The 66,052-nt window shown below is 58.2% G+C and overlaps 4 protein-coding genes across 10 annotated transcripts in view; 1 reads left to right on the plus strand and 3 right to left on the minus strand.

The window, feature by feature from the left end:
- The window catches only part of SCARA5 (scavenger receptor class A member 5), a 40,028-nt gene extending 39,207 nt beyond the window's left edge, over positions 1–821 (minus strand). Inside the window, exon 1 of one of the 3 annotated variants that reach the window (XM_075147972.1) lies at positions 546–821. The gene's annotated coding sequence lies outside the window, so the exon portion shown is untranslated. The remainder of the gene's footprint in view (positions 1–545) is intronic. The other 2 variants (XM_075147973.1, XM_075147974.1) reach the window with 2 other exon arrangements.
- A 19,372-nt stretch (positions 822–20,193) lies between these two features.
- Positions 20,194–37,093, minus strand: LOC142079927 (L-gulonolactone oxidase-like). Its single transcript, XM_075144606.1, has 12 exons — positions 37,076–37,093; positions 36,602–36,703; positions 35,834–35,959; positions 34,369–34,463; positions 32,694–32,784; positions 31,811–31,996; positions 23,598–23,705; positions 23,085–23,161; positions 22,079–22,228; positions 21,545–21,709; positions 20,965–21,055; positions 20,194–20,636 (listed from the first exon to the last, which is right to left on the minus strand). The coding sequence occupies exons 1-12, from the start codon at positions 37,091–37,093 to the stop codon at positions 20,508–20,510; spliced, it is 1,338 nt and encodes a 445-aa protein (XP_075000707.1). The 3' UTR covers positions 20,194–20,507.
- Positions 37,094–46,318: 9,225 nt separating this feature from the next.
- On the minus strand, positions 46,319–58,728 carry EPHX2 (epoxide hydrolase 2). Of its 5 annotated transcripts, XM_075144754.1 has the most exons (20): positions 58,649–58,728; positions 55,449–55,567; positions 55,253–55,337; positions 54,952–55,111; positions 53,974–54,164; positions 53,729–53,851; positions 53,332–53,406; positions 52,838–52,933; positions 52,434–52,512; positions 52,205–52,239; positions 52,075–52,101; positions 50,003–50,088; positions 49,750–49,861; positions 49,352–49,426; positions 48,086–48,131; positions 47,895–47,997; positions 47,589–47,658; positions 47,430–47,510; positions 47,059–47,117; positions 46,319–46,965 (listed from the first exon to the last, which is right to left on the minus strand). In XM_075144754.1, exons 3-20 carry the CDS (start codon positions 55,277–55,279, stop codon positions 46,881–46,883), a joined length of 1,530 nt encoding a protein of 509 aa, XP_075000855.1. In that variant the 5' UTR covers positions 55,280–55,337; positions 55,449–55,567; positions 58,649–58,728; the 3' UTR covers positions 46,319–46,880. The 5 variants fall into 5 exon arrangements, with proteins under 5 accessions (XP_075000855.1, XP_075000853.1, XP_075000854.1 ...); XM_075144752.1 differs by lacking the exons at positions 55,449–55,567; positions 58,649–58,728 and adding an exon at positions 56,702–56,898; XM_075144753.1 differs by lacking the exon at positions 58,649–58,728 and having other exon boundaries at positions 55,449–56,345.
- Positions 58,729–59,492: 764 nt separating this feature from the next.
- On the plus strand, positions 59,493–60,642 carry LOC142079928 (uncharacterized). The gene is made up of 2 exons (XM_075144607.1): positions 59,493–59,968; positions 60,435–60,642. Exons 1-2 carry the CDS (start codon positions 59,493–59,495, stop codon positions 60,586–60,588), a joined length of 630 nt encoding a protein of 209 aa, XP_075000708.1. The 3' UTR covers positions 60,589–60,642.
- Positions 60,643–66,052: the final 5,410 nt, after the last annotated feature.

Raw genomic sequence — 66,052 nt, forward strand, 5'->3', positions numbered from 1 at the left:
CTGCCACCAAGGTTTTATCACAGCACCCGGCTGGGGAGAATCAGCCCACACCCCCCAGCAAGGCTCTGGTGTGGAAGGAGTTAAAATCACCCGCTAAGTGGGATCTGCTGAGCACTCCCAAACTCATTGCCTGCACCCCTGCGACTCCCCCAGCTCCAGCTGCCCCTCGCTGTCAGCACATGGGTGCTGTGCTCCGTGGAGACCCCCAGCTCCTGCCATCCCGCCTCTCCCCAGCCAAAACCAGTCCCACTGGGAGCTCCCTGGCCCCCTCCGGTCCCACTCCCACCGGGGACACATCACCCGTGTAACCGGGGCGTCTTGCAGCACTGGGGAGTCAGGACTGGGGGTGCAGCGGCAGGGTGCGGGGGTGGCGGCTCCCCACGCAGGGATGCTCGGGGAGATACCGGCCCCTCCGCGCCCACCCCACGTGAGGGGGGGGGGGCGGTCCATCCCCGCACCCCATCCCGCTCCCCTCTCCCGGAGCTGCGTGTCCCTTTTTCCCACGGAAAAGTTCCCTGCGCCCTCCCCACCGCGACGCCACTCACCTGCTGGGCGGACCCACGCGGGAGCGAGTTTCCCGTGGCCCCTTCCCCCGCTGCTTCGCTCAGTCCCCGGGCTGCGCCATGGTGGTCGGGACAAGGGGGCGAGGACAGCAAGGGGAGCCCCCGACCTCACCGCCAGCTCCCCACGGGCGCAGAGGGGCCGCCGCTCCCCGGCCGCCTCCCATGGGTGGGGGGGGTGTCCCCGGGGGTGGGTGATGCGCGGAGCCGGCGGGGCGGCTGTGGAGCCGGGAGGCTGTGAGCAAGGACCGCTCGGCCGGGAGGGTTTTGTAGGCGGGGAACAGGAGGGGGGGCGGGCTCCCCACGCCCCCCCCCACACCTCCCGGGGCCGCCCCCGCCGCCCATTCGCCGGCCTCGGGCCGCCCCGGCCGCGAGGAGCTGGGGCGGGGGGAGCCGGGGCAGGAGCATCCCCGGGGAGAACAGGACAGGAGCAGCCCCGGCGGGGCCGGGGCATCCCCGGGGGAGCCGGGCAGGGGGAGCCGGGACAGGAGCAGCCCCGAGGGAGCCGGGCAGGTAGCATGCCCGGCGGGGCCGGGGCAGGAGCATCCCCGGGGGAGCCGGGCAGGGGGAGCCGGGCAGGTAGCATCCCCGGGGAGAACAGGACAGGAGCAGCCCCGGCGGGGCCGGGGCATCCCCGGGGAGAGCCGGGGCAGGGGGAGCCGAGGCAGGAGCATCCCCCAGGTGCGCTCGGCTTGGGGCGGGGGGGAGTTTCCCCGGGACACGGGGGGATGCAGCGGTGGGATGGACAGCCCTGGAAGTCCTGCCCCTGAGGCAGGAGGTGGGTGCGTGGGGCGGTCCGTGTCCCAGCTCCAGTGGGTTTCCACGCCTTTCGCTCTCCCTTCGCTGCCCAATTCCCCACCAGCTCAGCCCACGGCGGGCAGGAGCAACCGCAGCCCCCGGAGAGGAGAGAGGTGCTTGTCCCCCACTGCGCCCACGGGGAAACTGAGGCACGGAGGACTAAAGGGAGCTGAGCTGACCCCAAGCCACCGCTGCTCTCGGCCTTGGCATGGGCTGTGCAGAGCAGTGCAAGCCATGCACCCACCACCATCAGTCTCTGGGAGGGGGCAAGGTGGGGAGGATTATTTAAGGTGCTGCTGCAAGTCCCTCGCTGCCTGTGGGATGCTGCCCGCTCCCCGCTGCAGCTTGCAGCTGACCCGGGCTTGTAGCCAGGACCCTGTGTCCCTACCCCGTCCCCGGTCCTGGAGCAGAGCAAAGCACCTTCCAACATCTCAACAGGGTGGGAGGGGACCGGCTTGGTCCGGTGGCACGATCAGGAGGGTGACTGCTGTCCCGTTGGGGTGGGTGTGCGTGAGTGTACTGCTCCCTTTCTGGGAATGCCGCTTGAGCGAGCGCTGGGCAGACTGGGACGGTGGGGTCACTGCTGGTTCACATCTGGTTCACCACTTGTGGGGATGACGGGGCCAGGAATGCTAAGCACGCTGCATCACGCAATGAGCCACTCGGTCCCCCAGGTCATGCCAACACACCTTTTTGGAAGCCATTAACATACTGGGACCGAGACCTAGACCTGGAAAAAGGATGGCAAGACCTGGGGGGAGAAGGGCAAGCGCTCCTCGCCCAGGGGCATCTCCAGCCTCCTCCATCTCTGAGGACACACATCGCTTCTTCCATCAGGAGGAAAGCTCTCCAGGGGTGCAACCACACGGCTGCAGGTCTTCTCCCACCACGGTGCAATGTCAGTCCATGGCAGCTGCCTCTCCCAGCCACCCCTGGCCAAGGCTTCTTCTTGGGACACCTACCAAGGACACCCCGAAGGTCTGGGATAAGGAAAGACAACACAGGTCTGAACGGCTTGGCATAGGGCTCTGACCGCTGAGCTGCCTTGCCTCTCAGAAAGGCCAAAAGCATCATCAAAGCGTGCTCGGTTCAGATGGCCAAACATCTGCAAACGTTGCCGCAATGAAACCGAAGCTGCAGCAAATAAAGGCAATTATTGTAGAGTATTCCCAAGGTTTCATCTTAATACAAAACACCCGACCAAGCAGTCCGGTTACTTCTTTTGCATTAAAAAAAACCCACACCAGTCACGTGTAATCCAAAAAGGTTAATATTTTATTAGATTTCAGGTAATTTCCAGCAGAGTTGCACTTTTGCACCTTTACAGCCTTCTCTGTTTATACGCCACGCAATAAATTTGCCATTGGACGGTTCTGGGTTTGATTCAGGCGTAGGTGAGGCTTGCTCTGCTGGCTTCTATGGGAAAACTGAAATCGTGAGGAAAAAAGGGATTTACCTTTATAAAAAGGGTATGCACAAGCTATAACTAACCTTTAGTATAAATGTAATTAAACTCATACACGTCATCTATCGTCCTATTTCCTAAAAGACGTTCAACAAAGCAGCTGAGGCACCTCCAGTGCTCACCAAACAAGGCCAGTATGGGGAAAAGCTCCTTCATGAGGGGCTGGCAGATGTGACATGGGACCTACAAGAGATCCACACCCTCCTGGGTCCTTACGAGCCCGCGTTTAAGCTACTGAATCTAACCCGTAAGGTCTCTAAAATTCCCACTCGCATGATGGTCAACACTGAAAAGCAATGAACTGATCCGTTAAAAGCAATTAAGGATAAAAACAAAAAACAAAAAAAATCTGATTAAAAAAAAGCAAAGAAAGACTCTTCTTGCAGGTCTTTTCGGTCAGTCCAGCTGTCACAGGGATTTTGGCAAAGCCTGGATTTCTTGGCATTCCTTCTGGAAAACTGCAAGGAGAAGAGCAAAATGAAACAGATTTAGTTGTTGGCCTCTTTCTTTGTACAAGGGGAAGAAAATCATAACGTATTCAGTAGAAATGAATGGGGACATGCAAGTGTGCTCAGCAGTCATGGGCCCCAGCTGTTTATTTAGGAATATATGGTGAGAAAAGACACAGAACCCCCCAAGTTTGTCCCCAAGCCCTCTCCCACGCACCACATTCATCCCAGAGAGGAGAAGTTGGACCATGCCTGGCAGCACCCCGACCAGTTGGTCCCACGAACAAAAGGTGAGGCTCAGCATGTTGGAAAAGTCCTTCTCCAGCATCTTGGTGATATGCTCTGCAATCGCAGAGGACGACAGCGTCAGATGTCAGATGACAGAGCCATTACGCTCCAGGAACTCCCAGTTTGCACTGTTCTCTGCTGGGACTGCCAAGGTTGTAACGCTAGTGATGGCAGCTTTGACCTGGGCATACCCAAAAAACCTGCTGGAGAAGCGTCAAAACTGATCTTCCAAAGCAGATGTGGAGTTTATTAGGTGAGTCTACATCCCACCTAGGTGTCCATCATCTCCGGTCAAGCCGGCATGCCAGACCTTTGGCCAGCATAAAAGAACTTCACTCAAATAACAGTTGCTTCAGCTGATTCTTGTTTGGATTCAATTCCCTGGTTGTCCCCAAACCCAGCTTTCCTTAGTCTTCTTACTTAGGAAGCAAAATTATAGTTTTCTAGGTAGTAATTTCCTAGCTTGGTCCCTTCCTTTCCTGATTTCTGACCTCATATGAGCTCTTCTACCTCATCTCTGGCCATTCAGATCATTCTTTTGTGTTGAAACCTGATGGATTGAGGGGACAGCAAGGGTAGGGGAGCTCCAGTGAAGGATGCTGCTGACGTTGCCTCTAGGTCAATGTTAGGGTCCTATCCCCAGGCCAGCCCAGGCTGAGGATTTGATCATTACTGGTTTATTCTCTGCCAATCAAAGCAAGTTTCTTTTATCAGAAGACACAAGATGAATTAACTTTCTTCTTTTCTTTGGGGAACGGGAGATAGGGAGATAGGAATTTTCTTCCTTATTCTGTCTGAACCCATGTAAAACAGAACAGAAAAGGGTGGGGTGGCAAACACCACTGTGATTTATTTATTGCACTGCTAATGCAGCACATCCAGGTCCTGGTTTTCCAGGTAAAGAAAGGCTGGGGGCTGTTGGCTGTGGGGAGATTAGAAGCAATTGGGGGAGCGAGGAGCAAGCTGCTGAGACACGTAAGTCAATTAGAAGCTTTGCCTAAGCACATGAATGACGGTGAGATATTTTTAGTGTCTCGGCGACTGGACGAAGTCATGCCGTCTTAGGTCTCTCGGGGAGGAAGAAAGACCTGAGTGCTTCCCGGACCAGGTTGCCTGCGGAGGAGTTTCTAAGATTAGCTTCGTGGGGGTATTTGAGAAGGGACCAGGCCAGGTTAGATGACAGTAAACATTTCACCAGACGTGTGTGTCACTGAGGGAATGAAGACAAGAGGTACTGGGATACAAAAAGTTCTTTAGGGATGAGAGTTGGGTCATCTTGTCCTGCCAGGCCAAAAGCATGGCTTATGAGATTTTGCTTCTTTGTGTTTATTTGGCTTTAGCAAGAGAATTAGCTCATTTGTTGCTTTGCTTCTACTCAAAAATGAGTGATGGTTTGTATTTTAATTGTGAAATTAAAAAATGTCAAAATTCCTTGTGGCAATTTTTATGTAACTGCCCAGAAAAACAAAACACAAAACCCCCGTCTTCTTCTGCTCTTTTATACATCCCATCGTGATCTTTCTGTTCCTGGATTCCCAGGTCATTCCTGCTTGTCTCAGGACAGCTAGAAACCCTCTGCCTCTGCTTCCTCCTCCCCGCAGCCTCCTTCAGCCTGTCTGAGCATAAAATAAAGATCTCTGCAGGATAATGCACCCTGTCCTAAAACAGGTAGGGCTAAAACCACCTCCTGTAGAGCCTCTCCCTTCACCGGCTGTAGGAGACACCCAACCCACCAGCTCAGCTGAGATGATGGGTCTCCCACGCCTCGCCCCACGCCCCCAGCCAGTGCCTTAGCAAGAAAGCCAAGCATCCACCCCAGACAAAACCCAGGCAGCGGAGCTTGCGGAGGAAAACAGCAGGGTTGCCTTCGTTTTCATACTCATCCCCAGCTGAGCACCATCTCCTTGAAGAGGAGCATACGGCTGTAGGGACATGCGATGTCCCTCTCCAACCTCATCCCGGGATTGCAATACTCTTGCTGTCTTTCAAGTAGTCCTGCTGAAGAACGGGTCCTGCTGAAGAACAAGTCCTGCTGAAGAACAGGTCCTGCTGAAGAACAAGTCCTGCTGAAGAACAGGTCCTGCTGAAGAACGGGTCCTGCTGAAGAACGAGTCCTGGAAGAACTTGCGACTGGGTGGAAGGCAATCAGGCTCTGGCCCATGGCAGGACCTTGTTCACCACCATCCCTGTCCAGTGCACTTGGAGTACCTCCAGTTGGAAGGGACCCATAAGGATCATTGAGTCCCTGCTCCTCGCAGGACTGTTGTCCCTCACGCGGGGTTCGTCACCCGCTGTGCGAGGAGCCAGTCTCACACAGAGCCGAGATGGTTGTTTCTTCCGTGTCTGCGCAGAGATGGGTGCTGGGTGGTAACCCCACAGAGCTGGCACCCCTCGGTTCACACACGGTAAGTGCTTTATACATTCCGAGCAACAGTTATCAGGACTTTTTACATTTCCACTTAGTCACCCTTACTTCTGTTGGTTCTTGTGTGCCTCCTCTTCACGTACAGTCAGTGTCCTTTCTTCTGACTGCGCATATTCAGTGGGGAAGGGGCTTTGTTGGGGAGGGGGCTTTCCTGCCCGGGGGTGGGGGTTTTACCGTGCTAATTAGGGTGGTTCAAGTAGTTGTTTCTTTTTCTGTTCTCTTAGTGCTTACCTTGGTACTCCCTTCCTTGGCCGACTCAGCAACTTTCTTCCCCAAGGCCGTGCCCAGTTCACGCCCTACAGAGGTTGAATAACGTCTTGTTTCATTCCTCACCAGAGCCTTCCTGGGATTCACCATCCTCGGTGCACCTAATCCCTCAGATAAACGCTGTCAGTGTAACCTAAAAGCCATTTGGTTAGACTACAGGACTACTTAAAGACTTCCCAAGAGTTGGCTAACCCTGCCGGCTTGTAACTGTGGAGCAACCTGGGCAGGTCTCTGACCGCCTGCTTTAGGCTTGGCATCTCTTTAACATCCCAGGACATGAAAATCATATTGTTCAGCTAACGTAACACTGAAGAAGCAGCAAGAATATACTGTCTCTTACTCAAAGAATTTGCTGATGATGTCTACGAGTGATAGAAACCGAGCTGATGGTGCAGACAATGGCAGGACAGAAAATGAAATCAATTTACCCAGCCTCAGAGAAAGCATCAGGCTTGTGCTGCTCACCAGGAGGACCTTGTCCAGGTTTCTCTTGGGTGCACCTCTTGCAGACTTCACCCCCTTAGAGAGACGGACTTCCATCTGGGCAAAGACCTGACTTCTTCAGCTCCTGGACCTTGACTTTCACGTACTCGTCCAGCCCGTCCTGCCGGAGGAGCTGATCCTGCAAGAGCGGGACGACGCAACCCTTGTCACAGCTGCCTGGTGCAATGACAATATGTTCTGGCATTTCTCTCCCTGGAACCTCCTCAAGTTCCAGGGAGAACTCAAAGTTAAACCAGGACCGTGGAGGGGAAAGCAATAGAATTATCCCTATTCATGCATAAATCCCGGCTTAGCTCAACCCAGTGTGCAGGGAATGGCTTTGCATTTGTTTCCCAGCAGGATGAGGGTGCTGCCTACCCAGCTCAATGGTCAGGGAAGGATTGAGAAGGCAGCAGCGGGCAGAGGCAATTGCCAGGACAAGCCCTGCTCTGCTGGAGCCTACAGCCACCCATCCCATGGCGTACGGGATGCAGCTGTAAACACCCACCAAGGAGAAAACAACAAGAATGTCCTCCATATAATCTTGTATCAGGTTTCTCCTGTTCAGGTAGAGCTTCCTGATGTGCCCTCTCAGCCTGGAGATTTGTGAGACAGAACAAAAAGGCGACATTTGAAGTTCTGGGGAGGAGGATTCTCCGTCCCCATAGGTGAGCACGGGAGAGGACATTGGTCCTATTTGTGATCCAAAGCGTCCAGGTTTTTTGTCCATATCAAAATCGCAGATTTCTTTAGGAAAAAAGAGACTGCGCTCCTAGTAAAGCGTAGCTTGAAAAGGCAGCCGAAGAGCAGCCAGGCTATGGGAGAGGGAGAGGCTGAGTCGTCCCCACCGCAAGCCTGCGGGAAGAGGGCTCTTGGGGACCAGAGCTGGTCCTGCCATCGGGCAGGGGGGTGGATGAGGCCATGGACAACCCTCCCAGACCTGCACACACCCAAAATGAACAGAAATGGAGAAAAGCAATGGAAAGCAACACTGGAAAAGAGACCTGGAGGAACTCCTGGCTGGCTGGGAAAGGGCATTCAGCCAGTAATGCACATGATTAACGCCTCTTTTGCTAATTTGAGGGAGAGCCAGGGGACACACGCATGAGATGATAAAATATTTATCTTGTTGCTGGTGGGGAAAATCCACTTTTTGGAGGGGGGGAGGGGTTAAAGGGGTAGGGCAAACTGCAGCATCTCGGCCGGACACCTCGGCCCCTCAGGCAGCCCTCGATGACCTTAAGGGACTTTTCTGACCTAAGTGATTCTATGATTCTATGCTAACCCATGCAACGCCCACAGGACAGCACTACACCTCCAGGTGCCCAAACAGTTTGGTAAAGCTGGCCACAAAATATTAACTAGGTTGGAAGTTCAGATGTTGCTGTTTATGTTTTCATGGCAAATAGACAGAAAAAAGAGCCTATCGTATTTAATGGGAAAAGACACGTGTGTAAATGTTAGCACTGTAACTGATGCGCTTGTTACCAAAATTAAAAAATGAATAATCCTTCCCAGCCAGCAAACTCTCTGTAAAGGACTCCGTCTGCATCTTTTCCTTTATTGCTCTGCCCTTTTTGGTTTTCGATACCTGGTTCCTCTCCAAAATGGCATCGTGCATGCCCAGAGCCTTTTACATTACAAAAGACAGTGAACGTCAGGAGGAGGAAATTCCCAACGCTACCAAAGCTCTCCTGACCCAAGGCAAAGCTGCCCACAAGGCGGTTGGAAGCCGGCGGAGCCCTCATGCCGGCTACCCTGGCGCTGCCGGACCAGCACCAGGCAGGACCAAGGCAGGGCTCGGGGTCTTCTGGTCCTGAAGCCATGCACGTGGCAATGCCAACGCATCCCCTGCGTCTCTGCCCATGACGGACAAGGGCCCTCGGCTACTCCTTTTTATAAGCCATGGGAGACATCCGTCCTCCAAAGAGAAATGGGGCTCTTCTCACGTCTGCTCTTTGGAAATACTCTGGTAGAAAAGGAATAAGGATTTTGACTACAGAAAGAAGGCAGAAAATACTCACCTTCATCCATTCCAGGGGGAATGAAAAAAATAAAAGAAGAAGAAAAAAGACTCTTTTAGGAAATATGGCAAAGCTGAACCTTTTATCGTGCCCTTTAGTGAGAGCAAGTGGCGCAGTTTGCCGAAAAAAGACAGCATGGCCAGTCCAACCCGTAACAACATCACGGGTTTACTGGCTCACGTCAGACCCAGGTGCTTAAATCCTTTAATTTTGGCTGTTACGGAACAAGATAGTCCTTTCAAACTCCTTTGAATTAAGGATGGTTTCTGTGGTGGGATCCCCAACAGCCCATCATGGGCAGAAGAAAAGGGCAAATCCCTCCGTGCTGTCTGGGCAGAGGGACGTTATAACAGGAATGGCGAAGGGAGGCGGGTGGCTTGTGTTGAAGACAGCGATGAAAACAAGGGGGATGAGAGAAGGGCTAGAGCAGGTCAGAATCACTCTGGGGAAAGGCAATTAAACAGATTTTACTGGCATAGCAATGGGGTCATGCTGTAAACCCCCGAAACGGGTCTGGGTGCCAATGCTCTTAAATGCGCAATGAGCTGGGAATTAGTCATCACGTGGAATGCCATTTTCCATGCACTGGGTGGGTAAGAGAGGCCGCGAATGAGACCTGATCCGGCCATGGATAAAGAGCATCCCCTCTCCAGCCTGCTCTTGTGGGACCTGGCCCGTGCACGAAGGCTGTTACAGCATCTTGGTGACCACCAAGGTGACATCGCTGCACTTCCCAGCCTGGCAAGCTTTAATTGCCTCTTGCAGCACGATTTCATGTACTGCCGCGAAAATGTATTCAACATCAACGATAATCCAAATGGATGAGCACTCCAGGATGCTCTTGAGGAAAAGAAAGGGAAAGAGGACACCAGGAGCACCAAGGACACCGCGGGTCCAAAAGCGCTGCATCGATGCTTGGTGCCGGGCTTGTGGTTTCAGAGACGGCTCCTGGCAGGGATGCTTGAGCTCAGACATCCCCATGGCTCTGCTGGCCGTGAGTTTGGGGTATCGCCTCCACCTGCTTCTTTCCCATGCCATGAGCCCCTGGTCTCTTCGCAGCCTCCCTTTAAGAAGGACTCACGGAAATACCAAAGCGGTTCCCACGCAGCACAACCTGCCAGTCGCCTCTGTCCAGATTTCATCCCTTTTGCTGTTGGCATCGCCTGTCCCTGGGGTGTCCGTGAAGACACCACTTTAGGCACCAGGTCTGACACGGGGAGAGTCACTTCCACGTGCCTGATCGGGGCCAAAGCCACATCTGCTCCCCATGGAGGGTTTTTTTCCACCACCCTGACCCCACCACTGCCGTCCTGGTTGCAAATGGATGGGTCCATGTCCGGGTTTCCATTATCTTGGCATCAGGAGAATAACAGGAATCCCTTACCCGTGGGCTGATCCCCACCACGGGAGCATGCCCCTTTCTGAGAGGTTTTGCATCCCAGGAGGTTGAACAGACCCCTCACCTCGTCCTTCCACTCCTGCCGGGGTGGAGGGAGGAGAACAGGATTTAGCAGGACAGCACGGGCTGGCTGGGGACAGGGACGGCTTCGGGTGACAGGCAGCAATGGGAAGAAGCAGCGTGGGGGGCTGCAATGCCCCCTCCACCCACAAACTTGCCCAGAGACCTTTATTCCAGACAAGTCCAGCTGTCTGGAGCAGAAAGGAGAAAGCTATTGCTTTTGGCACGAAGGTGCCAAAGAGCCCGATGCAGATGGGGTCGAAGGCAGACTTGGAGGAGCGGTGCAAGGAGAAATCATCAAATCATTGAATCACAGAATGGTTTGGGTGGGAAGGGACCTTTAAAGGCCATCTAGTCCAACCCCCATGAGCAGAGACATCTTCAACCAGACCAGGTTGCTCAGAGCCCCGTCCAACCTGACCTTGAATGTTGCCAGGGATGGGGCATCTACCACCTCTCTGGGCAACCTCTGCCAGGGTTTCACCACCCTCAGCGTAAACAATTTCTTCCTTCCATCTAGTCTGAATGCAAGCCACTGTGGCAGATGCAAATACCAGGGGAGTTTTCTCCTTGCTAGGCACAATAATTCCACCACCACCACCTCCCAAAGGAGCTCTTTCTGCAGCATGGCCTTTGCTCTCTAACATCCTTACCCTTCCCTCGTTTCCCTGCTCCAAACCCTGGCTGGCCTATTCCGAAGTGGGAGAAGGTCCCAGGGAGCTCTGCAGGAGATGGGACCCAGCTCTCCACTCGCTCCTGGCTTCTGTCCCAGAAGACCCTGTGGACTTCCCTCTACTTTGCTGCAAGCTATAATCCCTCCTCTGATATTTCCATGGGATGCCAAGAAGGACAGCTAATTTTCCTTAGGGCAGGAAGCTGTCAGAGAGCCAAATCTGCTTTATGCACCCCTCTGGATCGATCCAAGTAGGCAACTCCCGGTTTTATTTTTCTTTCTAGAAACAAGCCTCTGCCAAACCCTCTGAGCACAGCTAATCCTCGGAGCTAGATTTGTATTATTTGCACAGTTCCCGTTCTTTCTACTCAGTGCAGTTTGGTGGGGAAGATCCCCAGGGCCAAGGGGCTCTTTTCCCAGCGAGCAATCAGAATGAGTTGCTGCGGGCATGGGGGACCGGGATGGGATGCTCTGGCTCCTCAGACAGCACTGAGATCGCTCCATCAGGATCTGGGGACCGGATTCTCCATAGAAATGGCCACGGCTGCGTGGTGTTGCAGCCTTCTTGCCTCTCTTCCCTCCGCTACAGGCAGGGCTATGATCCTTCTCCAAAACTTGCCGTGTTTTAGGCATGTCCCTGGCCTGCCCCAGTGCTGGCGTGCACTCATGGCTTCTCGTACTCACAGTTGTTAAGAGCCTCTTGTTCCTCCTGCAGCATTCTCAGTCATTTTTGGGGGTATTTCAGCTGCATTTTCACCTTCTGCATCTTTTCACGTTGAAAGGACATCCTTGTTATCACAGCCTCACCATGTGAAGAGAGTTACAAAGCCTCATAGTAAATAATCTAAGCTCTCTTGTTGTCAATGTTGGGAGAAATCAGTCTCCAAAGCCTGAATTAAAGGTGTGTAGGGATGAAAGTCAAATCACCCAGGTTTGGACATTTGAGCTCATTTACCCTCATAATCCCTGGAGGTAAGGTCTAGGTCTAGGACATGGGCAGCAGAAGCCTGGGGAAGGTCCCCTGCTATGCTTGCAGAAGCAGAGCAGATGATGGCACAGGTTGCCCTCTCACCTTGAACCTCTGCCATTTCAGTCAACCTGTCCCAAAGTCCTCATCATCCCCAGGTTGTCCCTGGTTTTCCACAACCAGGCTGTGCTCAGAGGAGCGGTGATAAGACCTCAAAGACGTCTGTATTTCAAGAACCGCTTCAGGGAGAAAAAGAAGGTAATTAAGACTGATTTTCCAGCTGATGTCACTTGTGTCATCGCTCAGGCACTGGGGCATGACTGGTGCTCACCACTCACCCCTTCGATGGCTGGTCCTGGCACGGGACAGCTTCGTTACCCGAGGAAGCCTCCAGCACAGCTGCCCTGGGTGCCAGATCAGCAGCAGGGCAGGGGACATGATTTTATACTCTATGAAAGTCAGGGGGATGTGAAGATATGCAAGATTTGGGGGTGAAAACCCAGGAGAAGGCTTGCTCCTTGATGTGGGCCAGCCAGGAGATGAGTGTGCTCAGCTGGGGTCCAGAAGACCCATGGCCAAGCACTCCCCACCACCTCCAAGCCCGCTCCAGGGATGCTTGAAGCTCGGACCCCCCCAGCAATTTGGCTGCTTGGTTTTTGGCCGAGGTGCGAAGGCAGGGTCAGCCCTGGAGCTGCTTTCAGCGAGCAGAAAGCCAGGCCACGTTGGTTCTGCACCCGGGAAGCATCCAGGGGAGCAAAACCGGATCATGGGGGCTCAGCCATCACTTGTTCCCATCTTACACCATGCAGCAGTGCCCCCACCCCAATAAAGACATTCATGGGCTCCTTCTTTCTCATTGCACCATAGAAAGGGTTCTAGGGCTAAATTAAACCTGTCCAGGGCTGCTTTTTGGCCAGAGTCCACCCTTCCAGCCACGGCCGATCTGCTAAACCCTCTCCTTTCCAAAGCAAAGGGCTGGGCCCTTTGGTTGGGACCCCCACGCTGTACCTGTCCCCACTTAGCTTCTTCTCAGTGCTCTCTCCAGATATTTTTCCATCTCTCATGAGCTTTTCCTTCGCCATAAAAGTGTTGTCCTCGCTGTAAAATTCCCGCTGTCAGACTGGTTGTCTGCTGGTGCCATTTCTCCGTTGAAGACCCCAGAGGTTCTGCCTTGCTTTCCTCTGGAAACGTCAAACCCATCTCATGGGGTCATTTTGCAGAGGGAAGCAGCTCTTTGGGGCCAGTTTTATCCAAGCGTGTCTTTCACAGCAGCACACTAAGTGTAAGCGAGTTTGTTCTAAACGTTTTTATTTTACTGGCAAAATCCAAAGTATCAAGAGAGATATAAGCGTGGCAGGTAAAATCAGGATACGTTTGGCATGTAAGCATGGTGGGTTATGGGGTGAAAGGCTCGTCTCCACAAGCACAGAGGTGTGATGGCTGGGGGGACCCCAATAGCCTGGTCAGAGACACGGACACCCCGATCCCACTCCTCCTGGGAGACCATCAACCCCACGGTCCAGGGTGATCCCCCTCCCAAGGAGTCCCAACCTTGGGATGGAGGGTCACTGCTGAAGGGTGTGGGACTCATCGTGGCATGCAGGGGAAAGGTGCTTGGGGATTCCACAGGACTCTTACTTATGCAATATCATAAAATGCATACAAAATACCTCGGAAATGCTTTTATAGGGGGAAAAAATCACCTGAGGTGATTGCTTATGAACCCAGAGAGTAGAGAGAGCAAGCCACCGACATGAATAATAAAACCGAATCCTCTGAGATGATCCCCGCAGCACTCTATATACACACGTATTCACCAGATGCTTTTTTGGGACGTTGTCTTCTACCCCCAAACACTGCCCATGGCTGTAGAGGGGTCCCCAAGGAACAAGAAGGTGCACAACTTACCTTCAGGTCCTGGAAGTGCCTTCTCATGCTCACCTATGCTTTTTCAGACATTCCCCTTTCCTCTTCATACCCTTGCTAAGGATGGCTTGCATCCTCTTGTAGGCTTGTACGCCGCTTTGTCTGGCAGCATCTGTTGGTAAAGTGGCCACTGCCGCACTGAGATCCAGACCCAAGATGCCCACGGGGAGGAGGGCCGGTGGTGTGGTCTGGGAAAGGAAAATGCCGTGCTTTACACTGCTATACTGGAGGTGACCCATCTCCAGGACCCTTTCCTGCTTAGGCTTGGCTAACTGGCGCCGCAGTCCATTTTCAGAATTAACTAATCAAGCAATTAAGGTGTCTTCCTAAAGCGAACATGAGTGACTTCTGGATTCTGGGTTTTTGCCTTTTTCTTTTTCTGAGTATGCCACCTACTGACGGGAAAGGCAGGCAGTCATGAATTCATGAGCTGATTACTTTAGGATGCTAAGGGAGACATGAAAGATGTCCTTCAAAGATAGACAAATAACAATGAATTAATTCTAGAAAAAAATCTATAGTTTACAAGAATTAGCGGATTAGAGTAAAACAGGCAGCTAATTTTCTGCATTTGAGCATGATCTACTTTGGACTTCAGAAATCTCTCTGAGTTGGTGACCAAGTAATCCTTTTGCCCTGTGGATTTCTTCGCAGCCTTTCAACAGGCAGATTGTAAGCCTGGACTCTTCTTCTGAGCCCGTATTGGGGTTATTCTGTAAAAATGAAAAGAACCTTCAGTATAAAATGAAGAAAAGGTGAGGTGACGGGTCATACCTTCATAGCATGGCAGCAGGTTGTTTTGAATGGATACGGTAAGGGAGTGGTAGATTTCTGCTTTCTTCTGGAGGATGACTTTTTCAGTCTCCCTGGTGATGAAGTCTGTCTGCAAGAATAACTTCAAATGCTTGCCACCACCGCTTCGGTCATAAAAAATGATCTACGCTAACAACCTGATAATAATAATTTCATAAAGATGGTCTAAATTAAAGTGTGGCATTCAACAGACGACTGGAACAGTTGGTGCCTGTGGGCATCACCTCTCCGTCGTGCTTTGACTTAACATGGAGATGTCCCTTCCAGCTGAAAATATTCTGTTCTGTTCTGTTCTATTCTAACGTCCAGCTGGGAAGTTTTATGCCTGGATACAAGAGCAAGTGCATGGAGTCCACACCCTCCTCAATACCACGCTTGCTAAATACAAGGTGGAACATCTCATATCTCCCTTTCTCACCTCTACAGGAGCTCAAAACAGAGCTAATCACCTCAACAGGTCCTACAGAGACTGTGCTTTCTCCCCGTCCCCTCTCCTAGTGCTCGTTCTTGCTTGCAGAGCCCCTCGCAGGCGTCCTCCCTCTCCCCTCGCAAGGCGAGCGCACCTCCTGCTGAAGGAACCTGAGCTTGTATTTTATGTCAGCCACCGGGTACTTCGTCACGGCTTTCTGCAGCTGCTGCTGCGTGGCATCTTTGAACGTGTCAAGGCAGGCTTGCAGTGTGGAGCAGGCACCCATCTGGATCCCATTGGGGTAATAAATTCACCGAGAAAAAGGCGTTGTATCATCCACCGTCTCCCCACCCTGATGGAGCAGGAAGCCAAGGGGAAGCCACAGGAATGCAGGGTGGGACGAAGCAAGCAGAGCAGCACGATTTCCACCATCCCAGGAAGGGGAAACTTCCTTTAGATAGTCCAGACTGAGCATGTGACCTTAATTATTTTTTTCCTTTGAAAAGGAGCAAATGCTGGACGCAACGAGTTGTCCCTTTCTAAAGCCTAAAGCTACAACTGCTACCCTGGTCCATCTTGGCTGGAGGAAGCTCTCCTGGTCCTGCGGCAATGACCTGAGGAGGTCTCCTCCAGGACACAGTGGTTGGGATGATGTTCACGTCCCACTTCATGATACCTGAATGGATCCAGGTTTTGGGGTGCTGTGGCATTTCCCTGCTCCCCAGGTCTGCTGGACACCGGGCAATCAGGAGCCAGAAGAAGCACAACGCTCTTCGGGTTAAGCAAGCGACCGGATGAAAACTTGTCTTCATTTTAGCCCTGTTCACTGGTTATTCACCTTCTAGTGTCTCTCTTTTCTGCCCCATCTTTCTGATTCCTGTCTGCTACACAAATCTCAAGCTGTCTGAAGCATGAACTGTCATGTCTGGTTTTATATCATTGTTGACAATGCTTGGTGCTGAGGATATGACCGTGTGTGGACAGATAGCTACCCTCTGAGGTTCTGCCGCCTGAACAGACCAAGAGAAGCTGCTGGGCATGGCAGGAGAAACTGCTGAACGGACTCAGGTAGGTTTCTGCATTTCAAAAGGGTGGAATAAAATTCTGTGTCATGCAAAAGAGACTTTGAACAGGAACATGTGGGATCCTGAACATCCCCCGTGTCCAATTCAAGGACAGATCCCCAGTGGCATGCTGGACACATCAGCTTCAGCCTCATCACAGTGTTGTATGAAGTCACCTTCTAATGGGCATTTCCTCCCATCAGGGCACGGCGTTCCCTGCCCTTGGAGAGGATTTCCAGGGAGCTCTGCAAAGCCAGGACAACCTGCACCCATGGCCTGTACATTACAAGAAGTCTCTCCCTGGGTCCAGGGAGGAGAGTACCATTGAATCTGGATGTCCAAGGATGCTCCGATGGCTGTAGTTGCCTCCTGGGCTGCCAAGGAGTGCTACACTGGTTGCATCCACTGATTGAGGGAATAAACCTTCCTTGAAATGGCTTCAAAGCCTTCCCGTGTGGCAAAAACTCTGGATCACCCCTTTCCATAGAAGAATCGAAAGATGGCCGTTGGGGAAAAAACATCTGACAACTTATTTGAGATATTCGGTCCCCTTTCTTGTCCCAGGCAGGCTGTGTTTGGAGAGGAATTGCGACAGCTTCTCCGCAAACTGATCCAGAATGTCCTTTGGGTCATTTTGCATCTTTTTATCTGGAGGGAGGACATGGTTAGGGTGTCTGCAACCCTCTCTTAGGGAGGCACCTCCCAAGCCAAGCATCTCCCAGGGTCAGCAGGCACCATGGCTTTTCTGTACTCCCAGTCCTTCGGAGCCCCTTCCTCCCCATCTTCAGGATTTTGGTCTCTCTTGCACATTTTTTTCCGGCGAGTGGCTCTCAGTAAATCAGCAGTGCCACCTTTTCAGATGAAAGGGGATTTCTCATTAGTGCCTCAGTTCTCCAGGTCTCTCTAGGGGCTGTGCCAACCAAAGATCATTTCTGACAGCCCTGGGAAAGCAGCCATTTAACCAACCCCCTCGTCTGTCAGCTGCTCCTCTTAGAAACAAAAGCTCATGAGGCTGAAACGGGTGAGCTCAGAGGGAGGATTCATCTCTCCTAATTTCAGGTGCCTACCTCCCATTTTGCACAGGAAGCTACATGAGAGACACAAAACCTCCCCTTTTTTGCCTCAGTTTATGTTATGTCCCGAGACACGCGCACAGGACACCCCTTGGGTTCACCGGCACACGCACGTTCGCAGGTCCCTCGAGCACCTTGAACTCACCTTGTTTTCTGAGTCTTCGTCCTACCATCCTAATAGACTAATGCCAAAGCGGGGGTGATCTTAGGTGGGTGGTGGGGTGTTATCGTTTCCTGGAAACTGGGCTGTATGGAGATCAGAAGGTGGTGGCTCCAGGAAAAGAAAGTATTGCGAGATCCTCCTGAAGGGGAGAGAAGAGCATAGTCACTGCCTTGATTTGAGAAGGACATCACCGCTACCTCCTCCGGGGTCACAGCAGGACTTCTATGAAGTTTTATGTTTCTGACTTCTTTGCAGGACACCTTAACCTTGAAGTGTCCTTAGGAATAGGGTGAGCTCCACTGGTGGGTGCATGATTTAATGCATGAGGGTGGCAGAACCCAGAGACTTGCTAGAGACATGGAGACCGGCAAGACAGACTCAACAGCAGATGTAAAATTTACTTTTAAACAGATACCTCCTTGCAACTAGATAAGGCAAGATGGTGGTGGGGGTCGGTCTCTTCTCCCAAGTAGCAAGCCATACGACAAGAGGAAACGGCCTCAAGTTGGGCCAGGGGAGGTTTAGATTGGATATCAGGAACAATTTCTTCACCGAAAGGGTTGTCAGGCCTTGGAACAGGCTGCCCAGGGCAGTGGTGGAGTCACCATCCCTGGAGGGATTTAGAAGAGGGGTAGATGTGGTGCTTGGGGACATGGTTTAGTGGTGGACTTGGCAGTGCTGGGTTAATGGTTGGATTTGATGAGCTTAAGGGTCTTTTCCAACCTAAACGATTCTGTGATTCTGTGATTCTGTAATTGTCACATCCTGGATACACTGCCACCCTTGTGTGTGCTGCTAATCACAGTAGTCCTAGAGGTAACAGGTAATTATCACTTCAAACATGAGCTATAAAAAAAAAAAGTATAAAAGAACAGATCTTTTTTTTTGGTGATTTTGACTGGCATTTTTTCACCTAAAATGCTTCATGTAGAATCTGTGGATACTCCAGTGAAATGATTATGCAGAGAAAATCGTGAAAGATTTGCAAAGAAAATATAAACCAGCATCGGCCGTTTTACACCACCAAGCTAAACCCTCGATGCAGCACACCCTTGGCTGAAAGCATGAGTTCTGAGACAACAACGTCAGTTTAATTTTCCAAGAGTTCAAAGAGTTTCTTGGATTTAATCAGACTAAAGTTTCCCTAAGAAAACCAAGTCCAATGATTTGCAACAGAGGAGCTGAGAGACTTAAACCTTTTCCTTGGAAAGACATCTTCCCAAAGGTTACCGTCAATAAATAAGTGTTAATTAATTATTCGGGTTAAAATGAGAGAGCATGTTATTTAGACAAACTACAGTCATTCAAATGTCAACTCCATGGGAAGAAGAAGCATTACCACAAAAGAAGTCCATTACAAAAGAAATTGAAATTTTGTAAGTTTATACGACCTCTTAGCTTTGTAGCGTTGTCCAAACTCCTCTTGCACAGCACAAATGAAACTGCAGCACGATCTGAGGCCGCATAAAACCCCCCTCCCGGGAAGGTGGCCAGCTCACTCATTTCAATCTTCACCCGCTTCCCCTTCCCACTTTTTAACCATCTTTTCAAAGAACCGACCTTCCTCTGTAGGTTGCCCTCAGGTTGCATTTTCAAGATCTTGCACAAATTTGAGAGCTAGAAACAAAAATTTCAGTGCTTGCACCCCACCTGGCTCCCAGGGCTGGAGACCAGGTAAAACCTCAGCGAACAGGCAGCTTCTGGGGGAAACCACCAGACCTCTCACTTGGAAGCCTATTTTTTTTCCCTGAGATGAAGCACTTTTTCCAGCATCTCCGTGTTGTCTCATCCCTGATGCTCCTGGGGACCAGCCGTGACACCCAGGCGTTCACTGAAACCTTCCTCCCGCATTCCTCAACCTGTTTGGCCTTGGACATGGCCGGGACACCAGGTTTGTTAGCTGACCTTGGACATGACTCCAGCATCTGGTCTTGAGTGACCGGAGCTCAGCAAGATGCGTGAGCTGTGGCGTACCCACCCTGGTGCCAGCCGATGGCTCTAGAAGTCAAAGCACATCTGCCCATGAATGGGTTCTCAACGTCCATCAAGAGCAACCCCAGAGACATCGCTGCTGGTGCCCCTCACCCTCTGTCTTGCACACCAGCAATCCTGGCCATGCCACCGGACACCCAGGCCATGGTGCTTGCGAAGCTGCGGGGAGAGGACACACGGGGAAACCATGGCAGGAGTGAGTGGGAGAGGGTCAAACCAACCCGTGTCACAAGTTTTGGGGATAAGTGTCACTCTCCTCTTCCATAAAATCTTGCACTCGCTTCCCACACGACCCCGCAGGGCAGGGAGGCCGCACGGTGCTGGGACGGTGTCTCTCTAAAAGCGTTGTGGACTTGCTGTCCATCTGTCCTGGCCATCCTGAGGGATCCTGCAGCTCCTCTCGAGAAACCCACGTCCCCTTCCCCATCTCTTGGTGACGCAAGCGGGGCTCGGACCGGTGCCGTTCAGATCGGTCTAGCAGGGACGGTTTTTAGGAGAGGAGGGACAGGAGCATGGGCATCACCCCGCTGGATCCTGAGGAGCATCTCCTGCAGGTTTTGGCAGCTGTGGTCCCACCTGGGAGAGGACACAACCCACCTGCCCATGCATGGCTTCCCTTACACCACCACGAGCCAGGCTGGGGCGGACCCGGCAGGCAGCCTCCTCCTCCCAAAATCTGCCTGCGTGCCTCTGCGAGGGGAGATGGCCTGAGCTCGAGGACATGGATGGCACCAGCCCCAGGCTGTGCAACGGGCTCTGGCCTCCATGCCCAGCCCTGACCCCCGCGGTGGGGCTGTACAGGGACACCAAGCCCCCTCCCTGGTCCCCAGGGCTGGGGACCTCCATCGGACACGCGCCCGGGCTGAAGGCACAGGCTCAGATAAGGTCTGCTCAAAGAAAGGTCTTTATTGAGATGTTGCCTTGGACAGGAGGCACTTGGGGCTGTACAGGTCTCGGGGGGACAGGGACATGGTCCCCCCCAAGCTGCTGGTTGCCAGGAGAGATTTCCAGGCACCGCAGAGCCGTGTTAGCATCGGGGTCAGAGCAAGCCCCTGCCCCTGGGACCAGCCCTCGCTGCCTGCCGTCACGACAGATGAGGGCAGAGCTGGGGGTGCAGCACCTTGGGACCACGGAGGACCATGAGTTTTGGGGTATCCCGAGAATTGGGGGTGATGGCTGATTTTTCCTCCATCTCCCGCATTGCCCCCATCAGTAAAACACCTTTTCCAGGTAGGCGTTCAGGAAGATCCCCGTGGGGTCCAGCTTCTCCCGGATGGAGCAGAATTTGGGGAAGGCTGGGTACATCTTCTCAAAGTCCTTCCGGGTGCAGCTGTGAGCCTTCAGGAGAGAAAGCGTCCAAGGGGGCTGCCCATCACCGGGGAACGTGTCGCTGGCCCTGGACCCCCACCACCACGTGCTGTGGGAAGCCCCTGCAGAAGTGGTGGGACCTCCATCCCCTTATCTACATGCCCAGGGTGGGTAGCAAACAGGGGAACACCATCTCCTCGTGGCACCCATCTCCCTCTGGGACCAGCCTGATGTGGGGGCCCTTCTCTGATCCCCAGTGGACTGCAAACCACCCCTCCCATGAGGAGCCGCGATGGAGAAGGGGAAGGGACCCCCTTCCGCAGACCCTCTCCTCCCAGAGGAGTGGGGCCATCGGTACCTTTGCCCAGTGTGGTCTCCCACCGTGCTTCTTCATGATGCCCTCGTAGGTCAGCCAGTAGTTGAGGTGGGGGACGTTCTTCCCGTAGGGCCTGGGGGGTCAGGCAGGGAGGGCATTAGCAGGGGCTGTGGGGGGATTTGCACACCCAGGAAACCTCCCCAAGAAACCCCCACCTGGGGAGAAGGACAACCCCAGGGACCCATCACGGGCTCTTTGAGCAGCACCGGGTGATGGAAACCCTCTGGGAACCAGCATGCCACCAGCACTTGGCCAGTGGACCCTCACGTAGGACAACATCCTCAAGAAACAGGGGTGGGTGGCTCTAGGGTGCTCCAAGGCCACCCCATCCCTTCTGGCTTGGTGCCTGCAAATGTCTGAGTGAGGTGAGCGGGCAAAGGTGCAGGAGCTCGTTCGACCCAGCTCTCCAGTGCCAGCCGAGAGCTGGCGTTGGCATCTTTGAGCTGTGCATTTGCTGCTGCTGGGTCTCTGGACACGGCTCCCCGTGCACCAGCACACTGACCTGGGCAGGAGGAGGAGGAGGAGGAGGAGGAGAGGGGGGTGGAATGGGGACGCGGCTCACCTGTACATGATGATGTTCATGTAGCAGCTGTCTCGCTGGAAGCAGGGACTCAGCCAGATCTCGTCCCCCCGAGCGAAGCGCACCTCCACGGGGTAGTGAGCCACCATCTTGGGGTTGTTCTCCAGGGCGGCTTTCAGCTCCAGCAAGGCTTCCTTCGTCTTCTCACTGCCCAGGGGAAGCCCCCAGCCCCGGTTAATGGGCACAACCAGCTCCCTTTGGGTTTGAACCCCCATCCCCACAGCTCCATCCCTGGCCCCATGCTAATTCAGGGAATGGCTCGGCACGTCCCAGCACATCCCTCCCGTTGCTTTGGGCTCACAAAGACCCAAGACATGGTGTGGTACCCCAGGACAGGGGTGCAGAAAGGTCCCCATGCTAAGCTTGCAGGTGCCTCCTAGCCAGGTCCCTTTCTCCATGGCTTTGCTCCAGCTCCAGGCAGCCTGGGCTGGGGCAGAGCACAGGCAGGGGCTGGCATCTGGTTCGGGCACGGAGCCCGGCTGGGGATGGACGGGGAGGGTCTGCAGAGCCGTTTACATGGGGATGGCCCAGTCTTGAACATGCTGCTTGAAGCGACACTCGTAGTTGAAGATCTTGTAGCTGATGGCAATATTCTCCACCCGGGAGCTGAAGAGGAGCCAGAAGAAGAAGCGGTTGATCCAGCACACCAAGCTGGGCACGAAGGTGCTGCAGGGGAGAGCAGGAGGTGAGATCTGACCCCAGAGCTGCTGCCCAGGGATTTGCCAAGGGCAGGCTGTGAGCTGTGATGCCACAAGCCACAGCCCAGGGACGCTGGGCAAGGGGATGCCCTCTCAAGAGGCTGTAAGCGAAACAGCAAAGCTGCAATCCTCCAAGGGTGCTGGAGCCCATGGGTCCTGCAGCCCTGCCGGGAGCTCACCTGTGCTCACCCCCCCGATCTTGGACCTTGCACCCTTGCTCTCGGCTCCCTCCTCCTCTTGCTGCAAGCTAGAAAAGGGGTGCTCGGTCATCACCTTCCCTCAGTGCCTCCCACTGGGCATCCTTGCACTGGGGGACCGAGAGCTACTGGGGACAGGGTGGACCCCTTGGCAGAGTCCTAAGTGGCCACAGTCCCTCTTCTCCCTCTTCATGGAGTCCTGTGCCACCAGGGTCCTGCTTCCCAGCCTAGCCTCCAGGACCTGGCTGGATCTCCTCTCTCCACCCTGGTGCTCAGGACATGCTCACAGCCAACACCGTTCCCCAAAAAAGCTCCTTTGCTGCTGCAAACCCGCGTCGCCTCGGCACGCTGCTCCATCTCCGTGCACACGAGAGGGCAGTGCAGCCCCAGACATCGATCCCAGCCCAAACCCGCTCCTCCTGCACAGGAGCTTGCTTGGAGGAGAACAAGCATCTCCTTCCTCCCCGGGGATGGGCGTCACAATCCTCCCTTGCCGTCTCTCCTAGGACTCCCAGCAAAGCAGCACAGGTTTCAATGTAGAGATGCAGGGAACGGATCTGGATGAAGCCAGCCCTGGACAAACCTCCCCGACCCCACTTGTCCCCGACTGCTGCCCAGAGCTCCTACCTGATCCAGAGCAGAAACTCCAGCAAATAATAGCCAACAGCATAGTCCCACAACCAGCTGGCGGAAGAAGAGGGGGGCTGCAAAGCCAAGCAGAGGAAGATGATGGTCGTTAGGGACTAGCAGGGTTTGCAGCTTTCTTGCCCACGGGCATGAAGGTGGGAGCACACGCCCGGACCAGGACCAAGCTGGGAGGGGGGATTTGGAGAAGGGCACCCCAGAACTCCCCAAATTTCTCTTCCGTGATGAAACAAGGCCACATCCAGCCCAGAAGGAGACCAGGCTTTGTCATGAGGATGCTAAGAGCTTGGACAGCCCCAGCTGCATCTGTGTCCCGGGACGCCCAGACCGTGGAGCTCGGGCAGAGTCCAGCCCAGCCCCAAAATGCTGTGTCCCTGCTCAGCCACCCCAGCAGCCCTTGCACTGCAAGCCCATCCTAAAACGCCGGCTCTGGAAGGGCACCCAGCTTTGTGCACGGGCCCTCTCCCTTCATGCATGGAGCCTGGTGGGACCTGCCTTGTTGGTGGGGTCCTGATAGATGACGCTGACATTCTCGCTGTGAGGGAACCACAGGAATCGGAAGTATTGGGATCTCTTCAGGTGGTCTTCGAGGTGATCGAGGACCTGCAACAACCAGAGAAACGGGGGCTTGTCGGTGATTGTTCCCCGCCGGAGCAGGGATCCCAAGGGATGGAGGCACCTCAGGGAACTCCGAGGGATGCTGGGGCAGGTCCAAGGAGTCTGCCTGCAGAGTCTCAGCGAGCCCTGGGTTGGAGAGGAGTCAGTACAGCCCAGCCATGCACCAAGGGGCTAACAGGGACCACGGACCCGACATTTGGGGAAGGGAACAGGGCATGCCCGTTGTCTCCTCTGCCATGGCAGAGCTCCTCATCCTGAAGATGCTGCTGGGGCTGCATCTGGCACATGTCCGAGCTCAGACCCTGCGTCCTCCCGCAATCGTACCTCTGCAGTCCCCAAACTGCTCCGTCAGGCATTACCAGAGATGAGGCAGCACAGACAACAGCCATTCCGCAGGGCATGCTGAGGGCTTCCGAAATCCACCTCCTGGTCCAGTGTCAGGGATGCCCTCCCCAGCTTTCACACCCTTTGCAGCTCTAGCCCCGGAGCAACGGGGGATGGAGCCGGGATGCAATGGGGCATGGAGCCCGGATGCGTTACATGGCCCCGTCCCAGAGACGTCCCCCGCTTCAAATGCAGAATTGCCAAATTATTCATAAAGACAGAAAAAAAAGCTTCAAGAAAGGCAGCTCCCTCGGATGAGCTGCCTGCCAGCAGCCGAGGACACCGAGGCATGGGGAGTCGGAGCGGGCAGGGGACAGGCAGGACACTGCAGGTGATGGGGCTCGAGGGGGTGACCGCAGCCCCAGGACATACTCAGCCTGTTCCCAGGGCCACGGGGTCCTGTCCCAGGGGTTCTGGGAGGAAACCCCGCTGCCTGAGACAGCAGCACGCGCAGAAATGAAAAGACCCTTCAGCTCTCGTCCCTTCTCCCTGCCTGTGCGTGCAAGGGTGGAGGGACCCTGTGCTCACCCCCTGCCCGGTGCTATCTCAGCCGGGTCAGCACCTCTCCCTCTTGCAAACAGCCTCTCCAACCACCCCCTGCTCCTCCTGCAGAGATCTCCCATAGCTTCGCAGAAAGACTAAAGAACCCAGCAGCTTTGCTTCAAGGAGTTTGCTTGACCCAGGAGAAGATGCAACGACCCGTGGATATAACCCCAGGAAGGGCAAGCTTAGCTGTGAAGCTGCTCCTTTCCGGCTGGGTTATTTGAGTTATTTGTCTTAATGAGCTATTAATCACCAGGCTGGGCTGCTTTAGCACCGAGCATCTTGCTGTGACCCTGCCATAAGGTGAGGGTCTTTGGGGGGCTGCACTGCCGTAATGCCGTGGTCCCGTTAAAGCAGGAGGATGGGAAGACAAATAGTGTATTCCTGTAATTGGTGAGTTAATGCTAATGCTGTTGTCTTCATCTCCAGCCCCTAAAAAGCCACAAAATCTCTCTAAGGTGTTCCCAAAACAGCCTATTTTCTGGCCAGAAAACTTCTTATGTTGGATATAGTTAATGATTGCGCAAGTAGAAGCAGGACAAAAGCCACGACCCCACGTTTTCCCCGGTTTGGTTTAGGAACAAATGCATCGAGTAGCTAAAAGCTAAAACATGTGGGGAAAAGAAGGACGCAGCTTTCCCAAGGTGATCCTGCCAACGTCTGTTTGTCTTCCAGCCGCCGCGCTTGAGCGCAGAAGCAAATTGCTAGCGGGGCGACCTTTTCAATGTGCGCTTTTGATCCTGGCGATAGAGGAATATCGGTCTGAAGAAAATAAGCCCGCGACTTTGTAGGATAATTACAGCGCAGCGGGCAAGGGCTGAAGGCAGTGAGCGAGCCGGCTTCGGGAGTCCTTGGGGACGTTGTCTGCTGGCTGAGTGCCGGAGTCGGAGGCAGAGGTCGGGCGGTGGAAATCTTGTTGCTGTAACGTGGCCAACGCATGCAACGGAGATGACGCTGGAGCACGCAGAGACCCGGGGGATTTTGCTCGTCTTTGCTTCCCTCCCAGGAGCCCAAAACAAATCCCTTTGCTTCATAAAGGCCGGGTCAAAAGAAGCCGCTTGCTTTCTTGCTTGCAAACACCCTCGAGAGCTCACTGAGCTGAGGGTCAGGCACCCCGCCTGCTGCCGTGCAGGTCTGGTTGCTCCAGAGGGTCCTTGGGGAAAGGACAAGGATGGGACAAGCGGCAGATGTGGCACTTCTTCACCCACCAGGTCGCTAAGCTGTGCACGTCTGCAGGTGGTTTTGCATGGGTTCAGAAGCAGATCAGAGATCTTCCCGGATGAGAAACGCATTGCCTTACTACGTATAGAGAAACCACCTCCAGCTCAGGAAGCCTCAAAGCTGCAAAGACCAGGGGAAGAAGTCGTATCCGAGTCTGACCCATCCTCATCCTCATCAGCCTCCCAGCAGGGCTGGGGCAAGGGGAGGCCGACCCCATCCCTGCCACCACCCAGGGATGCTCTGCAGGTCTCTCTGGTGACCTCAGCTGTGCAGCGAACCCTCTCGGTCCCGTGCCCTGGTCATCGTCAGCAGCAGGAGCAGCTGAGTTTATCCCAGTGATAAAGACAATCACAAGGCCAGAAAAGAAAGCGTGCAGATCTTACATAACCACAAATCCAAGCCTGGCTCCTCTGACACATATATTATTTGCAATGTCTTAGATAACTCGGGCTTAAATATTTCAAGCAACCTGCTCCCTTGCCATTATTCTCTTCCGCCTCGCTGGGCCACTCGACATGAAAGCCAGAGATCTGGAAGCAGGCAAGGAACAGCAGTGACCGAGAATTGATAATGGCATTAATATTTATAGAGTGCATTCTTGTTTCGCCCTCCTAACAGCCCCGAGGGACGGGGAAAGATGAGCTGAGCTGTGCAGGGGGCACAGCCCGGGCAGATGATGCTGAGCAGGGTAAAGCTCAGCCTGGGCTGCCTGCCCTGCTCAGGACAGCACGTGAGCTTCAGTTTCCTATCTAAAAGGCAGGTTAGGAGGTGTAAAACAACACTCGACCTGGCAATTTGGCTGAGGAAAAGTGCTAGGGGATGCAGCGAAGGTCCGAGCAGTCTGGCAGGGTGGGTGAGGACCAAGCCCTAAGGAGCTGGCAGGCTCCCACCGCATTTAAACACATTTAAATGCATTTAAAGCGGGGAACTCCCTGCTGCAGGACACCAGGGAAGGCGCAGGAAGCAAACAGGCAGTTCACAGGCAAAAGGTACTCCTGAGCCATTAAACACTTGGAACTGGAAGCACCAGTAATGAACTCACTGCAGGCTGGAGAAATATCTTAGCAGGTTTCCCTTATTCCTCTGTCTTCCCTTCCCACCTCCCAGGAAAAGTAAGACCCTGAAGTGCTCCAGCTCTCGACTGCTCCGGTGCCGCCGCTCTCAGGGGGGTGACAGCAGGCGGGCAGACACGCGAAGGGACTCGGGTAACGTGCATGGACCTCTCTGTCCACCTCCCCGGTCAGCCCAGCCGCCCACGGCACGGCACAAGCACCAGTGGGTTGCTTTGGATCAGGGCTTACGAAGAAGATGCAGCAAAAGTGCGTTAAATTCACATTCGTGGTGGTGTTCGAGCCACCCCAACGGGGCACTGAATAATTCAGTCCTTAAAAAATTAAGGACAGCGTTCCTCACAGCTTTACTAGTGCGGCAGCTCTGATCAATCCTGCAACAAATTTTGCCGCTTTTGTCCAAGGACTATTTATTTTTCATGAGCCCGACTTAACGAAGGCTTGTGCTGTCGTTAGCCAGGGCTGGAACTGGACCTGTGAGACCCAAATGAGACAACGGATGAGGATGCTACTGGGGACGCACCAGCGGGGATGTCAGACCACAGGAGGACAAAGATGATCAGTGGTTGAAGCAGATCCAAGCTCCTGGAGAGGTTCCTTTCCACTACCACCGATTTCTTCCTCCTGATGGACTTTGTGCCTCAGTTTCCCTATCCAGAAATCTAATTTTTTAGTGAATACAGTGAGTCCACACAGCGTTTAGACGGCCACCAGGTCTGTCAAGTTGCAGCTGGCCCCTTCTCTGTAGGCTTTTGCCTGTGCGATGCTGCAGCCTCCAGCGATGATCTGGTGCCAGAGACCTGGGACAAGCTGGATCACGGCTCAGCTCAAGGCGGTAGGTCACATCCTGACACGGCAGCTGTGCCAGGCTGTCCCAGCCACGGAGGGGCTGAGCAGCAGATGGAACAGCTCGTTCCACCCGACTTCCCAGCACCGGGAGGGTGGGAGGGCTCCAAGGAAATGCATCCAGCAGTTAAAAGGAGTTTATATAACGGCAGAGACAGGGAAAGTTGGTTTTGATGTGTTCCCCGGAGAAAGAATTCCTTCAAATCGCTCTGTAGAAATGCCCACGGGGCCTTCAAAATGCTTTCAGAGGGAACCGGATCGCACCCACCATTGGCCACAGAGCCACGTGGAGACCCAAGCTCATAAAGCCCAAGAGATGCACTGCCCCAAAAAAGGGCACTTCATGCCTCTTTCGAGGGAAATCAGCCTGGTTCAGCCTGGTTCCTGCCGGGGATGGAAAGCTTGGCTGGAGGAAACCACTCTCCAGCACTGAGCATCTCTCTACCAGCATCCCAGGACACCGTCCCCAGTGCCTCAGCCCTGTACTGAACAGGGACCTACACTTCTCATGCTCTCCATGGCCAACCAAGTGCCCTTTCACGGACTACATGCACGATGTGGTCTTCAGGAGGGACGTGGTCGCGAAGAGGGGACAACAGGGAGAGGACGGATGGCGGGACAGCAAGAGAACTTGCTGAAGAGACAGCATGTGAAGCCTTCAGAGTCATGCAAGATCCTGATCTACAAAAGAGCAGGTCAGAAACCCTCCTCAGAAAGCCACCTCCCTTGGGGATGTCCCAGACGGGCCAGTCACTACCGCCATACAAATTAGTCTGGGTGATTTGGACCTTTGGCAAGACGGAGATGAACAAGTCCAGTAGCAACATGACAACTGGTTTAAAGGGAGTTTTCCATTACACGACCCAAATGCAGCTGTGGGTTTGGATCCTGATAAGGGATTTGTTCAGTCTGGTCCTTGAAACGTGTCACCCATCACACTCCTCCTCATCCCCAGCACGGTTCGTCCCAAGTTCAACTCAAAAAAAAGAGTTAAACCCAACTTCACGCTGGGAGACGGAGAGCCCCATCCCAAAAAATACCCAGACCTCACACACGAGAAAGGACCAAGTTATTATCAAAAGCACAAGATGCTCATGGACTATTTTAAGTGGCCCATCTGTCGCTGGGAAAAAAAAAAGGCTCTCTGTTAGCCGAGCAGCAGGAGACAACGAGATGGGAGACGACACTTCCTCGGAGAGCACACGGCTCGTGGGAGCAGCCATGCCCTGCGGGATGCTGCTCCTCTCCTCCGGGACCCAGCTGGGCACCGCCTGCCTCCAGGGATGCTGGCTCGGCGCAGGCACGGTCTTCTCCCTCTCCTTGCTTAGTCCCGGCAGCACATCGGCTCATCAGACCAGCCCAGGATTTCCAGCAAGGGCAATTTTCTCCAGCTGGAACATTAAATCTGCATTAGGCTTAATCACGCGTGCCTGGAGTTACCAGATCTCCGCTGACCTGCCGGCGCCTGCGAACACCGGGTTAAACGGAGCAGAGGCGTTGGCTGATCCATCTCACGGTGACGTTTCCCACGGACAGAAGCAAGCGCCGAGGGCGGCAGGGCTGACGCCTGCGGGCTCCTTCAGCATCTCTAACTCGATTGCGCTGGAGCCTCCGTGCTTGGAGGCAGCCCAGGGAAGATGAAGCTGACGGCTACGGGCAAACCTCCATCCCTGCTCCGGTGGGACCGCCGGCATTGCAGAGCCCGAAGCAGCTCCCCACTGCTGCGGCTGCCCTTCCCCTCGCTTATCCCTGCCTCACGAGACGGGGGAACGGTTTAAAACCCACGGGGTTGTATGCAGGGGATAGACCACAGCTGGAAGAGGGGGTCCGATTTCTGTCACCTCTGGGCTGAGTCAGGCAGGGGACAACTGATGCTGAGATGCGAGGATGATGCTGCAGAGAGGCCAAGACACGGGGACATTGGCAGGGGTCTCGTTGTCCAGCCTTTTCCCTAAAGAGGGCACTGGCTGTCCTCCAGAGGGCAAGCACCTCGCCAGCCCCAAATCTGAATCGGAGGTGAAATCAAGAAGAGCAGGAGAAGCGTTTTCACCCTCCTCTCCCCTGCCGCGGTCCCACTGGTGGCACGCAGCTCCTGCCGGCCAACTCGAGCCCAGCCAGGAGGTCTCTCCTGAGCAGGAGCCTCCTGCTCCCTTGGATCATAGAATCACAGAATGGTTTGGGTGGGAAGGGACCTTCAAAGCCCATCCAGTCCAACCCCCTGCCATGGGCAGGGACATCTTCAACCAGATCAGGTTGCTCAGAGCCCCGTCCAACCTGACCTTGAATGTTCCCAGGGATGGGGCATCTACCACCTCTCTGGGCAACCTCTGCCAGGGTTTCACCACCCTCAGCGTAAACAATTCCCTCCTTCCATCTGGTCTGAATCTCCCCTCTTTTAGTTTAAAACCCTTCCCCCTTGTCCTGTCGCGACAGGCCCTGCTAAAAAGTCTGTCCCCACCTTTCTGATAAGCCCCTTTAAGCACTGAAAGGCTGCAATAAGGTCTCCCCGGAGCCTTCTCTTCCCCAGGCTGAACAACCCCCACTCTCTCAGCCTGTCCTCATGGCAGAGCTGTTCCACCCCCTGATCGTTTTGGTGGCCTCCTCTGGACCCGCTCCCACAGGTCCCTGTCTGTCCTGTGCTGAGGACCCCCCGAGCTGGACGCAGCCCTGCAGGGGGGTCTCACCAGAGCAGAGGATCTCAGGTTTGCAAGGCACCCCGAGCCAACGCAGCCTCTCCGAGCCGGGATCATGCCCGGGAGAGCAGGCACGGTGCCCGCCTGCTGCCTGCCAGCCCTCCCACACCAGCCTCCCGCAGCACGGTGGTCCCACCTCCTCTGCTGGGACCCAGAGGATGTCTCTGAAGGACACAGCCATGTTCCAGCTCAGGGTCACTCTCTGGAGCCCAGGGTGAGCACAGAAATTCTTTGGAAGGTTGCTGAGGACACTGGAAGCCACCAGCCTTCTCCTGCAGCCACGAGCCGCCCAGGGGCTGCACGGAGGTTGGTCCGGGACAGTAAAATCAGATATTTGAATCTCAGGCTGGATAAATGCAAAAAATCTGCATCAATTTGGAGCAGTTTTAAAAGAGGAGGCTGGGAACAGCTCAGGGGTGAGCATGGCAGTGATGAAAGAGGTGAGGTTTCACGTCACCTTCACAGCCCTGAGCTGTCCTGGGCCAGATGTGGAGCTGAAAGCAGCCGGGAATGGGCACAACTTCTCCCAGAGACCATGGCCTTCTCAAAAACCACCAGGAATAATAAATGAAGGAAACGACTTTCATCTCTTTCCCCGCAGCTCTCCCTCTCCGCCCAGCTCCCCCAGGCTGGATGCAAAGGGGTGGCTGCAGAGGGTCCCAGTGCGAGGTGCAAAGTCCAACCTGCTTTTTGGTGAGGACTGAAGAACTCCTCATGGCAGACTCACAGCACCCTGGGCTTCCCCACCCAGCCTCCTCCCAGATTTTCCGGCCTGCAAAGCTGCCAGAGCACACTCAGCCCTCGCCTCTGCTCCATGCAGCACCCCTGGGAACGAAGCAAACGTCTTCCCACAGCCCAAGGGGACTCAGCACCCCCACTTCCCACCAGCCCGTTGGCTCAGCTTGCAACCACGTTGCTCCTGCTTTGCTCCCGAACATCAACTGCAGGATGCAATGCACGTCTTGCGGCAGGTCCCGACCACCCACCTGCCCTACATGATGCAGAGGTGACACTCACGAGAACCTCTCCTCCCCACCCCGTTCCCTGCACCTCTCCGGTCCCAGAAGATGCTGTTCCCACCCACGGGAAGTTAAAGTGGCATTTGCTAAGAAACATGGCTTTTCCTTCCTCTCCTTTGTCACCCTGGAGAAGTTTCCAGCTTAAAGGACACCATGAAGCACGCTATGAAGATGTACAAGGAGTGCAACCTACACACACCTGTGGGATTTTCTACCGGAGCGTAACCACTTCCCAGTCTCCCTCCAACCACGTCACCTCACCGAGAACTTTGCTTATCCCCAAGGAGGCTTCGAAAGCATTGCCCATGTCATACCTCGGTGAGGGTGGAGGGGAAGGCCACCTCGTGCAGGTGGAACTGGGGCACGCACTGGAAGGTGACCGTGAGCACGATGCCCAGGCAGCCGAGGTGCAGGCGGGCAGCCTGGAAGATGTCCGCGTTGGTGGACTCGGAGCACTCCAGGATCTCCCCGGAGGCTGTCAGCAGTGTGAGTGCTACGACCTGCCGAGAGGGGAGCAAAGCCTCAGCGAGAGTTCAGCGTGTCCCATCTCCACGTCGAGACCCTGCATTCACCCCAAACCCTACGCTTGGGGCTAAGCAGGGGGACCCCCGTACCACGACCGGCATCACAGGGTGCTTTCTGGTGAGCCCCCCTCCTGCCGCCTTTGATGTAGTGACATGAAAGGATCCTTCTCTGGGGGATGCTAGGAAAAGCCATCAAATAAAGAAGTAAAACTCCCCCAAATGACTTCACTTCTCTATAACCACTGGTGGAATCGCTGTACAGGACTTGAGCTAGGAGTGGAGGATTTTCACTGTCTCGTTAAAAACAGACCTGGGCCCTGCAGAAAGGTTTGGTTTTGGGGGGTTCCACTACAAGAAAAACTGCTTTCCCTCTGGAACAGAGCTTATTCATCGGATTATAAGACCATAAAGCACATGGACAGAGGAGTTTTGGGCTGGATCATGTTTTGGCTGGCAGATGAGGAGGTCCCACCGTGCACGGGGGACTTGGGGGTCCCCCACAGCAGCCCCATCCTGGGGGGGGGCAGGACCCCTCCTGCTTGCTGAGTACAGTGTGCCCCTTCCTTACCCCAGGGCTGGGCAGACCAGACAAGACCCGGTGATGAGACGTCTCCCCTGAAGCCCTCAAGATGCTGATGTCCGTGCATCGACACGCTCCCGACTCGTGTCTCACCTGGGTGGGGAGGATGCCGTGCTTGATCCCGGTGTTGTGCGTCCCCGTCCCGATCACACCGGCCGCTGCCACCTCAGAAACGGCTCCTAAGCTGGGGGCGGATGAAGGGGCTGGTGAGGACCTGAGCATGTGGAACATGGTGTGGAGCAGAGCCCACCGTGCCAGGCATAACGCTGTGTGCAGCCCCCGTGCGCAGGTACCGAGTCCCCCAGGACATGTCCCCTGCCCAGCGAGCAGGGTTTTCCACCCTCCTGGGTACCCTGCAGCAACGGGTGGGTTCGTTGGCCACGCGTGCACGTCTCCATGGGACATATCTATCAGGATGCCACTATAGTCCACAGGGAGGAAGAGGCGACTGGTGAGCGCAGGTCACCATGGTCAACTCAGCTGTGTCCCATCTCACAAGTCCCCGTCTCTCCCCATCAGCCTGGAGGGACTCGCTGCGGTGGAGACATCCCTCCCATACAGTGTTAGAGCATGGGGTGAGGAACCCGGGTTCACCCCAGAAATATCACTGCGGAGCAGGGCTGGAAGCAGCATCTGCAAGCATGAGGTCTGCAGACCGAGGTCTGTCCCTCCAACCATGGCCAAGGTGGGCACATAGGGGACAGTAGAAGGTTAAAGCAAACAGTATGCTCTTCCTGCCGTTTCTCCCAAATGCTCCTCCAGCTTCCAACAGCTGGGGAGCAGGGACCTCCTGAACCAGATGTGGTTTCTATGGCCATTGCAACCATCGGTGGATTCCTCCGTGAAGGAGTCCTGCTCACCCCATGCACACCACTGGCCATCTGGGGCTTATTTCTCTGAAGCCTCACCCCAGCGCCGGCCAGGGCTCTGACGAACCGATCTCTCGCATTGACTGAGGAGCGCAGATACTGAGCTGTAGGCTGTAACTGAAGAGCAATTTCTCCCTGAGGTCAGCAAATGAAAGAGATTGAGTGTGGGAAATGCTCTCCGGGGCTATTTCCTTTGCAAACCCCGACGTGAGCGCGGCTCTCCCCAAGCCCTTGGCAAGACGCCCTCTGCAAGGGAGAGCCACGCGTGTCGGAGGCAGAGGGATCAGCCGTGATCTGTTCAAGGCATCCCATCCTCTGCCCCCCGATTGCCCTGGATCCCCAGCCCATCACTTCCACCTCCTCTTCTGGGGACACCAGACATCCCAAAGCAATGCAGAGCAAAGACTCTCCCATGCCTCCTGCTAAGATATTCCAACGGCTAATTGCCCTTCGCCATCAAAAACTCGTTTCTAGCCTAATTTTGTCTACCATCAGCCTCCTTTGCCCGGAGCTGCCTGCTGTCGCCTCTGCCCCATGCAAGACATGCCTAGGAGGGGTGCGCTCATCTTTTGAGGGCCAGGGAGCACAGAGTTTTCCTTCATGACATGGAAAGAACCAGCCTGGTGGGTGCAGTGAGAATATAGGGTTGATATGGGGATAAAGGTTCCCCTTGTCCAACCTCCTGCTCCAAGGCAGGATCAGCTACTCCATCGTGGCAGGGGTTGACCTGTGGTCTGCAGGACCCTGGTGGAAGACCAAATCCTGAAGTAAACACCCCTCTTCTGCAGTAAAAGCTCTTCAAATAACCCTGTTTTGCCACGTCCCAGCACTCGACCTGGTGCAAGGATGGACACCTTGGAGGACACCCAGGAACGGCCCCACGCACGTGTCCCACTCACTTGGCCAGGGCCAGCCCGTGCTTGCTCAGCTCAACGTTCAGATCCGAGAGGAAAATCCCACCTTCCACCGTCACTTGCTGCTTCTCCTTGTCCACCTGCAAAGGGTGGGATGGGAGGGGAGAGGGGAAGGTCACACAGCTTGAAGGAGAAACACTCCATGGAAAACACCTCTGCTCTTACCAATGCATTGATAACGTCTATAGGGGAGAGCCGCGTACCACGAGGGCCTTGCTCCATCCTGAGCTGGAGCTGCTGCCTCTCTGAGCCCTTCACCCAACCCAAACCTCATCCGACCCAATGGTGCCACTGGTTCCTGTCCCTGGTCCAGCCCCTGCTCCCCTCTGCTCCTCCCAGTCTCAGGGGTGTGCAACCTCTCCCAAACTTCTCTGAGGTGTTGGTCAATGCCAGGGAGAAGACACCAGCAAAGCTCTACCTTCAGCAAACCTCTCTGCACTGCCCTCCTGCCTTGCTCAGCCAGCTTCAGCCAGCTCCTGATGGAAGGACAGCTTATTACCACTCATCCCGCTTCCGATAGAGCTGTCAGGGAGGGAGCCGCTCCTTAATTAATTATTGCTGTTAATTACCAGTAATGATCCAGCTCTCGGAACATGCTGCTACAGTCAGGATTGTTCATCCTCAGCTGCGCACATACACACACACACAGAAAGACATGTGCAGAGATATGCACAAATGCATGCACGCACACACATGCATGCATACGTGTGCATGCACACGCGACAGGCATGCACACGCACACATGTGCACGCACACACGGCACACAGGCATGCACACCTGCACAGAGCCGGTTCTCTCACTGTTTATAACCAGCCAGCCATGCAGCCCCAGTAAGAGCCCAGTACCTCCCCGCACCTCAGAGGTCTGGATGCAAAGCACAGCAAAACCTCTCCCTCCCAGCAGCTCTCGATTTTCCCAGAGTTGTTCAGGATATGATCCAGAGGCAACCAGCAAGAGCTGTTTCCTTCCCAGTGACATCAAATGGAGCAATCTCCCATGGGGACATTCCCCACCTGACGGGGGGGGGGACATCCAGCTCTGCCTCGGGCAGCTTTGCAAGCTCGCAGCAAGCCAGCCGCGAAAGGCGATGTGCCAGGTACCTCCTCCCCGTCCAGCAGACCCTGCTGTGAAGAGGACAACGTGCCGAGGATACGCCCCCGCTGACCGCACGCTGGGCAGACATCGCTTCTTTGCATTGTTATAGCTGCTCCATACGCTTCCAATGCTTTCACACCAGGAAAATGCGCGTTGCCCAGTCTGGCACCAGCGTTTCAGGATCTGGTTTGGGAAAACTCCCGGCTGTGAGGAAAGGAAAGCCTCTCCATCCTTTCACCTCCCACCCTGGGTATGGCAGTGTTGGTGCGATGCCTCCCAGCCCTCGGTAGCCGCATGAACAGGGGTGCCACCACATTTCAGGGCCACCATGCCACCTCCCAGAAACCAGTCTCACCTTGAGGACCCTGTTCATCTTCCCCATCTGGATCATGAAGTCATCGGTGCAGGCGATGTCCGAAGGAGAGTGGCCGCCCCCCACCACCTTCACCCTCTTGTCCCGCTGCCTGGCCATATCCAGGATCTGCAGAGACAACAGGCGGCCCTGAGCATCCAACATCTCCCTCAAAGCCGCGTGCTAAGGGCAGTGCCAGAGGCGCTGTGAGACGTCCCAGGCTAAAATCTCACCCATGGTTGACATCCATTTACTTGGGTAACTCATCATCTGGGGTTAAAACCACGCCTGGAGCCCAGACACCTCCAAAGACAGCCCTTGGGATCATCCTTGGGGGTTGGACTAGATGACCTTTAAAGGTTCCTTCTAACCCAAAGCATTCTGTGATTCTATGATCCCAAAAGAGGTGATGCCCACCTGAGACACCCTAGGGTGACAGAGGCACCTTTGGGTTGACAAAAGTGACACAGGACTCCCACCCCTCAGCATGGCAGCTGATGGCAGCACCCCAGAAGGATGCCAGATGCTGATGCCCAAGGAACAGAGTCCAGCTGGGGCCAAGCGTGCCGGTTTTCTGCATCTTTTAGGTGTTTGACACATCTCCTGGAGAAAATGTGCAGTTCAGTAGGATGGGCCATCTCCCGGGGCTAAGAGAAGGACTCACGCTGTCACCATCTGTGACTTCTCTGACTGAACATGAACATCACAGCCCTCCCTGGCTTCTCCTCTCTTCATTTCTAACAGGTTGTCTCCTGGAAGCACCCTCCTTACCTCCCGGATCTCCTCCACCGAGGTGGGCTGGAAGTACAGCTCCGGAGAGGAGCCATAGGTCTTGGCCCAGTTCTGGAACTTGACTCCTCCTTGGCCGTGAACCTGGACCAAAAACAAGAGCTAAAGCAGAAGAAAGCGTCTCCCCTGCTTTTCCACACAGCTCATCCTTTGTCTGCCAAGACCACTGCACCAGAGCCAGGTTTCCAAAAGGATTAATTATTTATGGACACAGAGGTTCATCTCAACCCCTTGAGTCCGTAGAGCAGAGATGGCACCATGTGAGTAAGTCAGCCCAAGCTCCCTTTGCAGTCAGTGGGGAGAAGTGGGAGAATCCCCTGGGCTATTTGGGACATCTCCCTTGAGCGCAGCCCATCCCTTCCTCCTACAGCATGACGTGTGCTGGGGTCCTCTCGGTCTGCATGGCCTCTTCTGCTCTGGTTTCCTCTCAGACCTGGTCTCAGCACCCATACCTACCTCGTGGCCCATGGCCATGGCCTCACGTCCTACTGTCCCCAGATGGCCTCATCATGAGGGGCTGACTGGCACCAGGTTGGGACCTCCCTCCAACCTCAGCCACCCACCCTGAGACACTGTCCCCAGGCCTGGCACGAAGGGGTGCAGCCAAAAGCCCCAGCCCCAGCCCATCTCCAGGCAGGGCTTAACCCAAGGCAGGGCATCCCCAGGGTGGTTTGGATGGGTCCTGGCTGGACAGGACAGTTTCCCCCTGGCTGTGACCAGCCCAGCTGGGGCTTGGGCAAGGAAGGACCTGGCGTGGGGTTGGGCACCAAGCCCCAGAGAAGACGGTGAATCCCCCTGCCCCAGGCAGGACTGGCCCCAACGTGCTGTCCCACCAACACAACACGTGTCCCACCTCGGCTGCAGGAGATGATTTATTCCCCTTGCCACCTCCTGCCGTCTCCTTCCTGCCATCCCCCCCCAGCCTCCTCTCCATCAGCAAACCCTCCACCTTCCACCTTCCCACCCAGGCTCCCTCCTCTGCCCTCAGCTCATTTTCCTTCTCCCCATCTCTATGTTGGGTTCAGCTCCCGTCCAAAGAGCAGACCCCAAACCTGGCCAAACTTCTCCAGGGGTTCTCCCAAAGGTGCCTGCAGCATCCCCCCCACACACACACCCCCTTCCCCCCCCACCCCAGCCCCCCCAGGCTACTTTTAGGGGCTGGGCAGGGCAGGGACAGTGGATGGCCCATCACCCTGCCCAGGGAGGTGACACTGCCCCGAGCCAGGGCCATCAGGAAGCTATTGTAGATAGCCCAGATAGCAGCAGGGAGCCCGCGGGGCGAGGGGGATGCGGGCTGGGGCGGCCCCGCAGCACCCCCCATGCAAGTTAAACCTGTGAGCCAGGGCACAGGGGGAGAGAGGCAGAAAAAATGAAAAAAAAAAAACCAAAAGAACAAAATGGAGGAAACTCAAAACCCATGGGTTGGAAAACACAGCCAGAGCCTGACCTGATTTATCCAGGGAATCTGTTGCCTTTCCTTCCCCCTCTCTTTTCCGAGACACCTTTCCAATTCCTCATCACGGCGATGTTGGTTATTAAATCCGTATCAAAGGTGGTGACAAAACCCCACCAGCCCCAACCACGGCGCGTGGCTCCACGCTGCCCGGACCACCCTTCCCACCCCAAAAACTGGGAAATTCCCCCTTTTGGCTTTTCCTTACCATCCCACCGGCCTCTCCTGGAGATGCTGCTGGAGTGAGCGGGACTCCGGCTGCTCCGGGGACGAGGGATGATCCTGGCCGGACCAAGGCTGGCAGAGCTTGTCCCTGCCTTGTGGGTCAACAAGGAGCTTCTCTCCAGGCTGGAAGGATAATGAGTAACAGCCCTCCCCTTGGGCTCTGTCTGATTCCCGGGGGGAGGAGGGGGGCTGAGCCCTTCCTTCCCGGCTGGCACAGCAGGATCTGGGCTGGGATTTGAACCTGAGGTCCCGCGTCCCACAGGGATGCTGCAAAACTTGGGGAAGAAGATGCTTCAGAAGGTTTTGGGGAGAAGCCGCTTCCTTTTTGGGGGTCCTCGCCCTGGAGCGGATCCCCTGAACCTGCAGCCTTTGCACCGGGCAAGCTGGGCGAAGGGCGGAATAGGGAAAAGACCCTGCCAGGTTTGGGGGGACACGCGGGGGGGGGGGGGTCAGTGATGCGACGGCCTCGCTGCATCGCATCGCCACGTGCAAAATGGGCGCTGGGGGTCTTCGCTCCCTGTCTTGCAGGGAGGAGGATGCTCCACGCCTTGCACGCTGGCCTCGCACCCCGAATTCGCTCTGCCGTCCCACCGGAGGGTGGGGGGGCAGGATCCGGCCGGGCAATGGCTCTCATCTGGAGGAGGGCGAGGAGCGGCGATCTGCGGGAGCTCTGCAGCGCGCCGTGCCTGCGCTTTGGTGATAAGCAAACCCTCCCCGGTCCCTCATTAAGGAGGGGATGATAACGAATTTTCTGAGCCGGCTAACTGGGGCAAGGTGACCTGCGGGAGCACCGCTCCAAGCCCCGAGCGGGCAGGGAAGCGCCTTCGGCTGCCCACGGGATGCTCGGAGACCCGGCCTTTCCAGCACAACCGGGAACCGGGGGGAACGTTGCTCCTTAGTCACAGAGCAGCCTGCGAAGGACCTCGCAGCACCGCCAGCAGCTTTTTTCCATGGATCTTCACATCTACCTTCAAAGCTCCTTGACCTTCTGACCATCCTGAAACCCTGCTGGTGTGGTCCTGGCTGCAATGCAGCAAATTAATGAATAATCCTCCGACACACCTTCGAGCCCAGACAGAGCCAAGGGGGCCAGCCGCCGGGGGTCTGACACCTCCCGGCTGCCCAGCTAACAGCTCGGGGTCCAAGTGCTGTGCAAAGGTCACCAAAACCTCCAAAAAAACCCTCTTCAAGGGATTATTCATTAACAGCGCGGGGTGAAGAGGACGCACACGGGGAGGGACGCAGCTCTCCCCCCTCCACCTCGGCCTCCGCCAGCTCTCGGCTGCAGCCGGGAGGGATGGCACGGCTCGGCTAATTACAGCTGAACAGCAGGGAATAATTCAATTAAGGGATGAAAGGGGGGGGGGGGGGAAGAAACGGGTGGTGTTTTGCCAGGTGTTGAAGCTATTTGTGAATTTATTTGTTGAATTGATGAAATTTTTGGTGGGATGGAAAACACCCCGGCGCGCCGCCGTGTCTCTCCTGCAGGGATCCGGGCAGCGAGGGCAGCTCCCGGCGGACACATCCAGAGCGGGGGAGGATTCAATCCCCCAGGTTCGGCCTGGGGATCGGGAAACCGGTCGTCAGCTGGCCTAAATCCTGGGAGCACGATGCCAGCGGGTGCTTCGGTGGGGTTTTCCACGCCAGGGTGTGCGGTTTGCACCGGGAGGGCAGGGCTGTGGACCCTGAACTCCGCTGCCAGGGTGATGCGGCGTGATCGGCTGCTGTGGCCTGGCTGGGGTCCTCCACAGCAGCCAAAACGGGGGTGGGAGCTGGGAGAGGCCCCTCTCGGCACCCTCGCTGGCACCTCTGCAGCTGCGGGCCTTGAGCTGGCCCAGCAGCGGGTCCTGCTGGAATTTCCTGCCTTTGCAGCTACTCTCTTCACTGTCACGTCTGCACCAGAAATGGCCAATGCATTCCCAAATTGCAATATGTTCCAAAATTGCAATGAGTTCCAAAATTGCAGTGCATTCCCAAATGGCAATGCATTCCCAAATGGCAATGCGTTCCCAAATTGCAATGCATTCCCAAATTGCAACGCGTTCCAAAATTGCAGTGCACTCCCAAATTGCAGTGCACTCCCAAATTGCAATGCATTACCAACTGCAGTGCATTCCCAAATTGCAATGCATTCCCAAAGTGCAATGCATTGCCAATTGCAATGCACTCCCAAATGGCAGTGCACTGCCAGGCTGCAGGGAGCCTGCCTTGCCGCTGTGCTGGAGGGGTGGACACATCAGGCTCTGCCTCCGAGCCTGTGCAGGAGCGTGGAGACGCGACTTGCCCAAAAATTGGGCTTGTGGCTGGAGCCTTCCCCCCCGTCCCCTGCCCCCCGCGCTCCTCCCCAGAGCTGCTGGCGAGTGGGGGGCTTCCAGCACCGCACCCTTCCCTACCACAGTGGGGAAACTGAGGCAGGAGCGCTTTGCTGAGGCTCTTCGAGTGTCTGAGTCCTGAGAGCCATTCGAGCCGTGTCTCAGGCCGGGGAGAAATCAGGTGCGGATTTATTTTGGTCTTCTTTCTTCTCCGTTTAAAAATAAAACAGTTGAAATTTAATTATGGGCAGCTTTTAATCTTTCTTTCTCAATCTCCAAGGGCTTTTTTTTTCCCCTTTTCTCTTTTCCAAGTTAATTGCTTCCCTTCCGAAACGGGGCCGGCGAACAAGGGCTGGAGGAGGGGAGGGCAGGACCAGAGCTGGACCCTGGATGGGAGCAGGGAGATGTTGTCCCTTCATCCCCACCGCCGGGCACAGCGGGGTCCCGCCGTGTCCTCCCTGCAGATCAGCATCCCTGCCGCCAGCACCCATGGGTGCCTCGCAGCCTTTGCGGGAGAAGCCGATGAAAAGCAGAGGAAAACAGCACCTTTCCAGGGGTTTTGGGGCCAGGGGACAAGCAGAGCTGGTCGCTTCGTGCCACCCTCACGCCGGGGTGGCTTTGGGTCCCTGGGGTGGGGGTTGATGCTGCGGTTTGAGCCGTGCAAAGGCGTGTTGGTCCCAGAGGGACCTTCGCCCTTGGCACCCAGCAAACGGGGCTGAAATATTAACTGAGCATCCCGGGGCAAAGCCAGAGCCGTCCCAGAGTCCAGGGACGGGACGGGTTGAAGTTTAACCGGGTGCCATCAAGCTTGGTGGGTGCAAGCACCCACAGCTGGGTGCAATCCTGCCCGCCTGCACCCAAACCCTGTGGGGTGAAGGGAGCCCTGCTCGCTGGTGGCAGAGCTGGAGACTGTTGCAGGGTAAGGTCCTGGAGGTGCAGGATTAGGCCCAGCTCCTTCCCACAGCAGCCCGTGCCCCAGCGCGGCTGTGTTTTTGCTGGTTCTAGATATTCTTCTTTTTTCCCCCATTTCAGACGGGTTCCGAAGGAGAAGCCCGGCCAGCTGGGGGTTTCCAGCCCACCCGCTGCGTGCATGGGGCAGGGGCACCCCGCCAGACCCTGCCAGTAGGCCAGCCCTCTGCACCCTCCGCAGTCCCCCAGCGTCTCCCTGCCAGGCTCTGCCCACACCCTGCACCCCGTGTGTGCACCCTGCACCCCAGTACCCACACCCTGCACCCCATGTGTGCACCCTGCACCCCAGTACCCACACCGTGCACCCGTGTGTGCACCCTGCTCCCCAGTACCCACACCCTGCACCCCATGTGTGCACCCTGCACCCCAGTACGCACACCCTGCACCCCATGTGTGCACCCTGCACCCCATACCCACACCCTGCACCCCGTGTGTGCACCCTGCACCCCAGTACCCACACCGTGCACCCGTGTGTGCACCCTGCTCCCCAGTACCCACACCCTGCACCCCATGTGTGCACCCTGCTCCCCAGTACCCACACCGTGCACCCGTGTGTGCACCCTGCTCCCCAGTACCCACACCCTGCACCCCATGTGTGCACCCTGCACCCCATACCCACACCCTGCACCCTGTGTGTGCACCCTGCACCCCATACCCACACCCTGCACCCCATACCCACACCCTGCACCCCGTGTGTGCACCCTGCACCCCAGTACCCACACCGTGCACCCCGTGTGCACCCTGCTCCCCAGTACCCACACCCTGCACCCCGTGTGTGCACCCTGCACCCCATACCCACACCCTGCACCCCATGTGTGCACCCTGCACCCCAGTACCCACACCCTGCACCCCATGTGTGCACCCTGCACCCCATACCCACACCCTGCACCCCATGTGTGCACCCTGCACCCCAGTACCCACACCGTGCACCCCACATATGCAGGCTGGAACCCATGTGTGCATGGTGCCCACACCCTGCAATTTGTGTGTGCACCCTGCACCCCAGTACCTGCACCCTGCACCCCATGTGTGCGCCCTGCACCCTGGGTGTGCACCCTGCACCCTGGTGCCTGCACCCTGCACCCCATGTGTGCATGGTGCCCGCACCCTGCAATCTGTGTGTGCACCTTGCACCACATGTGTGCACCCCGCACCCCGGTGCCTGCACCCTGCACTCTGCACCCTGCACCCCGTGTGTGCACCCTGCACCCCAGTACCCATACCGTGCATACCGTGTGTGCACCTTGCAACCCATATGTGTATAGTGCCTGCACCCTGCAATCTGTGTGTGCCCCCTGCACCCCGCTGCCTGCATCCTGCGCTCTGTGCACCCTGCACCCCATGTATGTACCCTGCACCCCATGTGTGCACCTTGCACCGTATGTATGCAGCCTGCACCCCGATGCCCGCACCCTGCACCCTGGTGCCTGCACCCTGCACTCTGTGTGTACCTTGCACCGCATGCATGCATCCTGCACCCTGTGTGCGCACCCTGCACCCTGGTGCCTGCACCCTGCACCCCACGTGTGCACCTTGCACCGTATGTATGCAGCCTGCACCCCGATGCCTGCACCCTGCACCTTGTGTGTGCAACCTGCACCCCGCACCTTGTGTGTGCACTCTGCACCCCATGTATGTACCCTGCACCCCATGTGTGCACCTTGCACCGTATGTATGCAGCCTGCACCCCGATGCCCGCACCCTGCACCCCGATGCCTGCACCCTGCACCCCATGTGTGCACCCTGCACCCCACGTGTGCACCTTGCACCGTATGTATGCAGCCTGCACCCCGATGCCCGCACCCTGCACCCCGATGCCTGCACCCTGCACCCCATGTGTGCACCCTGCACCCTGGTGCCTGCACCCTGCATCCCACGTGTGCACCTTGCACCGTATGTATGCAGCCTGCACCCCGATGCCTGCACCCTGCACCTTGTGTGTGCACCCTGCACCCCACGTGTGCACCTTGCACCGCACCCCACGTGTGCACCCTGCACCCCGCGCATGCCATAGAGCAGACGTTTCCCATCGGAGACTCATCGCAGCCACGGCAGAGACCCCGGTGGGGTCAGAGGGATGGGAGAACCCCGGGGGGTGACCGTCCCCCCCAGATCCGCTTGTCCCTTGCACCACGGCCCTGACCTGGAGGTGCTGGCAGCCACGTCCATCGCCGCCGGCACCGGCAAGCACAGAGCGAGGAATGGGGGATGCCCATCGCACCAGATTTGGGGGTTCAGTCCCCGTTTTAGCCCCCTTGAGCTGCGCATCGCCTTGCCAACACCCTGCAAGCAGCCGTGCAACCCCCGCCTGTCCTCACGGCCGGGTGCTGGACACGTTGGGTGCTGCCGCTGTCACCCACCCGCGCGGAGCGGCTGAGCCGCCGCTCCCCTGGGGACACGTCATGATTTTTCCTCTTGACATCCATTTTTTCCTTGTTCTCAAAGGTGAGGTTTGGATTTGTAGAGCGGGAATTGCAAGCATCTCTTAAAAAACCAACCCAGCCTTTTGCGAGCTGCCCCGCGCGCCGGGGCCGCGGGGGGTCATTTCTTCCGAGCCTCTGATGTTCGGATTGGGGCTTTAAAACCTCCCCTGAGGTTTTCCAGACATTTTATTCTTTCTTTTCACATCGAAGAGCGGGATAGAGCCACGGTGCGTGGTGCAGATGGAGACCGTGTCCACCCTGGGGGGGGTTGGCTGCTGTGAGCTCCCCAGCTCCGCAGCATCCCGAGGGATGCGGTCCCTCTCCCTCCGCCGTGCCCGAGACCACCGCGAGCGGCTGCGAGCTGCAAAAAGAACCGGCCCGGAGGAGCTCGGTCCGCAGCCAGATTTATTTCTTCCTTTCAGACTCCATCCATCGCGCCGGGGCCCGGCCCTGCGGACGCTGTTAGGCAGCGGCAGGCGGTGCCATCGCTCGTGGAGGATTTCTGCTGGGAATAAACCCCCCGAGAGACAGAGCAAGGCCCCAAGGAAACCGGGGTGGGACTCTGCATCTCTTCTGCTGGTGTTGGCATTGCTCTGGCCACGCCAGCGTCGAGGCCCAAGTCTGCTGTGGCTCTGCTGGTTTCCTGGGTCCCCGCTCTGCAGGCGGTGGGGTGTCTCCATCCCCACCGGGCACCCTGGGCTAACTCCATCCCACCGCTCTGCGTGGGCATCCGAGCTCGCTGAACACGCTGAGGGTGGGTGCACGTGTCCTCGTGTGGGATGGAGGATGCATGCACTGGGGACCAAGGACACGTGCACCTTGGAGACTGGGAATGCATGCACTGGGGGACCGAGGACACGTGCGCCCCAGGGATGGAGGATGCATGCACCGGGGCACCAAGGACATGTGCACCCTGGAGATGGAGGATGCATGCACCGGGGCACCAAGGACATGTGCACCCTGGAGACTGGGAATGCATGCACTGGGGGACCGAGGACACGTGCGCCCCAGGGATGGAGGATGCATGCACCCAGGGGATGGAGGATGCATGCACCGGGGCACCAAGGACATGTGCACCCTGGAGACTGGGAATGCATGCACTCGAGGATCACGGACACGTGCACCGTGGGCATGGAGGATGCATGCACCCAGGGGACCGAGGACGTGTGCACCCCAGGGGCAGAGGATGCATGCACCCAGGGGACTGCGGATGCATGCACTGGGGGACCAAGGGGGCACCCCAGGGGCAGAGGATGCATGCACCCAGGAGCAGAAGATGCATATGCACGGGGCACCAAAGACACATGCACTCGTGGGGCCGAGGACATACGTAGCCAGGGTGGGGGGTGGGAGCTGGAGAAGCCAGGCTGGGCTGCAGGGGAGGGGGCCGGGGGCTGGCGTGGGGTGGGAGTCAGGGGGAGGGGGCTGCTGGAGCAGGAGCAATGCCCGGCTGTGGCAGTGGGGGTGGGGGGGTTACACAGTGCGCAAGGAGGGAAGGGGCCTTGGGAGCTCTCTGCAGGTCCTCCTCCCTCCCAAAACCATCCCCAGCAGCTCGGGAGGGCTGGTGCACTGCTGGGCACCGCTGCAGCCCCCCGAGAGCGTGGGGGAAACACCCAGGTCGGGTCCCTGCCAGGGCTGGGGCGCAGGCAGGGCTGGCGGGAGGCTGCAAACACCAATTAAAACCACAAACCCAGATGCCAGTGCCATGGGAGAGGCCGTTTTGGCAGCACCCGCCTGGCTTTCCGGGCAGGGCTCCAGGGCGGGTGCTTGGCCGCACGTCCCGGCTGCCCAGGAATGATGCTCTTGGATTTTACATTTGGTCGGCAGCCTCCAGAGCAGCTCCGAGATCCGCTCCCGAGGCTGCCTCCCCTGCCAGCAAAGCCGGGGAGGACGACAGCCAGGGTTACGGATAACTCCGGGCTGGAGGGAGCGGGTTTAAACCTCTCGCTGCCCCCCCAGGGGCTGGGTTTTTCTCTCCCCCGCCTCCCCAAATCCGCACAGCTCCTTTTTCAGGGATGAATCCGGATGCAAAACATTCCCGTGGGCTTGCTGGCAGAGCGGGGAAGGGCTGGGGGGAGGGATGCAGACAGACAAACCGCAAAGCCCCAGATGAAAATAGTTAAGGCTGGGGAGAGTTTGGGGGGGGGGGAAATACCAAGCGTGTTTTTGCCCAAATCCTTTACGCCCTCCTGGATGTCTGTTTACAACGTCTGTGGGGGCCAGGAGAAGGGCCGGGAGCTCGGGGAAGGTGGCTGCAGGCAGGGGCTGAGCCCTGGCACCACGGGGACGGGCCATGGGGGGGAGGGGAAGAGGCAGCGAGGTGCTGCAGGAACCTGCACCCTCAGGACCCCGGGGAGGGCTGAGGTGCTCGGGTCACTTTGTGCTTTATTTCTCAACGTTACAAGGCAGAAGGCGATTTCTCAGGCAGCATTAATTATTATTAGTGCATTAAAACCTCCACACCGAAACCAACCACCACAACCCGGGATGCTCCGGCCAAACCCCCGAGCGAGGGAAGCCCCTGGGATGGGGTCGGGGTGATGTGGCAGCCCCTGCCATGGCACGGGGACGGGTCCAGCCCTAAACCATCTCCCAGGACCTCCACGAGAGCTCAGCGGGACCCTTTTAGCTGCAGGAGCGATGCTCTGTGCCACCCTCCTCCCAGCCCCGGCTCAGCCATCGCTTCCACCCATCAACCCCCCCAAAAAATAGAAATCAAACCCTAAAGGTGGGAAAAAAAAAATCAAACCCTGAAGGCAAAAAATCAAACCCTAAAGGTAAAAATCAAACCCTAAAGGCAAAAATTCAAACCCTAAAAGGCAGAAACCCCCCCCGGGGCGGAGGGACGGCACGGGGCAGGGCTCTGCCCGCCGCCCCGCTCACAGCCTGGAGATCTTGGGCAGGGGGGGGTCAGGGGGGAGCCCCTCCAACCACTCCACCAGGATCCTGTTCAGCGCCGCCGGCCTGGGGGGACGGCACAGAGTTGGGGGGCAGCCGGCATCCCCGGGGAGATGGGGGAGCCCGGCTCCCACGGAGCGAGGCCGCGCGCGCCCGTACCTCTCCATCTGCGTCCAGTGCCCGCACTCCTCGATGTGCTCCCGGCGCAGCCGCGGGATCTACGGCGGGATGCAGGGAGTGGAAAGGGGGTGGTTTGTGCCAGGATCCGGCATGTTTGGCGGGGGTCGCGCCCACCCCCAGCATCCCCAGCTCGTCCTTTTGGCAAAAGCAAACCCCCTCCTGCCTGCCGCCTGTGGCAGACGTCCCCCCCTCCCCGGATCAGCCTGTCCCCCCCTATCAAGCGATGTCCCCATATCTGGGCCAAATCCAGCCCATCTCTGCAGGACTGGGGCTCTCCTGGATTTTATGGAAGCGGGATGGCTTCGGCGCATGGGGCAGGGCTGGGATGGGACGGGACCACGCCGGCTTACCCACTCCTCCATGCCCCTGCTCATGTTGGGATGCAGCACCACGTCCTTCCCGGCTGTGACCATCAGCGCTGGCATCGTGATCTGTAGGGGACACAGGTGCCAAGGTGGGGAAGGTGCTGGGTCTGGAAATGCTCCCCATGGGACAGGATCAGTCCCCACCTTCCTGTTCTTGGCAGAGAGTGCCCAGCGCCAGTTGGGTCGCATGTTGCGGTACCAGTTCAAGGGGCCACTGGGAGAGAGGGGAATGGGGTGGAGATGCTGGGACTCGGCTCCTGCCGACACCACCGCGGGGACCATCCCAGTGCCCAGGGCACCGCCGGCACGGGAAGAGCCTGCAAGGAGAAAGCAGCCTCCCCCCGCCAACCTCGCCCCTTCTTGGGGTTATAAAGCAAGGCCTCGGCAGGTTTGGGGGTCCCCCTTCTGCAGGAGGGGTACCCCACCAGCCCTCCGGGCCCCTGCCCCTACCTGAAGCCGGATTTCTGGAAGCGCTGGATGTAGTACTGCAGCTCGGGGCCGGGCAGGATCTGGCTGGCGGGGGGGTTTTCTGGGAAGCCCACCAGCAGCCCCCCTGCAACAGGAGGCACAGCACTGCTGCCATGTCCCACCCGCGGCACCCCACCTGCGGCACCCCACCCGCGGCACCCCACCCCCCTTACCTCGCTCCCGGACCCTGTGGAAGTTGAGCGCGCAGGGCAGGCGGTCCTGCGGAGAGAGGGGAGCGAGGGCAGGCAGGGAGCGGCACCCAGGGGGGAACCCATCCCCGGGGGGCTCCCCGTGGCTGCCAGGCAGACTTGGGGCTCCATGTCGCTCCTCGCCGGGAGCCAGCATCGAGCATCGCTGCATCCCGAGGGATGCAGGAACCAACCATGCAGCCCTGGGCTGCGGAGCTGGGAGCAAGCACCGAGCATTGCTGCATCCCAAGGGATGCAGGAACCAACTGTGCAGCCCCAGACCATGGAGCTGGGAGCCAGTACTGAGCAGCACTGCATCCTGAGGGATGCAGCCCTGGGCTGCGGAGCTGGGAGCAAGCACTGAGCATCGCTGCATCCCGAGGGATGCAGGAATCGACCTCGTAGCCCTGGGCTGTGGAGCTGGGAGCAGGCACCGAGCATTGCTGCATTCCGAGGGATGCAGGAACCAACCATGCAGCCCTGGGCTGTGGAGCTGGGAGCAGGCACTGAGCATTGCTGCATTCCGAGGGATGCAGGAACTGACTGTGCAGCCCCGGGAAACAGAGCCAGGAGCTGACACCGGGCATCGCTGTATCCCAAGGGATGCAGGAACTGACTGCGCAGCCCCAGGCTGCGGAGCCGGGAGCAGGCGGCGTGGCCGGCAGAAGGATGCCGCTGGCGAGGCATGGCCTCCCTCGTGCTCCTGGGGTGCTGTTATTTTAAACCACAAAGGTTTTTCACCCTGAAGCGAGATGTGAACATCTGCAGGGGTTAAGGAAGCGAGCGGCACCGGCACTGCGAGGGCAGAGGGACAGCGGGAGCTCCTGCCAGGCCACGCCGAGACAGTCGCCCCGCAAATCTGCTGTTCCCCAGGCCGCACAGCTTTCTAGAGGTCTTCTCAATCCCTACTCAGGGTCAGCTTTGAGTCCTAAAGAGGTGCGGGCCCTGTGCTGCTGCTTACAAGGATGCGTTCACTCTGGTCCCTACTGATGGCTGACTGAATGCAGACTTTACCGCAGACAGGCAGCAAAAGGAGGGCAGAAATGGGGTGGGGCGTGCCTGAGGGTCACTGTGGGCCATCCCTGAAGCTTCTGGCTCCTGGCACAGGCGAGGTGGAACGGGAGAGGGTGCCACGGGCAGAGCCCCAACAAAGCTAGCAGGGCTTGGAGAGGACACCAGGCTGGGCTGGCCACGGGCAGGCTGGGAAGCCCTCTGCTCCCACCCCAGGTCCACCCCCAGCCCCACACTTACCCCCTGGCGCGTGGAACGGATCAGGACCTTCAGGGTCCGGCCGATGTCCTTCTCCAGCTCCGCTTCTGCGACGCCCTGCACGGGGGGAGGAAGCCCCGCGGGTGATGCCAGCCCTCCCCTGGGACCCAACCCACCCCGGGGCCGGATCCTGCCGCCCCTTGGGGCTCGGGTGGAGGCTGGGGATGGTTTTGGGCAGAGTTCAGCATGGGAACCAGGTCTGGCAGGGGGACCACGAGCCACCTGCAGCTGGGGGGACAGCAAGAGTCCCACGGCTATGGGGCAGGCGATGCCCAGCCATGAGCTGGGGACCCCGACATGGGCACGTCCCCATACTCGGGGTGGGGGGCGTTAAGCCCCAAAAGAGGGGTGGAGGATAAAACTTTTGGTCCCAGACTCACGGGCTCCTGGAAATAGAACTGGTAATCAAAGGTGGGATAGGTTTTCATCTTCTCCACGATGTCCACAGCGGGGTCGGCGGGTCGGTACGGGGTGTTCAGCGAGGCCACGGCTCTGGGACATCACAGGGGGGGGCACAGTCAGCATCGCACCCGGATTTGGGGTGCCCCGTGCGAGCTGGGGCTTTGCTGTCGGGACAGGACAGGATGCGGGAGGGACCCGGCGGGGGGGTACGGCCGGTCCCCAAGGACCCACCTCACCCTCTCGGGGTAGAAGAGAGCCATGTTCCAGACCACGGCACCGCCCCAGTCGTGGCCCACCAGCACGGCTTGCGGGACGCCCTGCGGGGAGGGGGGCCGTGAGCCCCTGCCCCCGCGGCTGCACCCCAAAAGCAGCACCCGAGAGGCGACTTGCAGCAAAGAGATCAGAAAACAGCAACATTTTCCCTTTTTTTCCTTTTTTTTTCCCCTTTTTTTTCCCCCAAGGAACAAGCGTTACCTGATCACCCAGAGCAATTTGCTCCGACTTAAATAAACATTTCAAGTACCTGGGCCCTCCGGAGGAAAGGGGTTCGATATTATCCACCAAAAACATGTCTGGAGCCTGCTCATCCCCTGGGACCACCCGTACGGGTCCCCCCCGCCGCACGGGGAACGACGCGGTATCGGCGCAGCCGAATAAACCCCCAGCCCCTCCGGGAAGGGGCTCACAGCGTCCCCGGGGCCGGGCACGCCGAGCTCACTGTTCCCCCCCAGCTCCATTCCTGCTTCCTGACCCCTCTGGGCACCTACAAATAAATCCAATTAAAACCCACGCTCCTGACAATGTAGCAGCCGGTTCATAATTAGCTGATATTTAGAAGCGTAATTAAAATTCCCTCCCGGCGGACGCGGCTCGGGGCCGGCTGCGTGCCGGCGAGCCCTGCTCGCTGCCATCCGACAGCGTCAAACCCAGCGTCTGAGACCCCCCCCAAGGGGGGCAGAGGGTTTGGGGGGGCTCCCGGCAGCTCCCACCTCCGACGTGGGGCTGAGCGGGGCCCCCCGGTGCCGATGGGTTCCATCCCACCATCCCTGGCCATCACCGGGCCGGCTCCTGGACCGCTCTGCATCCTCTGCATCCCAGAAATGGGCTCAAACAACGTCGGAAGCTTCATGAAGTCCTTTATCTTCCCCAAACTCCCCCGGGTTGTCCCAGGGGAGGGCGAAGGAGCTCCCCGGGAGGGCAGAGGAGCAGGATGGGCCCCGACGGTAGCGGAGGAGCAGGGAGAACCGAAGTCCCATCCATACGGGATGCCACGACCTCGCATCCCATCTACCCGGCTCACCCCGAAGCAAAGCGGGCGCCCACCCGCTTGCCGGGCTGCGCATCCACGGGCACCCTGCTGTCCGTTTTCCTCATCATTTTTAATCCAGCGGGAAGGCAATGCCCCAGCCAAAAAAAATCAGGGTGATTTACCCTCGCCTGCTGGGCACCAAACCGGAGCTGCAGTCCCCGCGACGCCCGGCTTGGTCCCCTCCCGAAAAACCCATCCCTGCTCCCACGCCGGCACAAAACCAGCACCGCTCCTCGCACAAGGAGCCCTTGCAAAACCTCAAGGGCTTTTTTTTTTTTTTCCCCCCTTGTTTCTTTTTTTTTTTTTAGCACCTTGCTTTCGGAAGGACTCGCTCCCCTGGGAGCCATTTCACAAGGAAAAAGCCCTGGAGATGTTGGCATTCGCAGCCTGGGCCGCCTTCCCTTCCACTTCACCTCTTCCAAAAGGCGCAGAAATCAACCCCAGCCCCTCGCCGGGATGGGAATTAAACCCGGAGCTCCCAAAACCCAAGCGGATCGGGTGCCGCCACGACGCTGGACTTGAGCCGTGCCAAGGGGCAGCCTTGGTCCCCCGGCCACCCCAGCCCCTTGGGAGCTGCTGCGGTCGGGGTTCAAGGGGGGGCAGAGGGGATGCAGCCCAGCATCCTTCTCCACGAGTATCTCGCTGCCTTACCAAAACCCCACCGCGCCACGGATGCCACCAGCCCACCTCCCCGTCCTCCACAAGGACCCAAGGTCCAGGAGAAGGTGACGCAGAGCTGGAGACCCTCCCAAGGGTGGCAATGGGTTGTACGAGCATCCCCATCCCTAAAATCCCACCCACGGGGAACACAGACGGGGCTTGTGCTACCCTAAGGGTTTGGGACCGAAGTTACCGGAGAGCTGTCCCTGCATGGGACAAAGTCACCGAGAAGCTCCGCTGTCCCTGCCTGGGGAGGAAGAGGCGAAGGGCAGCCGGGGGGACACGCGCCCAAACCTTGCCAAGAAGGAGGGACCCATCGCGGGGGGCTCCTCACCAGTTTGTCCAGGAAAACCGCCAGGTCCTGGGGAAAGGAGGAGAGAAAGGGTCAGATCCTGCCAGGGCTCATGCCCTACCAGCCCACACCGCACTCATCCTGCCCGCGTCCGTGCCCTGCAGCTCCTCACCTTGCATATCTGCTCCTGGGAATATTCTTTTACATCTGCACGGAAGACATAATCGCCATCATTTTAACATCCACACGTTTCTAAGGATGTGTTTTGCATCCACCTGAGCTGCCGGGGCTGCGGGAGGAGCAGGACACCTTCCACCCCCCTCCCCAGGAGAAGACTCCTCCACCCGTCTCCTCCTTGGGGTTGGCAGCTCCAGCCCCGTTCCTGCTACGTCCCGGCTCACCCGGCGGGGCCGTGGACTCCCCGTAGCCCTTCATCTCCAGAGCGATCACCCTGAAGCCGGCATCAGCCAAAGCTGGGATCTAGGAGGGAAAGCAGCAGCCTCCGAAGGACACAGAGACCCCCGGACCCCCCTCTCCCCCAGCACCAGCACCCATCCTGCATCTGCCCACCCAAGCACGTGCTGGCCGTGCCCGGAGATGTCCCCAGGAGGGCAAGCGTGGGCTGGGGAGGCTGGAGGGTGGGGAACGCTCCTGGGCTGTGTCCCGTGTCCCTCGAGGCTCAAGGCAGGGTGGTGGGACAGCCCCAGGACCCCCCAGGAGTGGTGGCCATGCACCCCCTCCACCGCGCTCCAGCATCCCCCCGCCAGCCCCCGTGGTCCACCCTCCTGCCCGTCTCCTCCCTCACCTGGTAGCGCCAGGAGAGCCAGGACTCGGGGAAGCCGTGGCAGAGGCAGACGACGGGGCCGTGCCCCATTTCCACGAAGTGCAGCTGGACGCCGGGCTGGAGGGACAGAGAGCCCTCGCCGGCTGCGGGTAGCCCCCAACCCTCCACCCATCGTTGGCCACCAGGAGTGGGAGCCCACCACCCCCTCCAGCCCAGCATCCCGGAGCCACACGAGCACGTTTTGGCCCCTGGGGTGGATGGAGAAGACCTCAACGATAGAGAAGACCTCAACAATGGAGGAGACCTCAATGATGGAGAAGACCTCAATGTTGGGGTAGCTCAGCACCCCTCACCCAGAGCAGCCCACGCAGGAGGGTGGACAACCCAACAAGCCACCCCTCAGCTGGCACATCCATCCATGGGGCTCAACACCCTCCCCAGAACGCCTGCCCCCCTCCCAAGCCCCTGCCAGGCCCAGGGACAGCTTGTCACTGAGGCAGTCCCCTTCGCCCTACCCGGATGGGCACGTATCCGTGGGTCACGTCGGATGGATCACACGCAGTCGGCAGCGGCTCTTCTTGGGTGAGAAGCTGCGGGGTGAGGAGCTGAGGGTGAGGTCCTGAGCAAGGCTGGAGCTCCACGGGACATCCCCACCACCCTGCTGCTGGTGGGACGTCCACGCGGTTGAGATAGACACGGCTCAGCCGGTCCGGGGGATGAGGTTACCAGGGAGTGGGCAGGATTTGCTGGAGTTCATGGCCCCATCCCATTCATTTCCAAAGCCACCCACAAGTCCTGCACCCATCACGGCAAGGCCCAGAAGCTCGAGCCCATCCCTCCTGGCTCTGCAGAAGAGGTCCAGGATCCCCAGGAAAGCAGGGGACAGAGGGGACCCAGACCACCTCTACGTGCCTGGACACCCGAGAGCTCCTCCAGCTCCTTCAGGACGGTTTCGGTGTCCCTGACGAGGACGGTGGCCATGCCCATCTCCCGGGCTGGCTTCAAGTTCTCCCCGATGTCGTCCAGGAGGATGACCTGGAGATACACCAGCGAGAGCCGGGCTCAGCACCCCGGGACGGGCGGCTGCTGGGTTCGGCCAAGGACTTTGGGTGCTTGGAGGGACCCCCCGTGCCCTGTTTTTAGGGTGATGGCCGTACCTCCTGCGGCTTCGCCTGCAGCGCGTCCAGGGCGTAGGTGTAGATCTCGGGATCCGGCTTCCGCGCTCCGAGCCGGCAGGACTCGATCACCAGGTCGAAGTGACGGCGCAGGAGGTTCATCAGCGTGGCCGTGAAGAGCCGCCCGGCGCTGTCGTCCACCCAGTTGTTGGTGAGGACGCAGGTCTTAAATCCTAGGGAAGGGCAGAGCGGGGAGCACTGGTTTTCCCACTCCAGCTCTCCCGCAAGCGTTTGACTTCACCTCCCCTCCCCGGCCACGTTTCTCAGTCCTTCCCAACCTAAATTCTCCCATTTGCAAGGCTCTGTCCGGACCAGGACACCCCAGCAGGAGATAAAACAATGCTCAACAGGAGCTTATGCCCAATTTGTACTTCCAGGAAAGCAAGGCTCAACCCTCCCAACGCAGGCGGGACGTCAGAGCTTGGGCACACCGAGAGGCCGATGGACCGAGCCGATGGACCGGCCACGGTGCGGGGCGAAGGGCTACGGCGTCCTGCTAATTGCTGCCTGGGTGATAACGTGTCTGACGGATTTGGTAGCAGGGCTCAGAACATCTAATTAGAGGATGCTGAGAGGTGATGTCAGGGGAGCGCTCGGATGATGATGAGGGACCAAGCAGGGACCCCGTGGTGGGACCGACCAGGGACCCCGTGGTGGGACCGACCAGGGATCCCGTGGTGGGACCGACCAGGACCCTGTGGTGGGACCGACCAGGGATCCCGTGGTGGGACCCACCAGGACCCCGTGGTGGGACCGACCAGGGATCTCGTGGTGGGACCGACCAGGGATCCCGTGGTGGGACCCACCAGGACCCCGTGGTGGGACCGACCAGGGATCTCGTGGTGGGACCGACCAGGGATCCCGTGGTGGGACCCACCAGGGACCCCCCCCGTGCCTGCTCGGGAGGGGAGCAGCATCCTTACTCCATCAGCCCTTGCCCAAAAGCCCCCCGGCACCCACCGTTCCTGCGCAGCACCCTCGCTGCCTGCAGAAGGGGGGCATTGACCGTCCCCTCGGCCGCCATCTCCTCGAAGGCTCGGGCGACGGAGAAGGTGGGCGGCAGGGCGATGCCCGAGGCGGAGGCGTGCTGCTTGCAGCCCTCTTCCAGCTCGGAAAAGAGCTGGAAAACACCCACGCAGTCATTCAATCGACCCCCCCAAAAATAAAGCACAACCCATCCTGGAGCCGGCCCCCCTCGGCTCCTTGCCGAGCCCCATCCCAGCCGCCGGCGCTGCTCCAGGGCCGGTACCCGAGGGCTCACCTGGGACAGGGTGATCTGTCCCCTCATCGCTTTGGCGTAAGGACTGTCGGAGCCGCCAGCAAACAGGACCTTTCCCAAGAAATTCCTGCCAGGCAAAGGAGGAGAGGTCAGCTGGGGGGGGACCCCAATACCGGGGGGTGGTTGGGGTGCGCTACGGGGAGGGGGATGCTCTGTGCCGGGGATACGGAGCTCCCACCAGCATAAATCAGTCCCGCTCCCTCCTCCATCACCACCCGGGACCGGAGCATCACTTCATTTTACCGGAGCGGGAGATCGCTGCCCATTTATTTCTGCTGGCAGCTCAATTTCCTCGCCCTGCGGATAGACGAGCAGGGAGTTTTGCCAGGAAGAAAAAAAAAAATAATGCAAAGAGCAAGGTATTTTGTAAGCTGTAGCTCAGGGAAAATAATTCGCCCCTATCACAAGATCACAAAAGGCCTTCTCGGGCGGCAATAAAACAAGATTGCAGCGACTGGCTTTAGGACAAAGCTCTCCTCCGAGTCGATAAAAACGCAGCTCGGTTAAAAATAAAGCAGCTTTACCTGTTCCAGCAGGATTGCTGTCACTTTTTTTTTTATATAAAGCAAAGCAAAAAAATGTTTGATGGCCTGATAATCTGGGAATTTATTGCTCCATCTGCTCCACGTCCTCCAGCACTTAGTTATTTAATATTTTATTCTTTTTTTAACTCCCTGCTTTTTTTTTTTTTAACACCCACGCGCTGCTGGGAAATCCCAAACTGTTGGGCGATGCAAACAGACAGAACCTGTTTGACTCCCGTTTGGGAGCTTTTGGGATTACTAATTCCCAAACACCCCGTATTAAATGGGGCAAAGGGTTCATCAGGACTGAAAAGACTGAAGAGGCCGTTTGGGACCCGCTCAGGGGTCCGACGCTTTGGGTTTCATCAGCTCCAGCTCATGCACTGAGTTGTGTCCGGTCTCAGCACTGGGGCAGGGACAGGCTTGATTAATCATCCTGCTTGATTAATTATTAGTTGCTCTTCTTACCACTTCTGCCAACATCCCATAGAGCAATCCTGCCTCTTTGGGGATTAGTTTTAACCGCTGATCTGCACCCCACATCCACAACAGGACCCCACCCCCCCCAGCCTGCACTCCACATCCAGGACAGGACTCCCCCCCTGCCTGCACTCCACATCGAGGCAGGAGGTCGCCAGCCTGCACCCCATATATACACAGGGACCTCAACTTGCACCCCACGCCCAGGACAGGGGGTCCCCCGCCTGCACCCCACACACAGCCCTGTTCTCCTGCTATGAGGGCCCCCGTCGCGCACACCCCGCGCGGGCGGCGGCCGCACACACAGTATTGTCGCCTCGTCTCTACGTGTCTCCGGCCGAGCGGCGACTCGCCCAGGCGCGGGCGGGTGGAAAAGGGTCGCCGGGCCGGGCAGGGCCGGGCCGGGTCAGGCCGGGCCAGGCCGTACCTGGGCAGAGCGCAGTCCCGCTCGCAGGAGCCCAGGAAGTGCTGGAGGCCGGGCCCGAAGAGCACGCCGCCAAGGTCGAACAACACGGCCCGCCGCGCCATGGCCGCCCCACCGCCGCCGGCACCCGGACTCGAACCCGCGGCCCCGAAGCCGCCAGCGCTGAGGCCTCTCCACCGCCCCGCAGGCCCCGCCCCCGCAGCCTCGCCCCGCCCCCTGCCTGTGCGCCGCGCTGGGTCCTAGCGCCGCCGTTCGGCTCCCGTCGCGGAAGGTGCCGTCCCGGAGGCCTGGGACCCTCCGCAGGGCGCCCCTGCACGGGGGACACCCCCGCTCCGTCCTACCAGCACCCTCCCCGTCCCGTTGGGCTGTGGGAACCCCGCTGCTGTGGGTGCCCGTGGGTGCCTGCCTCTCCACCCACTCCCTGCCGCTGCTCCCCGGTTTTGCCCATAATCGCGTTTTCTCCCATTCACGGGGAGCCCGGGACCACCCTCAGCTCCCGCAGCACCCCAGGGTGCAGCAGCACCCGCATGTGCACACACATGCATGCACACATGTTCGCATGCACATGCCTGCATACGTGCAGGAACACATGCACACATATATGCACTTATGCACACCTACATGCATACACACATGCACACATATATGTACACATGCACAGACAAAAATGCAGGCGTGCAAGCATGCACATGAACACACACATGCAGACATGGACGCACAAGTACAGACATGTATGCACACACACATGCACACACATGTGCACACACACACACGTGTGCATATGTGAAACACACGTGTGCATGCTGAGCATGTATGCACACCACCAGGCCCGTTGCTGAGGACGTGTGTGCATGGTTAAACATGTGCGTGCATCTCCGAGCACATGTGTGCACACCGAGGCTGCGTGTGCACTGCCAGGCATGTGCATGCACACTCAGCACACGTGTGCACACTCAGCACGTGTGTGCACTGCCAGGCATCTGCGTGCACACTGAGCACGTGTGTGCACACTGAGCACGTGTGTGCACCGCCAGGCAGGTACATGGGCACCGAGCATGTACGTGCACGCTCAGCACACGTCTGCATGCCAAGCACATATGTGCACACGCGTGCATGCCGCCCGGCCATTTCAGCAATCCTGAACCCCCCTCAGAGGCAGCCCCAGGGGGGGCCCGTGACCCCCCGAGCACCCCGAACCAGCCACGGCAGCACTGCCTGCTCCGTGCCAGGCACGGCGTGCCCGTGGCCGTGGCCACGCGTGTGCGTGTGCGTGGGCCGGCCCCGCCTTGGGGAGCCGCTGGCAGTGCCGTGGCGGGACGGCCGCGTCGCCGAGCGGTGAGTGGGGCCGGGGGACCGGGAGGGATCGGCAGTGGTGTCGCAGGCAACCCCAGTCCCCTGACTCAGTTTCCCCACCTGCAAAACCAAGCGGTGGGGTGCCGGCTCGGGAGCAGGGGGGCAGCAGGGGGGGTAACTGCACCCCCCCCCAGTGCAGCAGAGCTGAGGGGGCTGTTCCTTGCTGGGGTGGTTATTGGGGAGGGGCAGAGTTATGTTAGGGGGGGCTCAAGCCCAGACAAGCCATGCATTTCTCAGCAGCATCCCGCTGCCGGGGGCTCGGTGTCCCCCATCCCTCGTCCCCGAGCTCCCACTGTCCCCGGGGCCCCTGACGGGACCCCCCAGTATCCTCGCGGGGTGGTCCAGCGCCGGGTGGGTGGATGAAACCCCCTTCCCTGCCTTCTGACATGGCTCAGATCTCCGGCAGGCGAAGGCTTTTCCTCCTCCCATCACGGCGGGGGCAGCTCCGGCACAACCCCTCCGCTCACCCCAAAACCGGGGCCGAACCCCCCAAATCCCAGCTACCGTGACGCCAAGCCCGGCTTCTCCTTGGCAAAAAGGTGGGAGCGTTTCGGGGGGAGGTGAGAAAAAGAGGGGAAAAAGAAGAATTTTGCTGGCCTGTTGCTATTCCGGTGGGAAGATTCTGGGAGGAACAACCCAGCCTTGGTGCCAGCGAAATGCCAGCACGGCTGCGCCTCTGAGACCCGGCCAACTCGTGGCAGGGCTGGGCCGCGGTGCCGGAGGGTCCCCCGGCTGCCACCCACCCCCTTTTTTGGGACCCTTGGCTCCCGAGCGAGAACCACCCACCCCTGCCAGGTGCTGGCCTGAGACCTGGGAAGCTCATTGCACCCCAGGATGCTGGCAGAGAGCCTGGGTGCCAATGGGAGCCCCCTTCCCTCTGCAGAGGGGCTCAGGGCTGGCTTGCAGGGTGCGGGGTGCTGACGGGGACCCCCCCGAGCCCCCGAGCCCCCGCGCCTGCCGCGCCGACAGCCTCTGGCACCCGCTCCCCCGGCCCCGGCGCCAAGGCTTTCCGGTGGCGGTTTTGAAAGAGCCGTATTGTCTGCCCCCCCCCACCGCGGCCTCCTGCTTTTCCATGGCTCCCGAGGGGGGTTTTGGGGGGACGAGCTGCCCCCCGCCAGGATCAGCCTCACCCCAGCCCTTGCGGTACCCCCTCCGTGCCTCAGTTTCCCCGTTGTTATGCTCCATGTGCTGTGCTGATGGGGGGTGCAGAAAAGGTCCCCCCCTGCCCGGGGGGCATCCTCCATGGTGCGGGGAGAGTGGGGTACGGCACCCCCAAATCCCAAAGCCTGGCAGCCAGAGATGCATATGCACGGGAAAAATATGCTTGGGGGATTTTGCTGGTGTGAACTGGGGGGTCCCTGGGGGGCACCCAAAAGGGTCTCAGAGGGTGTCTCAGCGGCAGCCTCGACCCCCCCGTTTCCCTTTGCTCCTGCAGGACACCATGGTCCCGGGGGGCCCCGCCTGGTGCCTGCTGGTGGGGCTCTGCGCCCTCGTCCCCCCCGCCGCCGCCCAGGGGGGATCAGAAGAGGACGTGACACCCAGCGTCGGCATGGAGGAGTTGGGGTACCACCTCGCCCAGGATGGGGACCCCCTCCAGGACCCCCAGCGCTGTGGCATCACCTTCCACACCCCCAGCCCTTGTAGCCCCCGTGGACCACGCCCCCCCTCCGCCTCTCGTGATGAGCTGGATCATCTCAAGAACCTCTTGCAGGACACCAAGGCCAGCCTGAAGGACGTGGAGACGGCGGCCACGCTGGAGGACAACCAGACCCGCTACCAGGACATCATCACCGAGGCGCTGCCTGCCATCCACGGGGCCAACCTGGAATTTCAGGAGAGCCTGGACAACGTCCGCAGGGAGCTGGAGGCTCACGTGGCCGAGGCCGACCACCCACGGACGGCTGAGAAGAAGGAGAAGTACGTGCCGTGGGAAGGGGATGGACCAGGGGGGATGCTCCATGGGTGGGAGGCAGCCCCAGGCTGCAGGCACCTGGGGGGGTCTGGATGTCCCCAAGGGTCCCAAAGCCTTCGTGGTGGCTCTCAGGTGACACGTGGGGTTCGGATGCCATTAACATCCATGCGTGTGTCCCTGCCCTGAACCCACCGCAGCGGGGCCGGTGAGGGGTCCTCCGAGGGCAGGGTGGGGGGTGGGATGTCAGGAGGGGGGGGTTGTCACTCCTAAACCAATGACCCAGCTCAGCTGAGCCACAACGTGATGATGGAGCAGCGTTCACCGGGAGGAAGGAGTTGGGGTACCTCCTCTCCCAGGTTGGGGACCCCCTCCGGGACCCCCAGTGCTGCAGCACCACCTTCCACACCCCCCTGCGGGGAGGCTGCTGGGGACACAGGGGACACTGAGCCCCCTCTTCCCCCCCCTCCCCAGGCTGCGGAAGGGTGTCCGCGTGGTGGCCCACATGCTACGGCTCACCGGCCGCCTGGCCCAGACCCTCGACGCCGCCTCCCGCCGCCTCCACGCCGAGCTGAGCCGGCGCCTGCAGAGCTCGGCCGCCCGCGCCGCCGCCGCCGCCGAGCCCTAGGACAGTGGGGACGGGCTCCGCCGTCACCCTGCGTGTGGCCTTGCTTGCTGGTAGGACCCCGACCCGGCTCATCTCCACGGCTTTTGGGGCGCCCTGGCTGCTCTCCCCGGCCCCGGGAGCTGAGATGTTGCACGGGGTCTCTGCAGGGTGCTCTGGGCGCTGGGGCCGGCAGCGGCGGAGGGGACGGGAGGGTGCTGCCCGCTACGCGATGCCGTCACACACGCGATGCTGTCACACACGCGATGCCATTGCACACGTGATGCCATGGCACATGTGATGCTGTCACACACGCAATGCCATTGCACATGTGATGCCATTGCACACGTGATGCCATTGCACATGTGATGCCGTCACACACGCAATGCCATTGCACATGTGATGCTGTCACACATGCGATGCTGTCATACACGCGATGCCGTCACACACGTGATGCCATTGCACATGTGATGCCATTGCAGATGCACCGCTGTCACACACACGATGTCATTGCACATGTGATGCCGTCACACACGCAATGCCATTGCACATGTGATGCTGTCGCACATGCGATGCTGTCACACACACGATGCCGTCACACACGTGATGCCATTGCACGTGTGATGCCGTCACACACGCAATGCCATTGCACACGTGATGCCATTGCAGATGCACTGCTGTCACACACACGATGTCATTGCACATGTGATACCGTCACACACGCAATGCCATTGCACATGCGAAGCCATCACACACACGATGCCGTTGCACATGCGATGCCGTCGCACCTGCAATGCCATTGCACATGCAGTGCTGTCACACATGCAATGCCTTTGCACACGATGCCATTGCACATGCCATGCTGTCACACATGCGACGCCATTGCACATGTGATGTCGTCACACACGCGATGCCGTCACACACGCGATGCCATTGCACGTATGATGCCATTGCACATGTGATGCTGTCACACATGCGATGCCATTGCACACGCAATGCCATTGCACACGCATTGCTGTCACACACACGATGTCATTGCACGTGATACTGTCACACACACGATATCATTGCACATGGGATGCCATTCCACATGCGAAGCCATCACACACACGATGCCGTTGCACATGCGATGCCGTCACACATGCGATGCCGTCGCACCTGCAATGCCATTGCACATGCAGTGCTGTCACACATGCAATGCTATTGCACACACGATGCCATTGCACATGTGATGCCATTGCACATGCCATGCTGTCACACACGCGATGCCATTGCACACGCGATGCCCATAACCCCAGCCCCAAATGTTCAGTGCATTTACCCCGCAGGAGCTCTGCCCTCGTCTAGCAGAGCCAGAGCCGCCCTGTGTGCCCGGGGGAAAAGCCCTTCTTCCCATCCCCAGCAGACCCCTGCACCCTTCGGTCCTCTCTATCCACACAGGCTCCCTTTTTCACAGCTAGCCAGCCCCGTGTGCCAACAACTAAGCCATCATACCCGGAGCCTTGGGGCTCCTGGGGCTCCCCAAAGCATCTTAAAAATTAACCCCAGCTCCTTTGGGGCTCGGCTGCATCTCGCGGTGGTCCAGCAGCTTCACCACCCCCCGGCGTGGGCAGAGCCACTGCCAGCCCCGCTTAATCCTTTGCCCTTGGGAGCACCTTGTCCAGGCTTGGAAGAGCCTTTTTGCCCCTGGGGTGATAACAGCGGAGGCTGGGTCCGGAGTTTGGCCCCTCCGGGTGGGCAGGGGGTGCGCAGGGCAGGGCAGGCAGCGGGAGAGCGGCTGGAGATCGACCCCCCCGGCTATAAATGGAAGCTGGCAACTCCAGTGCTCCCAACTCACTGAGGTTTGGGCAGCGGGAAAACAGCTGGAGGCAGAAAATCCCGCCGTGATTGTAAGCCCGGAGGTTCTCCCGGGAGGCCGGAGGGAATGGCCAGGGCCACCGGGCTCGGGGCACCCCAGTACCCCCATGGTGCACCCTAAGGGTGGGCAGGAGACAGGAATACCCCCGGGCAGCGGCAGCGGCACTTCTGCAGGAGCTGCAGGCAGCGAAATAAAGATGCATTGCGCTCTGCCAGGCGTCAGCGTTATCTCCGCGTCTGTTTTCTCTCCATCCTCTGCTGTCTGCGGGGAAAGGAGGAGGGATGGGGTTGTCTGCAGCGTCAGCTGCCCCTCCACCTCCGAAACAGTCGACCCCGGTCGGGAGCCCAGCAGAGGAGACGGACCCCCAGCACCCACGATGCTTCCCACCACCCCCCAGCCTTCAATCCACCATCCCAGTGGTCAGCTCCCAGAAAAATCAATGTGGGTTGTCTTTTCTTTCCTGATTAATTTGCTACGGTCTTATCCGACTTATCCTTCTCCCTAATTCCCTTCCTTTGGTGGGCCCGCATCGATCTCCTGGAGCAGTCCTTGCAATTTCCAGCTGCTCCCCATCCCTCTGGCATCCATCGCTCCATCTTCCCCCCTTCCCATCACCCCAGCTTTGAGGGGTCCATCCGACACCAGACACCCTCCCTTCGGCCTCGCAGGCAGCCGTGGGACGTGGCCGTGGGCTCAGGGCTCTGCACCGTGGCACGGGTACGGGGCTTTGCATCGCACCGCGTGGTTCCCCCGGGGCAGGGGAGGTTTGCCAGGCTTTAAAACAAAAGAGTGGTTTGATGCGATCATGACATCGATGAGACATCTGGATCACCCGGCACGATGCTTGCATCGGTGAGATGTTCATTGCCCCTGGGTCCAGAGAGGGGACAATCCGATAGCTGCCTGGCGTCAGCATCGGCTCTGCTGGGGTGGTGGGGTGGCGGGGTGCCAGCTCCGTGGTCCTCTTCCCCATGGATTTTTGGTATTCAGCATCCCAAGGATGGTGGGAACAGCCACACGGATGCAGGCAGGATGGGGGTCCTGCAGCCGAGCAGCAAATTCAGGTGCCCTCCATGCCCGGGTCTGCCTCTTCATTTATCTCCCAAGGGAAAGGAAGCAAACGGTTGGGCAGGTCCCCCGGGGCTGGAAATTGCAGTCCTGGGCTTGGTTTGCAGGAAGGTTGTGCGTTAGATTTCCTAGCAGGAAGGAAGGAGGGCGGCTGGTCTGGGGAGAGGGCTGGGTCTTCACCCGGGAGGCCGGGAAGCAGGGGGGGAGCTCTGGGTTTCCCATCGCCTTGCGGTCAGAGAACCACCTCTCCTGCTCAAGGTAGCCCTGTCCCCATCCCTGTCCCCATCCCTGCGGGTGGGGACGCCTGAGACAGGAGGGGGAAGGGGTCTGCAGTGGCGGGGGGAGATGCTGGATGTTGCCCTGACTTTGCTTTCCCAATTTTGCAACTGTCCCCCTGGCAGTGTTTTCTGGGGGCAAGCGTGGGCTGAGGCAGGCGCTGCGTGGGGCCAGCTCAAGACCTTGCACCCCATTTTCCCTGCAGCAGGGGCCATCGCTGCTCCCTGGAGCTGCCCTGCCCACGGGCAGGTTCCACCAAACCCCCAGCCTGGGGCTGTGGAGCAAGTGGGGAAACCCTAACCCGGTCAGGGCTGGCCCCCCCACCGGTGCAAGAAGCCTGGCCCTGTGCAATGCCCCCTGCGATGCCCCCTGCGATGCCCCATGCAATGCCCTGTGCAATAGCCCCTGCAATACCCCCTGTGATGCTCCCTGCGATGCCCCATGCGATGCCCTGTGCAATAGCCCCTGCAATACCCCCTGCGATGCTCACTGCGATGCCCCATGCAATGCCCCTGTGCAATGCCCCATGCAATGCCCCCTGCGATGCCCCATGCAATGCCCCATGCAATGCCCCTGTGCAATGCCCCATGCAATGCCCCCTGCGATGCCCCATGCAATGCCCCATGCAATGCTCTGCAATGCCCCATGCAATACCCCGTGCAATGCCCCTGTGCAATGCCCCATGCAACGCCCTGCGATGCCCCCCTGCAATGCCCCCCTGCAATGCCCCCTGCAATACCCCAAGCAATGTGCCCTGCAACGCCCCGTTCTGTGCTCCGGCCCCGCTGCTCCACAGCGCTTTGGCTCCTCTTCTCCTTCCCTCTCCCTCCTCTTCCTCACACATAAAGCCCAACACCCCCTTCCCTCTCCCCTGCCTGAGCGGTGCCTTGGAAGAGACTGAGAAAACCCCGGCAAATCCAGCCCTTCCCAACGCCGGGAAGCTTTGCCAATGCACGGGGGGCGAGGAGGACCAGGGGAGCTGATGCCCCTCCAGCCTTCCTCCCCCTCCCCTCCTTCCCTGCCTGGGCACGGCTCTCCCTCCTCCCCCAGCCCCTGTCGTCACTGCCACCGCTTCGAGTAAGAGCCGAGACATCCTCGGCTGGAGCCCAGTCCTCGCCGGAGCCCTCCGCGGCGCAGCATCCCAACCCGGCACGGCAGAGGGAACGGGGGGCTTCGGGGACCCCTCCTTGCTTTCCCTGCAGCAAGGTAAGGGGGTTCGTCTGCTCCGGGCTGAGTGGGAAGGAGAGAAGCTCTTATTCCCTGCAAATATCCATGATTAAAGGTTTGCAGAGTGCTGAGGGCGGTCAGGGAGTGATGGGGAGGCAGCAGCAGGGAAAGTTTCCCAGCTCTGCGTGAAGTTCTCACCTAAATACCAAAACCCCCCCGCTGCCTGCCTTTAAAATCCAATAAATAAGTAAGTTATTCTCGCTCCCTCCCTGCCCACCGAGAGCTTCCCCGGGCTCGCCGCGGTCGCGGGCATCCTCCGGTCCAGCCTTTAGCATCCGCACGGGGCAGGGTTCTGCATCCCTCCGGGAAAGGGGCTGGCACGCAGCAGGGAGCAGCGTTTTGCGGGCACAGAGGTGCCTCCCGGGGCATCTCCGCTGCGGGGTCAGCGGCTTCAACCCAGCGCTTTGTGTCACGGAGCGATGGGAAATCCAAGCAGCGACAGGGGAGGGGTGGGGGATGCGGGTGCAAGGATGGCGGGGGGCCACGGCACCCTGGGGTGGCCGGTGTGCGTGCGTCCGTACAGTCTCCCACCCACGCAGCCCCCTTCGCACTCACCCACCCATCCCCATCCCCACCGCCACCCACGGGTGCATGTCCCGCGTGGGCTCCTCCCCCCCAAACCCCCTTTGGCATGTACATGCAGTCTCAGGCACAGCTTTACATCACCCAGGGCACCTCCTTCTCCTCTTCAATATCTACCAGAGCTTTGGGGAACCCACGACATCCCCACTCGTGTGACCCTATAACCAAGCCCGGAGCGGGGGCAGCTCCCCCAGCACCCCCCGTTCTCTCCAGTATATTTAGATATCTCAGCCAGGAGAGGCACATCCATAATTTTCTCTTCAGCTCATGCAGTGGCCGGTGTTTCTCCTCCCATTTCCCACCCCCTCCACCATCCATGTATTAATCAGTTGAAAACTGCGCAGAAGAGGATGATGAGTTCACGAGGCTTCGTGATTTTACCGGGCCAGGGAGGAATTTAAGGCAAAGGAGCTTCTTCTTTAGCAACATCAGTGCTGGGCTGGGAACCTCCTTCTCTTCGGGGATGGAAGCAGATGC

The sequence above is a fragment of the Calonectris borealis genome, chromosome 3, assembly GCF_964195595.1.
Source record: "Calonectris borealis chromosome 3, bCalBor7.hap1.2, whole genome shotgun sequence".
NCBI lineage: Eukaryota > Metazoa > Chordata > Aves > Procellariiformes > Procellariidae > Calonectris > Calonectris borealis.

Bases quoted from the DNA above. Each gene is read 5' to 3' on its own strand.
- LOC142079927 (XM_075144606.1), bottom strand. The intron at 23,706-31,810 runs GTATGACATGGG...TGGTTGTTGCAG, and splicing joins TCCCCTCCACCCTCACCGAG to GTCCTCGATCACCTCGAAGA. The intron at 22,229-23,084 runs GTAGGAGCTCTG...TCTCCCCTGCAG, and splicing joins GAGTTTCTGCTCTGGATCAG to CACCTTCGTGCCCAGCTTGG.
- EPHX2 (XM_075144752.1), bottom strand. From the start codon at position 56,802: ATGGCGCGGCGGGCCGTGTTGTTCGACCTTGGCGGCGTGCTCTTCGGG. The intron at 53,407-53,728 runs GCACGTAGAGGT...CTCACCCCGCAG, and splicing joins AGGAGCTCTCGGGTGTCCAG to CTTCTCACCCAAGAAGAGCC. The intron at 52,513-52,837 runs GTGAGGGAGGAG...TTTCCCTCCTAG, and splicing joins GGCTCTCCTGGCGCTACCAG to ATCCCAGCTTTGGCTGATGC.
- LOC142079928 (XM_075144607.1), top strand. From the start codon at position 59,493: ATGGTCCCGGGGGGCCCCGCCTGGTGCCTGCTGGTGGGGCTCTGCGCC. The intron at 59,969-60,434 runs GTACGTGCCGTG...CCCCCTCCCCAG, and splicing joins ACGGCTGAGAAGAAGGAGAA to GCTGCGGAAGGGTGTCCGCG.